At 32.1% G+C, this 68,801-nt stretch overlaps 2 protein-coding genes and 1 long non-coding RNA gene across 3 annotated transcripts; 2 read left to right on the forward strand and 1 right to left on the reverse strand.

Moving 5' to 3' along the window:
• The first annotated feature begins 7,954 nt into the window (after positions 1–7,954).
• Positions 7,955–19,318, forward strand: LOC148280359 (alpha-amylase 1-like). The gene is made up of 10 exons (XM_088228512.1): positions 7,955–8,128; positions 9,582–9,727; positions 11,907–12,075; positions 12,432–12,547; positions 13,181–13,367; positions 14,455–14,643; positions 16,109–16,240; positions 16,935–17,135; positions 18,473–18,634; positions 19,150–19,318. Exons 1-10 carry the CDS (start codon positions 7,955–7,957, stop codon positions 19,171–19,173), a joined length of 1,500 nt encoding a protein of 499 aa, XP_088084638.1. The 3' UTR covers positions 19,174–19,318.
• Positions 19,319–22,135: 2,817 nt separating this feature from the next.
• LOC148280360 (uncharacterized) lies at positions 22,136–23,715 on the forward strand. Its single transcript, XR_015822633.1, has 2 exons — positions 22,136–22,744; positions 22,820–23,715. It is a non-coding gene; the product is annotated as an uncharacterized LOC148280360 (long non-coding RNA).
• A 1,277-nt stretch (positions 23,716–24,992) lies between these two features.
• Positions 24,993–42,494, reverse strand: Fbxl4 (F box and leucine-rich-repeat gene 4). Its single transcript, XM_088228511.1, has 13 exons — positions 42,138–42,494; positions 41,088–41,181; positions 39,263–39,455; positions 38,656–38,831; positions 36,528–36,670; positions 34,010–34,162; positions 32,668–32,765; positions 30,921–31,030; positions 30,646–30,804; positions 29,479–29,644; positions 28,704–28,895; positions 28,240–28,309; positions 24,993–25,324 (listed from the first exon to the last, which is right to left on the reverse strand). The coding sequence occupies exons 1-13, from the start codon at positions 42,351–42,353 to the stop codon at positions 25,229–25,231; spliced, it is 1,866 nt and encodes a 621-aa protein (XP_088084637.1). The 5' UTR covers positions 42,354–42,494; the 3' UTR covers positions 24,993–25,228.
• Between the last annotated feature and the right edge of the window lie 26,307 nt (positions 42,495–68,801).

The raw sequence follows: 68,801 nt of genomic DNA on the forward strand, positions 1-68,801 counted from the left end.
TGTTAGCTTCAGGGTGTTGTTAGCTAAAAATGTACTGTTTGAAGTTTTATAGAGGTGTTTATGTAATCAGTAATACCACCTTTACATCTTTAGTCCTTAAAATATAGCATGATTAGAATGACAGTTGTCAGAAAAACTGACGACATAACTTTGTAGTAACGTCTAAGTGATTTATATTGACTCACGAAAAATTTTTTGTATTTGGGATGTTTATTTTTTTTTTAATACAATGTTTGACATACAAATCAACATAAATATATAAAATCAGCTTTAAAACTAAAAAAACTAAAATAAACCTAATGATTAACGACGTTCTTACAAGGTTACATATTTTTTTAAAAACGTTAGAGATGGACAAATTGATCAATGTAATTTGATCGAATAAAAAAATAATTCGATTGATGATGTTCACGAAAAAAGTATAAATGTCTTATTTTTTGGTGAATAATTTTATTCAACACACTAAAATAGGCTTGTTTTTGCGTTTTTATTTTAATTTTCGGAAACAGAGTTTCATGTTTGCATGAAAAAACTGATAAAATCGATTTTATCGGTACATGATCAGTGATCAGTGATCAGTAATTTCCTATCACCATTGACATGAGTTTGACAGCTGTCATTTTAATCATGCTTAATTTTTAAGACTATAGGTACGGTTTGACAATAAATTTGAATTTTATGGTAAAATCTTATGTTTGTGTTTTTAATATTATACGTGACAATATTACTGTATTTTGATTCAATTAATTTTTCAACATTGCGGTGTGAAACTCATGTCATACTGAAAGAAATCATAAGCACAATTGAACGTAGTTATGCAGAAAGCAGCCAGCCATAGAAAAGTGAATCTGAGATAATAGCACTTTTGTGAAAAGAGTAACTAATCAAATCTACACAACATTTTGAATGTTTTCGACTCTGACGAATGATAAACAATGAAAACATTAGTTTTTTTTTTATATTAAAAACAAAAAATTAATTGTAAATTTGACCAGCTATAATAATTTTTCAAGTACCGTAAGATTTTTCAAGTGCTGCGTGTGTTTTATGCAAATTGAGAAATGCCGTTTTTGTGATCGGCATAATTTTCAGAAAATGGTTAATGCAGTTTTTTGTATGAAAGCGGTCTGGCTGTTTTTAGCAATACATAGAATTGATCTTACTGCGCCCGATAACATCAATATCGCATTTTTTCAAAATCATGGACTGGCTGCTTTCTGCATAACTACGTTCAATTGACCTTTTTAATACGTGATACCATTGTGAATAGCAACAGCAATTGAATTAAATAATAATTATTATGATTATTAAATTACAGAACAAAAGATAGAATAAAGATATGAAATAAAAAGAATATGAAATAATAATAATCTCCCCAATGAACTTCAAACTCTTATATCACTAATAAATTCAAAGAAAATTTGAAGGATTTTTCGAAACCGAGTTAAATCAGCATTCTATTTAAGTTAGTATTACTGTTTTATTATTTTCTGTTTTCCTCTATACTTATTTCTTGTTATTTTTATTTTTTATTCTGATGCATATTCAAAATAACTGATCTTCAAATTACGAAAAAACTATAACAGCGTAAGCCACCCTTCAAGCAAAAGACCTAATTTCTTTTTTGGAAAGGTACAGTTTTAAGATTAACAAAATATATCAAAGTAGATTGTAATAGAAAAAAAGATTTATAATTTTTTTAACTCTTAAAAGACTGTGGTAAATAATCCCTTTACGCGCGGTGATGTAACATCGTGTTACCATCAGTAAAAGATGAAATATTCTAAAATTCAGACATTTGAAAAACAAAACATGGAGACATACTGTTCAATCATTTCTTTTTCATAACTTATGCAAATAAACATATAATTTAGCCCCGTTATAGCAAAATAAATAAAAAATACGCGGCTCATATTACGCGCGTGCGTCCCTCATCACTGCCATCAACTGACCGAATACTGAATCTGTTTTGCACAACACCCGCCACAGATTAGCGTCTCTATTTTCCTCGTTACGAGTTCTGTCTTCGTGCTCTCTTATGAGGATGTGTTGCTGAATTAGCGGACATTCATTCTTCGCGAAGCAAGGATGAAAAAAAAATGTATTAACATGCAACCTTAAAATTTTACTTTTCAAATCCGGTGTGAAAATGTCCATTTGAAGATTACAAAAAATACGAGTTCATCATTTAAAAAAATAAGAGAGATATATAAAGTCTTGTGTTCCATGTCGATTAGTGTGACATCACAGCCACACAAGAGTTAAGTACACTGTGGGGGTCACCACAGTCTGTCAGCCTCGTAGTGTAATGGTCGACACTTTTGCCTTCCATGCGAGAGGTCTCGGGTTCGATTCCCGATATGGTTGATATTAAATATTTATTTGAAAGGGTGTTTTCACACCAGAATATTTAATAGTACCTGAAGCGTAAGACTGATCATCTGATCTTTATTTAAGCAAAAAAAATGGTCAAGATACTCTGCGAGTGGTGTACCAATGCAGTGCCCTGTGCATTATTAGATGCGGAAAGGGAATGATGATGATGATGGGGGGGGGTTACCACCAATTGTGGTGAAGATCATTCAATAGTGATCGGCTAACTGTCGACTCTACTATTGGTTCAGTAGGTAGGTCGATCTGGGTATATGTAAGCTACGCATATATGTTTTTAGTACTGCGCCACAGGCTAAAATGTAGTGAAGGAAGTCTTTTGAAATCCTACATCCAACATCTCACGCGTGGCCCCACTTTGCTCTTCAAAAGGTTGCTTTACACGTTATAATAAAATTAAAGTCTGTGTACTTACATGAGTTTTGAACACTATTTATCAAAGATTAAATGAAATAAAATTAAAAATGAGTTCAGCGTGTGTAAGAGTTAATGAGAGATTCACATCTTGATTTGCGTTCTCAAAGGCGTGAAACAGGAATGTGTAATGTCACCATGGTTGTTTAATCTATACATGGCCAAATGTATAGAGGAGATAAAATGTATGGGTATTGGAGCAAAATTTAATAATGTTTCAGTAAGCTGCTCGTTGTATGCTGATGATGCAGTTCTGTTAGCAAGCAGCAACGAGGATTTGCAACAAATAGTCTCTAGAATGTATGATGTATGCCTGGTGAGCGAATTGGCGATGAACAAAAGTAAGTCAAAAGTGATAGTATTTGAAAGGGGAAGTCAAGTTACTGACTGGATAATAAATGTTAACAACGAATGTTTCGAACAAATAGAAGAATTCGTGTATCTGGGAACCGTGTTTTCAAGAGATGGAAAAGTAGAAAAAGATGTTAAAAGGAGAGTGAATGTGGGCAGCAAAATGAACGGCGCACTAAACACAGTAATTGCTAATAATAATATGTCAATCGAAGTTAAACTGGCAGTGCACAATGGAGTTTTAGTCCCAACACTTATGTTTGGAAGTGAAACATGGAACTGGCAGAAGAAGGATGAAAGCCGAGTGAACGCGGTTAAAATACGATCTCTTAGGGAAATGTGTGGGAAATCAATGTATGACAGGGTTGCGAATGATGAAATCAGGCGAGAGTGTAAATCTAAGTCAAGTATAATTGATATTATTAAGAAAGAATCTCTAAGATGGTTTGGTCATGTAAAACGAATGGACGACGAAAGAATGGTAAAACAAGTATATATAACGAAAATGAACGGGTACGTAAAACGAGGACGACCAAGGAAGACGTGGCATGATCAGATAAACCAAAATCTTAAGTCTGGTTATGTCAAAAGCAGATAGAACCGAAGGGCATGTTTGAATGTGGAAGAAGCTAGGAATATATGCCAGGATAGACGTATGTGGCGATCCATTCTCTGCCTACCCCTACGGGGAAATGGCGTGATAGTAGTAGTAGTAGTATTAAAAATGAATGAGATTCGTTTTTTAATGTTTTCCTTATACAAATGAGCACTGAAGTTAGAATTTATATATTTTTATTACGCGATCAGTGCGTCAGTGCTTTTAAATGTTTACCTACGTGACCTACGTCACTGATCCTCTGGGTTGCCAACTGGTCGTGTTTGTTGTCTATTGCGCTATTTTCTTGACAGTTGCCGGTACCTACTTCTGAGGCACCAAAATATTAATTAATTTAAAAAAATAATAGGGGGTTATATTTTCATCTGATACTCGAAGGTAAATTCAATTAAGATGTGACTGAACTAATAATAGGGAAATATCACTTTTTTGTGCAGTTATTTTGATTATATCGCCCTAAGATTTTTTTATTTAAAAACCTTCAATGGAAAACGAAACATATCAACTTCTCCATAGTCGTTTCCTAGCCGGTGTAGTCTGAAGAATGGAAAATTTGCGCTAGGGAAATATCATTTTTTTTGAAAACATTTTTACAGCAATAAAAGTCTATGAAATACTGTCCTGTAAAAAAAAATTGATAATTATTAGTAGCATAAAATATATTTTTAAATTTGTAATTTTGAATTTCCCGAAAACGCTAGTTCCCTTGTTTCATTGGCCACGCCCCTAATACGTCACGACTAATGTTAATTTGTTCCTGGCTATTGAATTCTGTTTAGAACATTATCGCGAATCTTGACGTCACAACAACGGAGGCCAACACGTCGCGTTTTTCTACGAACGTATTTTTATAGATTTTTTTATTTACGAAACATTTCTCTACAATATCCATATTGATTTCGATAGTACAATTAATTATTCTGAATTCATTTCATATATTTGTATCGGTATTCGTAGTATGTGATATTCCCATATTAGCAATTGCACTAACAGCATGCGTCACAGTGCACTCGAAGCTGTCCTTTAGCGTGAATTCCGCATAACAACTGTAATACTATGTAATATTAATCTACATAAGAAGTACATTGTTATTTTAATTCAATTCATTGGGTACTACCTCGCTTTGACTGTTTGTTCTTAAACAATCTTTCCTATCATCTATCGCGATAGTAAAATATGTATTGTGGTAAACACAAAACTGACTCTTGACATAATATGCCACTGTAATCTTTAGATAATAATCTGTATTTTTTGGATTGCATTTTTATCTCGATTTTGAATCAATGTCAATTATATAAAAGGAACTGACGCAAAAACATTTCAGTTTTTAAGCTTAGGTGATACTAAAAGGTAATTTTCTCAGTTAGCTTATTATAATTATTTTTCCAACTGTTCACCTACTTAAATTATCAGATGAATTCGGTTTTAATATCGTGAGCCTGATGAAAAAAAACAATAAAAAATTAACTCGATAAAATATCTGCGGGACTGTAAACAAGAAATTGTTTTCAAAGTTTTTCAAAAAATAAAAAAATTGTAAATACCATTTTTAATTCATTTTTAAAAACCTAAAGCGATTACTGCATTAAACATTTTTGTAATTTAAAGATTACTTAGAATACAGTTTTTTTCCCATTTAATTACTCTGAGCAAGTTTTTATATTGTATATTTACTTTTAATTACTTTTAGAATTGCTTTTAAAAAGCAATATTTAGCTTTTCTTACCGTAATGTGTTATTTATTTTCTAGTTGATTTTTTAAATTAACTTTAGTTTATTGTCTTTGATTTATTTTATTGATGCTTCTCATTTGTTCTTTTTTAAATTCCCTTAAATATAAATATATTGTTCCCTTTTAAAAATGTTTTTTTTGCATTAAAGTATGTTTTTTATTCTTTTTTTAATGAGTTTATTTAGTTCTATGATAAACATAGTCTTATATCATATTTACAACACAATATTTACATCTATACTAATTCTAACATTATTGTTTACTATTGTACACTTACTATCCTTCATAGTATAGTGTTAATTTTTTTAAATGTATTTTTATTTTGTTAATCTTTGTTTATAATTTTTGTATAAAATTGTAAGATTCAATATGTCCATGTATTTATAATTTTCTCAAACTTAACGGTTTTGGTAGGTAGGAAGAAATTGCCTTAAGGCAATATGCCCGCCCTTATATGTATATTTATTGTATTTGTACATAAAATGTCAAATAAATAAATAAATATCCTAATAATATAATATTCATACTGTTATTTTATATGTAGGTACATTTATATTAACTTATGTATATACAATATTTATGAAAATCTATTTACCCTAATATTGTTTACATGTTTACTCTTTACGTTTAATTTTTAAATATATTTACACTTTTTTCATTTGTTATGCTTTCTGGCATTTCCTCAAATAACTTTATTCCCTCGTGCATGGGGCAGTTCTTGGACATTGCTTTTAATTCCTTTTCCAGATTTATATTTTTAGATCCTTTTGTTGCGTAGTTATGAAAGAACTGATTATTTTTTATAATAAATCAAATAAAACAACTTTGTTTTTAACCACTATTTTTTTTTCCACCGACCGGTTTCAAAGCAAACAAGCTTCTTCAAGGTGTACGTAACTAATTAATTCATTCCTATTTTATTTTTATCATGTTCACTAAATACTACACGTAGACCCAATAAATCAAGTCCTTTTTTCCTTACAAGGGTGATAATTTGATATCTATATTTTCGAAGCTAGACAAGAGAGGACTAAAAGAAATATTGTTTATTTGGCTACTAATTATTTTTTTCTTATTATGAATAAATTAGTGGTTAAAAACAAAGTTGTTTTGTTTATTTTATTATAATGAATAACCACAAAGTTAGTGCTTCACATATAAACTTTAGATTATTTTTTAGTTTATTTTGGAAATATCTCGAAACTATTCCTTTAATAATTGTGTTCTTAGTTATTTAATTCTTACTTTTATAATTACTTTCAATTAGTTTTAAAAAAAATATTATTTTTTCCGCTTCTGTAAATACTTACAATATACTTTGAACATACTCGTAACTTCTGTACTTTTACATAAATTTTAATTTAAAATTGAATGACTTAAATTTCTAAACTACTTTCAGTTATTTTTTTTCCCTTGTAATATTATTGGACTCGGTTTTTTTTAGTTAATTGATAACTTTAGCATGTTATATAATATAGAAACTTCACTGCTCTATTAGAATAAAATTAAATTTTGCATACTTCCAAACTGAATAAAAGAAAAAAAAATATTACTTCACAAAAAGGTTTCACCTCCGTTTAAATGTCGGTCAAATAATGAAACGACTTCGATTTTATTATTTCTAGTGACTGATCGATTTTTGAAATTTAAAAAAAAAACAAACCATGGCAACGTTTCCCCGTAGGGGTAGACAGAGGGGATAAAACGCCACATTTCTCTGTCTTCGCATACAGACTTCCGCTACATTCATGATTTTCTCTTGCACGCTCGCCGATTATTCCGACTATTGACATGTCCATCTTAAAGTATTCGTTGGATTTGGTCGTGCCGTGTCTTTCTCATTTTCTGCATCCATCAACTCTCGCATCAAAAATTCTTTGAGCCATTCTTTCGTGGTCCATTTGCTCGACATGTCCAGACCAATGCAGAACTCTTTTTTTGATGTTGTCGATAATCCTTTTCTCTTAGCCCCACATATTGCACGGATCTCTACATTTGTGCACCTAACGTACATAGTTTGATCACACAGATATCATATTTTAACAGCATTTAGTCTACTTTATCCTATTTTTTCCGTTTCCATATTTCGTTCCATAAAAACTAAAAAATTGCAAAACACATTAAAATTCAAAAACTTACCAATTGCAATTAAAAATTATTAGCATGCTAGTAGTTCACGAATGATTTGATTTAATGTTTGTATTAATTTCATACGTAATACGATGTTTTTTCTTGACCCATGGTTCATGAAAATACACATGCACTTAAAACAATGTAATCAGATCATAAATTGTATCAAAATAGAGTGATACGAAAAATAATAATTATTTGAATAAACTTGAATTTTTGACCGATAAAATACATAATTTCTAAATAAAATTAACATTTGAAGCACTCATTTCTATTCAATAATCAACTTATTTGTCTTTGTCTGCTTTCAGTAGGTCATCATGAGGTTGTTAGTATTTTTCCTGGCCATCTGCGGCACAGCCCTGGCCCAGCACAAAAACCTGAACTACTGGGATGACAGATCTGTGATGGTCCATCTCTTCGAGTGGAAGTGGGGAGACATTGCTGCTGAATGCGAGAGGTTCCTTGGCCCCATGGGGTTCGGAGGAGTCCAGGTAAAATTCACTTGTCATAATTATTTTTTAAATTTATTAGTTGTAAATTAGGTACCACAGAATTATCAGAAGATCTTCACTCTTGTTACCTTACCTTATTCATATGTTTTTCAGTGATAATTATTGTCGTTTAATATATATATTCTGCTCAAAATGTTTCCATCGAAATCAATTTGTACAGAAGTATACATTTTTTTTGTATCTGAGGATGCCAAAAAATCCGAAAGATAATAATAATAATAGTTAATTAACAAAAATAACAATTACTTTATCTACTACATACACACTTAGATAATAGATTTCTCTAGATCGTGTCTAGTCTGCCTAACTAGATACAACCTGTTTTAAGGCAGATATTTTTATGCAAAAAACAATCAATAACATTACTAACTACTTGTTGATTTACCATACAGTTAAACAATATTAATTTATTATTTGGGAATGTATTTTGAGTAGATTTTCCGATTTGATAAAATGATAAAAATGCTTGTATTCCTTTTTTATTTTAAGAAAAACAAAATTGAATTCAGCTTTTCTTCTCATATTCACCAAAAAAAAATTAATAAGGCCTAAGGGTTAATAATTTAAAAAATAATTAGTAATGATATTAAATTTATATTGGAAGCGCTAGCTTTTTAGTTCTTCATTATAATACAATAAATTAATATGAAATAATTTTGTTTTTAATTACTTGCTTTTTATTTTTTCTACCGACCGGTTTCAAAGCTACACAAGCCTCTTTTTCAAGGTATAATTACTAATTAATTCCATCCTTTTTATTTTAACAGTGATTACTAAATATTACATCGAACCTATGGCTGGCTGTACCTAAAAATTAAAAATAACTGGTTAAAAACAAAATTGTTTTGTATTGATTTAATTCAAACAAACTCAAACGTCAACAGATGGAAGATTTGAAGGAATACAGATCTTTAAATATAGGCAGAATGGTGAATGTTACACGGTGTGTAAAGCGGCCACTCAAACCAGCCAATGACAGGTCATAAGCCCTGTAGATGCCGAGACTTCTATATTATCTACTCTAAAAATTTATTTATCTTTGTTGTAATATAAAACCTAGTCCTTGTCTACAAAAATTTGCGCAAGATCACAACTTGTGATTTAAATTGGAAATCGGTCTAAAAGGTGTTGTCGCTTTTTTGTCGCTGTCAATAGAAACTCAGTTTAAGATGGATTGAGTTTGAGTCTGTTTGATGATGTCATCAAACAGACTCAAACTCAAACTGGATGTCCAGTTATTGACGGTTTGGGTGCATTAAGACACGCGATTTTTAAAATTGTTTATATTTTGAGGAGAGCAGTAAAAATATACTTTGGGTGCCTCCTAAGAGCCTTTACTTTGCAAGGCGTCAGGTTCTCGACGTCCTGCGCTGCTATTCTGAATATATAACCTACCCTCGACACCTTTCAATTTTAAAATGATATTCGACAGACTTCACCACCAACTGAGAACCTACAAATTGGAAACCGACCTTGGTGGGAAAGATATCAACCTATCTCCTACAGATTGGGAACAAGATCTGGAGACGAAAATGCATTCAAAGACATGGTTAGCAGGTGCAACAAAGTCGGAGTCAGGTAAATATTATGCATATCTTAAATAATTTATTATCACCACCAAAAATAGCATAGGATTTTAGGAGCCAAAAGTAAATGAAATAATAATGCATTGAATTGACCCTCATTATAAAATTTCTCCATCTGTGCTGTGATGTGTTAATCCCAATAACTTCCTAAGAGGGTTAAATCCAATTCCAAGGTTTGGACAAACTAAACATATTGTTGATTACCAACTGGTCCTAGAATAAGTACAAAATTAAGATTCTTTCTTTCTGACTGCTATACGATTCCACTTGCTATTTAATGATGCTCACACTTACACACACCTGAACTCTTACTCCCACACAAATACACACAAACACACCTCTACACTTACTCTCATTCAAATACACTAAAACACACCCTTTTGTTGTACCACAATTTAAAATGTATGATTTTTATTTCGAAACTTCGCTGGTCTGTCTTTAAACCGTTTTTTTTTTATGTTATTATATCATTGTCGACTGTTTGTTTCTGTAAAATAAATAAATAAAAACTATCACATATATTTTCAGGCGTTGCGCGTTGCCTAGTATGTAGGTGAAATCATTCAGTCCGATGAATCTCACCTGCATCAATGAAGGTTTCAGCTCTTTAACTTCACAAAAATCAACAGTTGGAGGAATTAAAAAAATACCAATGAAAACACATAGAGCAATGACAGGTCATAAGACGTGTAAATGTCTAGACTTCCATATTCCCTTCTCTTAAATGTTCTTCATCTCTGTTGTAATATTTTAATCCGAACTATATGTTAAAAAGTAAAAAAAAAACAATCATTCCGTATAAATAAAACGCAGAAACGACAGTACTCATTTTGTTCGTAACTTTAACATCAAAATTTTATCATATTTTTTTGTTATTAAGATGTATTTTGCGTACCTACAGATTGATCATGTAATAAACAAAGAATGAAAAAATAATAACTGTCTTCCTTATCTTAATTTGAAATGCAATAATAATAAGTAATTGTTTTCAAATCAATCAAGTACATTTGAGATATGATCATTGAATTACTGTATGTTTTAATATAATCAGTTGGTAAATGATAGTAATTTGATTAAATAAACAAGTTCATCCTAAAATAGCAAATTATTCATGAACCAATGGCAAGGTTGTACTTAAAAACCGCCTACAAAATAAAATTACATAAAATCGAATTATCAAATGATTTATTTTCATTCCAATCAGCGTTGGTGATTAATTGTGTACAGTTTTTAACAGAGGTAAAATCATTTTATGTATCATTTTAAAACGGAGATTAAGATAGTAAAACATTGATCACCATCCCACTTCATATCTAAAAGCAGCTATCTTTTTTATACACATTAGGTTTTATTTGTTGTTTCCATGTAATCGGATATTCGACTAAACCCAAGGAAAAGTATGATAAATAGTCATAAATAATGAAGATTAAGATCAATTGATTTTAAGTATCTTACGATTAAATTGACGTGGTGGAAATCCAAAATTTTACAACATACAAATCATTTTTTTTATGTGAGTCAATTGATTTTATTGTATCCTCAATTATGGTAAATTTAATGAAAATTATTTGTTCCCCTTCGTGCTGCTTTGCCATTGTGAATATCTTAAACAATCTTTTGAACAAACCATGTGGTCTTGTCCCTTTCCTTCTCTCTATGAATACCTAATGGAGCTTCTCGCTATTATCCGTGGCCCTGTTATAGGTCCTGTCGGATAAAAATATCAGGTGGCTCCGTGGAAGGTTATTATAATGTTTTGTAATCATTTCAGCGAATTTAATATGTCCAATCAATGTAATTCCAGTCAGTTTAGCTTCTTTCGGATTTCTGATTCGGATAATTCAACACTCCTCTCTCCGCATAAAATGTCCGAAGTCCTCTAGCTGTCTTTTCAGGATTGTATTTGGAATTTCTCTTTCTTTCCCTGTGCGTCTTAATGCATATTCATTACAAACTCTGTCAATTCACAATATTAAAGGCATTCTTCAATCACCACATTTCGAATGCTTCTATCTTATTTGTGGTAGGCGAGAGTCCAGCCTATAACATTACACATTATATCCCCACACGCAGATTGATATTGAAGCTAACTCATTTATTATTACTATTATTAAGAAGAATACAATATTTATTATGACAGGGGAAACTAATAATGATTTGGGGTTTGGCAGGATTTTCCCAGATGTGGTTTTCAATCACATGACTGGAGGAGGTGGTGGATCGGGAACAGCTGGTTCCCAGACCAGCTCTGGAAGTAGAAACTACCCTTCAGTGCCCTATGGAGAAAATGACTTCAACAAACCTATTTGCACCATCAATAATTACAACGACCCTAACGAGGTAAGCATGTTTTATCATCAATTTTTGATATATAAAAAAATTGGCTGCTACGATAATCAATTTCTGAAAACTGTACCTACAAGTCAAAAACGATTATTTGTTAATACGTATTCATACCAGGACTGAGGTCCCAAGTTTGATATCCGTGAAAATTCATTTAATGAGTGATTTTTCATTGCAATAGTCTAAAGTCCTATGGCGTAGGACTGATCAGATTGATGCCTTCGCTGATATGCTGTGATTGAAGTACTAATGCATAGTTGCAGATAGATTAATTATGACAATGGACAAAAATACACAAATTATTTAAAAAAATCTTTTTGAAGGTTGAAAATTAATATTGTTTAATTTCATAGGTACGAAACTGCGAACTTGTGGGACTCCATGATTTGAATCAAGGATCTGAGTATGTCAGAGAAAAAATTGTCGATTTCTTAAATAACATGATCAACATTGGTGTTGCTGGATTCAGGTAACATAAACAAGTTATTTTGTAGAGAAACAGTCCATAAAACTTCCGAAAAAGATTTTAAATAAATTTTCTAGGTTACCGAACCTAAGAATTTAACCTACCTATGTAAAATACTGTCAAAACACCATCTCCGTGTGGTAAAACTATTATGGTATGTCGAGATTCATGCATTATGTAAGGCTGAAATAAGCATTATCGACGAAATCAAAAAGTCAGGAAGTTTGAATTTTTTTTATGCTGCTAGTGTTGTGCCTGAAAGTATCTAGTTGAAAATATTATTAAATGCAAAAAGTAAGATATATTATTCCTGTATTTCCTATATCCTAGTATATGTCCTTTGGCACTCCAAAATGGACTACGCTTAATTATAGTCAAACCAAACAATATATTCAATATGCATGAGTATAAACAATTGTTTCCAGTCAACACATATTTCATTTTTAAAACTGGTTAATTTTGCTTCTAAGTATCATTGTGGTCTGACAAAGGAGGTAGTAATATATATTTTTTTACTGAAAATTGTTTCTATTCATTCTGAATTACGGAATCAATTTCATAATCATTTACACTTGAAATCCTTTGACAGACAATTTGTAGATTAATGTATTATTTATTACTTGCATCTCTTTTTAGAGTCGACGCTGCCAAACACATGTGGCCTGGAGATTTGAAAACCATCTACGATAGGTTGAATAATCTCAATTCAGAGTTCTTCCCAAGTGGGTCCCGTCCATACATCGTCCAGGAAGTAATTGATCTTGGGGGTGAATCAATCTCCAAAGGAGAGTACACCCCATTGGCTGCAGTCACCGAATTCAAGGTAAGGGATAAAGACTTAACATTTGTTGCAACAAAGAGGGAAAACATTTTAGAGATGGGAATGTGGAAGTCTTAACTTGGAACTTATGGCCTGTCATTAGCTGGTTTAAGTGATCGCACCACTAAATGCAGCGATTAAAAAAAAAGCACATAAAAAAAAATACCTCAACAACAAAGAGGAACACTTTTTACTTGATGTGAGATTTTAATATAGGTAAACCTTTCATCATTATTTTTGTTCCCATTCAGCACCTATTGGTGCATAATGCACTGTATTGTTAACTAAATTCAGTGCATTTTGATTATATATTACATGATGGTAAGATAATCAGTCTCACGCTTCCGATGCCAGTCCACTGCTACTACTACGACTACCATCACGCCATTTCTCCGTAGGGGTAGACAAAGAGGATGGACCACCACAAACATCTATCCTGACATACATTCCAAGCTTCTTCCACATTCATACATCTTGTTATAAATGCCCTTTGATTCTGTCTTCTTTTGACATGACCAGACTTAAGAATTTGGTTTATCCGATCTCGCCGCTTCTTCCTTGGTCATCCTCATCCAACGTTATAGTTCATCCTCGCCATATATATCTGTGTTACCATTCTTTCGTCATCTGTTCGTTCTACATGACCAAACCATCTCAGTGACCTTTTCTTAATCTTATTAATTATACCTGTCTCAAATTCGCACTCTTGCCTGATTTCATTATTCGCAACCCTGTCATACATTGATTCCACACACATTTTTGTAAGGAACCATTCCAAAGACCTTTAAAGCCAATATTTCAGTTTGGCCTTATGCCATAGTCCAGAGTTATGAACATTTCACACACATAATTGTATTCTTCATCCACCTGGATACGTAACAGATCACCTTACACATTGTGTAACATTCACCATTCTCCCTATGTTTGAGAATCCATATTTCCCTGACTTTCCATCTGTAGACTGAGTAGTGAGTAAAACAGCTAAAGCCTTTACTGTTTTGGAACACCCATCTCTTCATTTTCCTATTCCTTTTAGTACACCTATCGCGTTCCAAAAGCAAGGTAAATATTTTCAAGTTTATACTTCTAGTTCAGCGCTGAAATCGGTAACTTGTTCAGAGGAAACAATGCCCTAAAGAATATGGCGAACTGGGGTCCTGCATGGGGCATGGTCAGTCAGGGAGATGGTCTCAACTTCGTAGACAACCACGATAACCAGAGGGGACACGGAGCTGGTGGTCCTAGCATCCTCACATACAAACAGCCCAAGCAATACAAGGTAAATTACGATTTGCAAATCACACTTGATCATTTAATAAGTTTGGTATCACAATGACAGCAAATTTTTAAAGGGTTTTATGTGCCTGAGATATATGTACCTAATATATGCTAAAATTATTAGACGAGGCAGATTTGGAGAAGGACTTTTGCATCCGCCTGCTCAGAGATATGAATATACAACAAAGGCAAGAAATAATATCACTGTCAATATTTCTCCCAAAACAACATTTGTTCAAAGATGCAAGAATTATATTTCGGCCAAACTGTTAATAATATGCTTGCTCATAGAATGAAGTTAACAGATATAATAAAATATTTCAAAAAACTATAAATCTGAGTGAAGCAATAATTTAATGCATGGAAGAAATTTAAAAAATATTTGAGTGGCATGTGAACAATGTAACTTCATAAATTTATATATTATGAGACACTAACTTTGTGGTTATTAAGGATGCACAATTAAAGTTACATGAATGTAACTTTAATTGTGCATCCTTAGAACCGAGGAAGAACTCTTAAATTTTCTTTTCGTTTAATAATTTTAAAAATTAAAAATATTTAGTTTTGTACAAGTTCATAGATGTATCGCTTATAATCCAATATTGTTGTGGGCCTTTGCTAGTATTGCAGAATGCACTCGCACAAACCTCGGACCTCTGGGTCCGATGTTCAAACCCCGCTCTACCACAAGTTAATGCAAATATATTCTTAAAACAAAAAGATTAAACCTAGAAGAAATTCGGCACCGTCGTTGTAACCATTCAGTTGGTCTTTAGACAATATTACAGTGAGACATGATGCATCAGTATTCGTCAATAAAATTTTTAATGCTCACATGAAATTTTCTCGGTTACATGATTGGTATTACGAGTATGTAACCGACAAAGGAGACTGTAAATTTTATACTAATATTTAAATTTTGAGGTAATCAAATCGACTATTGACAAGCATCGGTAAACAATCTCAATCAAGGGATAGCTCTGATTACAGTTGACATGACTAGAAGTTTCTAGTAACTATTTCCTAAATTTATCTAGGCATTAAAATTTTTTTGTATTTATTCATTTATTTATTTAATTTAATTTATAATAAGCATTCCAAGCAAACTAAACACAGCAAATGTGTATCTTAAATTTATTAAAGTTCCTAGATACTAAACAAGTACATACTGACCAATTAAAGTTTTTTTTTTTTTGATTGATAAACCTTTGATTGATACCTATTATTTTGGCATGATTCCTATATAATTTAAATATGAGATTTTTTATTAATTAAGAAAAAAACTTTAATTGGCTCTTTTATAAAGTTGCTACATGTCGCTTAGGAATTTTCAGCTTTCCACTGTCAATATTACAAATACTTACAAATTCTATTGTTTTATAAGATAGAAATGAATAGAATTATTTTCTCAATCATGATTTTACAGTCAAATTACTTTTCAATGTTTTTATTGGACTTTATAGGGAGCTGTTGCTTTCAACCTTGCTCATCCCTACGGAGAACCTCGCATCATGAGCAGTTTTGCATTTGATGACACTGATCAAGGACCCCCACAAGACGGGGGTGGCAACATTATTGGACCATCCATCAACGATGTGAGTTAATCTTTTTAAAAATAATAACATTATCTACATTTATTGTTATTGCATTATCCCATGCTAATTTTAATGCTGTGGAAAAAAAAAATATGTAAAGAAACATTTTTTAACATGTTTTTTATTAATATTTGATAATATAAAGTCACATAGTAAAAAACAAATAATTTGGATTTAAGCAACTTTTTACTAAGTGACCTTGATGAAGTTTGCCTCTTAGAGAACATAATTTTATGCTTCAAATGGCATATTTAACTAAAAACTGGCATTTTAAGGGTTGGTGACTTCTCCCTGAATGGTGACGATATGTAGTTTAACCGAGTAAAAAGCTTTCAGAATATGAGAATCTAAGTTTTACTGTGTAGTATTTCTGCCATGTTTTCGGCAATTGATAATGACATTTTGTTGTTTATAAGATATTTTTAGATTTTTGATTTAAAAATTTCTCAGATATTATGACATCAGGTTATATTAGTGATTTTACACCGTAAAAAAGGTTAATTTCTACATGTAAATCAGTAAAAATCTTTTTAGGCTAGGATATTGACTATAATAATACATTAGTTATAAAAAAACGAGATTTTATGAATGTTCACAGCTATTGCTAACTTTAACCAGAAACCTCACAAATACTTTATTTAAATATGCATTGTTATATTGCGATGGTTTCATTTTATCTCTTTTTACTTGCCAGGATGGAAGCTGTGGAAATGGATGGGTATGTGAACACAGGTGGCGCCAAATTACCAACATGGTCGGCTTCAGGAACGCAGTCAAGGGAACTCAACTCAATGATTGGTGGGACAACGGTAATAGCCAGATCGCATTCTGCAGAGGAGGAAAGGGCTTCGTCGCCTTCAACAATGAGGGTCAGGACTTAAACCAGAGTCTCCAGGTAAGAAATATACCTTACTATGAAGTATGGGAAAAGAAAGAGAAGTAAATACAAAACTAAATACAATACGAAAGAAGTACAAAATACTCCGAATCACATTGTAAGGAAAAACGCATTGTATTTCCTCACATAAAAACTTAAGCTAGTGGTACCACTCTAGTTCCAAATCCTTATTCAAAGAGACTGCCAATCTCCCCCTTGGAGTGGCACCAAGAGAATGACAATCTCCACTGCTAATAACGTATGGAACGGACTACTGAAAATATACAATGTCCTACCACACAGACTATAGTTAACAACCATACATAGATTCATGACTGGTGTGTGAGGCATTTTGAAACCTTCCTGAAACCCATAATATTATAAAAATGCAAAAGTGTTTGTTTGTGTTCCTTCGCGTCTCAACGGAGCAACCGATTGACATATTTTTTTTACATAAGGATGGCCGGAGAGGTGAGAAGTAAAATGGGATACTTATTTTTTATCACGAATTAAAAAAAATAACAATGAAAAAATATATTATTTCAACATGAGCACCATTATTTGAAAATGAGTAGGCGGTAAGGTAGGATTCCAAAAATAATCAATTTGAAATTAATTCTTTAAATTTCTATAAGTGATTTGCTTTATCTATGGTTAGTTTGGTTTGCTTTCCGTTTTGGTTTTAACTATAAAGTAGGATTTTGGGTTTGTGAACAGAATAAGGATGCGACATTGCCATAGACCAATGGATCGTCACATGTTTTATAGTGATAGTTGGAAAACCGGCAATCGATACAAGTTACATTCTGTCCAGAAAAAATATATCATTCCATTGGAAAAATATTATTGCTAAATGAAAAAACTATTATTAGTTTCTTAATCAATTATTAGTTTTGCGGGTAAAAGCTAGTAAATAACATGTATTAAAAAATAATAATAAAAGAGAAAAATAAAGCTTCCAGTATTAAAGATGGACTCCAACCTCAGAGTAATTTGCTACTCGCTTAAAGAAATGCCCTTTTGCACCATTGCATAAAGTAAAAGCGTTCAAAATTTTTGATTTAACAACAAACGGGTAACAAACGGTTTCAGTTTGCGCTTGCAATTCTCTGCCTGAGTACCTACGGCCCATTGTATTGCTGTAAACTGTAGCTAACTTCGTAATTGATAATCATAGGATGGTTTTTGTCTCTCTATCGCTCTTCGCTCTACAAGCGGGTGGCAAATTATTACTCTGAGAGTTCAAAAATGTCAAATTTCATTATAATATCAATGGTACTATGCGTATCAAAATTGGTCTAAAAGCCTATACAATTTAGGCATTATGTTTGATATTTTAATTTGTTTTTTTCTAGACTTGCCTTCCTGCTGGAACCTATTGCGATGTGATCTCCGGGTCTGCATCGGGTGGATCTTGTTCCGGAAAGACCATTACTGTCGGTGGAGATGGAAAAGCACAAATCTCCATCGGGAGTGGTGGAGATGACATGGTTCTTGCTATCCATGTCGGCAACAAGGTACGGAAAGAAATACATTTGCTACATTCACAGTATCATCTGAGAATGGAGGATTTATGGCCACAGGATTGCCACAAAGAGCCTTATCCAATATTTGGCCTAATTTGGAAATCATTTATAATATGCTATCGATTACTTAATAAATCATATTAATTTTCACACACCTTAAACAATTAATGGTTTTATACAAAAATCAGTCACACTCTGAATATTTAGCTAAATCTGGAACCTTCCACGGGACTTCTAAATCAACTGTTCTCTTTACAATAACTTTCCTGCACCCATTTTCCATACTTCCCTTACGTACCATGATATGATTTCTATTTGGTGAAATTTATTGTTTAATCATAATGAAATTAGGATTTAAAATACTATTTGCTCTTACAAAATTTTAGAAAAAAAACAATATACTATTTATCATTCTCATTTTAAGTCCATTCCATACTAATTTTTACATTATTTATAAAATTAATCATTCAGTTTTTTAATTGCTTCTTTTCTTATTTATTTTCCAGTCTCGTCTCTCACCTGCTTTGTAAAAGCACCAGAATGAAAACAAAATCAAGATGTAATTACGTGAAAATAAGTGGCTTAAATACATTTTGCTAACCAACAAAATATTTTAAGAAATATGTTAATACTCAAATATGTACATACAAATTTATAATAAAATATGTTTTAAAACAGTTTTTTTTTAATCAGATGATTTTCAATACCTTTACTAACTCTTGATTTTTTCATGATTCTGTAACTTGGATCTAAAAGGGCCAATGTCGTAAATTGCAATATTACAATAACTTTTCAACTATTTTGTAGCATTATAATGATCTGTTTGACAAGTTTGATAACGACTATTAATAAAAAACATTACCACATATATATCGTGAAAACACAATGAATACTGGCCAAGTCAAAATCCTTGTTTGTTGGTAAATCAAGATTTAAGTTTTTTACATAGAAACAAACTTATTGTTTTGCTATTTAGTACACTTTTGATTTTTGATGTATAAAGCATTAGGAATGTATTGTGTTTTTATGGAATCATTTCGATTTTGTCAATATTTCCTTTCATTATCATCATTCCCTTTCGGCACCTAATGGTACATTGGGCACTGAATTGTTACACCAATCGCAGCATATCTTGCAAGATGATTAGTCTTACGCTTCAGGTACCAGTCTAGGGACTATGAAATATTATATTGTGAAAACACTGTTTTAAATAAATATTTCGTATCAGCCATGTCGGGAATCGAGCCCAAGACCTCTTGCATGGTAGACAAACGAGCTGACCATTACACCAACAGGCTGAAATTTTAAAAATTATTATAACAATTACTTATTTGACGATTGCGGTCTTCATTACTTTATGGGCTGTTTAACCCACCACGTAATGCGGACTGTAAACATGAGTTAGAAATTAATGAATAGAAAGCAGATAGCTGCAAAATAGATTCATATTATCCACAGAAGCCGTATTCAGCAATCGAATAGCCCTATTAATGGGTGAATCCAGATTTGCCTTTGTACGACTTCTGGGTGTGTGATGAAATCTCGCTCTAGTATAATTATTGGGAACATACAAACTGATCTCATTCAGTATATTTAGATTATATATACTTCCAGAAATCATCTTGTATCAGCTTATACTCACTCAAATGAAAGACATAACCCCTACAATACATCACATACAGATAATATAATCACTAGATCCTTAACACAAAGACAACTTAAACAAATACAAACTAATACCACTTTCGATCAAAGGAATTTTGAGTATCATTCAATTAAAATCTATAACCTACTTCCACTATCTATTAAAACAATTAATTACGAGAATTTTTTTAAAAAGGCTATAAAAAAATTGATAGTGGAGCTAGGTAAAAGTAAAATGGATTGTCTCATTCGCCCAAACCAATATTGAATCAACTGCTCCACAAATGTATGGCTTATGTTAGGTTTTTGTTATTTTCATTGTGCGTTTTGTAATATAAATAATAAAGATGTACATATATACCTAGTTTTTAAAACCGTTTGAATATTTTGTTAATTATCTCTGTTTATTAGGTTAGTTTTCTTTGTTTATTCTCAAATGTAACAACATTTAAAAAAAGTATATTGTTAAGCGTCCTCGGCACGGGTAACCCCAGTGAGGTCACATTATTTTTATTATTGTTTATAGTTTGTAAGAGTAAAATATGAATAAATAAATAAAAATAATATAGAAATATTTCCCAAGAAAAATTTTATGACGAGATTCGAGGGTGTCATAATCCAGCATTCCTGCTGGATATATTGATAATTATTATTTTCTTTAAGATATAAGTATCGCAAAAATCGCTTTTAAACCTTCTCTATTTCAAGGATGTGGTTTGATTCAGAAGGGTGCCAAATTATGGAACAGTATTCTACCTACAGTATGCTGCGGACACCAGTCCAGTAATGTGCGAATTGCAGTAGTATTATTGAAATATCTAGGGTTTCGAAGTACAAATCTGAGTATCTTACTACATTTTTCTACAACACTAGTAATATTATGTTTTTGTACTATATTCTATTAATTTTAATGATACAATTATTTTGTATACTGGTTTACGCTCAGAGTAATAATGTGTCAACGCGCATTCTGAGGGTTTGTGTTTGTTACTTCATAGGTATGAATGTTGTGAAAATCATTCACTTAAATATATAATATTTTGAGTTTGTCCAAATTTTCGTAGATAAGGACTGGATTTAACTCCCTGGGAAGCTGTTAATATTAACATATTACAACAGATATGAAGAACATTTTAGAGAGGGTAATATAGAAGTCTAGGCATCTACAGGGCTTATGACCTGTCATTGGCTGGTTTAATTTGGACAAACTCATAATATTGTTGACAAATCCACCTGGTCCATGAAGAAGTATAGAAATTGAACAATTTTCAGGTGTTGCCTAGTGTGTAGGTGAAATAATTCAATTAGATGAATCTCACCGGCATAAATAAAGGTTTCAGCCCTTTTACTTCACAAACATCAACAGAAGAAAGAATTGAAGGAATATAGATGTTCAAATATGGGCGGAATGGTGAATGTTACAGTGTGTAAAGTGGCCACTTAAACCAGCCGATGACAGGTCATAAGACCTGTAGATGCCTAGACTTCTATATTACCTACTCTAAAATGTTCTTCATCTCTGTTGTAATATGTTATTTCTTTTATTTAGATTGTTATTTTTAATATTGTATCATATGTTATTATGTTATTATCAAAGTATTTAATGTTATTTTTTGTATTTGTGTTGCTTATTGTAAAAAAAATATTTTGTATCATATGTAATTATTAATTATTTTAACTTACTTAATATTTTGTTGTTATTTTTTTTTATTTGGCCTTAAAATAGTAAAAACATTATAAAATATGAATGTTCTAATATTATGGCATAACACGAGCTAGCCTAAAAGGCCATAATATGTTGGTGCATATATATACAAATTTAATTTGAAATTGATAAATAAATAAATCTTCTATTCAATCGTTTATAAAATTGTCTTAAGTTTTAGATACCAGTCAAACTGATTAACAAAATTTTGCATTTATTACGAAAGTTGACTATTCGTTCACAAAAAAACTGAAAGAAAAAAAACAAACCACTTCAAAAAAGTTTTTTATGTACGTATAAAAAATACAAAAATTACAAAATCTTCGACAAGATTGTCTTATCGATTAGACATATTAATTTAGTTGTATATGATATTATTTGGATCACTGTAACAATATAGAATAAAATAGTTTAAAGCAATGATGTTCAGACATAAAATAATTTTAAAAATATTTGAGTAATATAATTTTAGCTAGATCCAAGATGAGATCTTGCAGGGAGAATTTTCAACAAATCCATACATTATTTATGATCTGTGTGACGGAACACATTCAAATATGTGATTTGATTATGCAAGACGAAAATCAAAATTGAACAAGGGTAGAACAATTAGAACACAAATCTATGCATGAACAAAATTTATACCAGAAAAATATGAATGGTATTCAGCAAACTTGAGGATAATCTTATTTAAAACTATTATGTATGTGAAAATATTGACCAGGCCCCGATTATGAATGCTATCTTCATCGGTACATATCGAGACGGTGTAAACTAACATCGATATTTATGTACGAAAATGTCTATATTCGTATAAAAATTCAAAGTCTCTTCGTCGGTAGCCTGTAATTGAACATGTTTAGAAAAAGAAATTGTAAACCTTTTTTCTTTTGCATACAGAAAACTTGATTTTACTTGGTAGATAAAATTTAAGATAAATTTTAACTTCCCATTCAAATACGGGCCCTGGTGACTATTATTTGAATTTTAAATAACTTTTATATTCAATGAGTAAATTATACAATTTTACAAATTAAATTTCATAAGAACATTAAAAAGCTTCAAGGGTACACCCCGTGTTTAACATTTTATGAATAGATATTTAATTAGTCTTGAAGTCGAGGAATGTTGTGGCTTTATTTAAGGAATACTAATAGCTGCTATTATTTAGAAGGTGCATATGGCACAATAACACCATTGACAGATATAGTCAGTTTATTTTAATGTAATCTGTTCAGTAAAAATAAATAAAAAGGAATATTTTTTTGTGAGCAAATTTTTAGAAACATTTTAACCCATTGCAACACAAAGCCTGCGAATCGCCGGCCAAGATCAATTTGTCACTGACTCACAAAGCCAGCGATTTGCCGGTTTGTTTTCGAAGTATTTTTTTTTACGTTAAAACTGAATGACAATAACTTTATTCATAAAAATTACATAAATAAGTATAGTTCGGTTACTGATTTCATAATAAAATGAATAATCACAATTTGTTTCACATTATTTATTACAAAATATTTATTAAGTCTTAATGTTATTGTAATAAAAATGTGTCAAAATTAAATAGTGTGTTGTATGAACGAATTATGTCATCTTTATTAGTGGTGCAATGGGTTAATACCTTCATTTTTTTAACTTTGTTAACAGCATTTAAAACTTCAAACAATGACATTTTAACCCTTTATAAGACACCTAGAACAGAGTGGTACATATATGTACCACCAGAATTGAGGTTTATACTGTCTATTATTTTACAATAAGTCTTATATCATAAGAGTCTCGTAATAACGTAGGATAGATCAGATTTGCAATATATTTATTATCTTAAAAAATAACATGTTTATATTAGGTTTGGAAGGCGTAAATCAAAAGAAAAAATGTGTCCAATAAAGGGTTGAGTCACAAGTATGAACACTTCAGCTGCAGAAAACGCCATGAAGTATTTTGAACTCTTCAAACCAATTTTAAAAAATATTTTTTTAATCATATTTTAACTAAAAAAAAGAAACAACTTTGTGACTAAAATTAGTCTTATTTGTTGACTATACCGTCTGTTAAGTTTCAAGATTATGTTTTTATTCAAATTCTTAACTTTAAAACCAAAGACACAGATGTCAAACAGTGCCATTTTGTTATTTAAACAATATTTTACCGTCACAACAATATTTACAAATACAGTGGTGCCTCGCATAACGAACGCCTCGCACAGCGAACGCTGCACACAACGAACTTCGCTTCACACGATCACTGCCGATTTATTGCATCCTTCCGCGCAGGCAGTCGTTAGTCACTGAGCAGTACGCTTAACTTACGCACGTGTCGCAGCAATCGTTGAAGAGGATGTAGAGGAGCTTATTGAGGAACACAAAGAAGAGCTGACAACTGAAGAGCTCCAAACACTTCTGGCCCAACAACAGGACAATGCTCAAAGGGAAGCGTCATCTGATAACGAGGAGCAACAATCAAACAATCAACCAATTCCAACTGCTGACATCAAGAACATCCTGGTCAAATGGAAAGCAGTTCAGGAGTTTACCAATGCCCACTATCCGGATTCTGCTGAAGCAAACAGGATCAACGACCTGTACTCCGATACTCTTGTCCGTTATTTCCGGCAGATGTTGAAGAAAAGAGAGAAACAAACGACTTTGGACAGGTTTTTCACTGCACCATCGGCCAAAAAGCGGAAAATGGATGAAGATGTGCAAGATTCGATTATTTCTTAAAATTAAAAAATGTGTGTTTTTTTCATTATGTTTTTAGATGTATCTAAATAAAAATAATAACAAAAAATTTATCTTTTTTTTATGTCATCTTACCATATTTTATGCTACAGAACGAATTATTTTTTTTAACATGTATTGTTATGGGAAAACGCGTTTCACATAACGAACTTTTCGCATAACGAACTTGCTCCTGGAACGAATTAAGTTCGTTGTGTGAGGCACCACTGTATAGTTATTCAGTTATCATTAATCTGACTTCAAACTGAGGCACTTTGTAAAGAGTAAAAATATATTTTAAAGTTATAGTAAACTCAAACAAGTCACTTTTTCATAATATTACAGAATTAACAAAGATGAGAAATCATCTCAACAGACTTTGTGACTTACAAAAAGATTCACAGGATTATTTATTTATAAATGAGTATATTTGGCTTTATAAATATATATTAGGAATAATTATTTATCATCTCATATCGAATGATCTGGTAAAAAAAAACAACCAATTTAATATCACCGATAGGATTGCAAAACCACATTTGGAGATCCTTCTGATGAGAATGTCCTCTTGATGGACACATCGGAATATATTTCTCTCCAAACTGTCACCTGAAAAATGTAAACAATCATTATTATAATTACATTTCCATAACTAACCTTTCATGGTTTAATTTGATTTATTTTACATGTCATTACAAAACAATAACATAGTGTTATAGCAGGCTCTCACATAGGCACAATAGATGCCCATTCTATGGAACGTGCTTTACCTTCAGCTTTTTCGTTTCTTAGACTACCTACCGTCAGCCTGTATAATCTATAAGTCAGTATGAAAGCGATTTAATCAACTATAACCACTGGTGGCTTCTGACCAAAAACCTTGGCAAAGCATTTCTTTACATTTTGTCAACTTGTACCGATATTAAATTTAATAATATTATAACAGTATGATAGGTCTGACATGGTAAACGAGTGAAAACAATATGACAGCCAACACATCGGAATCAGGAACGCTAAATTCACCATTGTTTATACACACATTATATGTAACTAAATCAACTAAATTCATACTAACATTATGTCATTATGCATGTTCAGTGACGTTACGAACGACCTTCGTACATCAAATCTGCGCACATGTGTTAGCAATGCCCGGAGAATGAATCTTGTCTTCTCTCTCTAACGCACAATTCACCGGTATGAAGCGTAGTTTATCTAGCTCAAATCACGGTTTTAGCAGATATGGTATTTTACATAAAAATTCAGGGTAAAAGATTGTGCAAAACAGAATATGCACAGTGACGATTGCGCATGCGTAGATAAGATGAGAAAATCGTCTGCTAGAGTCGACCTCGCTAGATCTTTTGGCGCTAATATTGAATGTAATGGTGTACGAATATAATGTTGCACTGAATTCCCATTTCTTTGTATTACATATTTTTACTATAAATTACTAATTTATTTGCACATATTTTTACTTGGCAGTGCATACTAAAGAACGGCCTCTGATTATGACATGACCATAATCACTTTTATTTTGGGAAAATATTTTTTTTAGGATAAGAATTGTTGTCATCTTATTAAATTGGAATATGTATTTTATTTTATTTATTTGGGAAAAAAACCACAGTTTTTACATACAATTAATATAGAAGATAAGGGTACATTGGAACTTTAATTGCAAAAACAGTCAATAATCATTTTCACCAGCTATGTAAGTTATTCATCAAGTGTACACATTATAATCCCGCCCAATTTACAGTAACTTAATGTTCTTAAAATAAATATTAAAAAATTCTTTGATTATTGAGTACATGAAAATAACATTTTCATATGTTTAAATTATATGTATTTATTTGATATGTAATATATTTTCTTTACTAACTTTGTATACAATATGGAAATCTGTTATTAGTTCTAAGTTTATACACTATATCTGTTTGTTTACTATAAATATGTATGTAGAACTGCTAATTTCAAAAATAAAATAAAATAATAACCCAGTAATAGAATAAAATTAATTTAAAAGTTAAGAAACGTTAGTAATTCAGAAACTGCAAATAAAATGTGTAAATGTAATAAAAAATAATAACAAAGTAAATAAAAGTAAAATATATATATATGTATAGTAAATAAGTACATTTACAAACATATTTTTAAAAAAAGGAAGGTACAAAACATAAATCCAATCATATATGACTACTCACTGAACAATGAAATATTATCATCTGTGTCTAGTATACGAGATTTGGGTATTATACTTGACACTAAACTTTCTTTTACAATTCATATTGAACATGTTATCAATAAATCCTTAAAACTTCTTGGATTTATTAACAGAAGCACAGCTGACTTCAAAAATATCAATACCCTTAAAACTCTCTTCTGTTCCCTAGTTTGCCCGCACCTAGAATATTCCTCTGTTATCTGGTCTCCATATTATGATGTTCACATCAAAAATATTGAATCAGTTCAACATCGATTTTTAAGAAAGATAGGCTGGAGGTTGGGCTTATCCAGAGACCTATATACGTATAATGAGTTAGAAACTACCTTGAATATATCTTCTCTTTAAGACCGTCGAAATAAATCCGACCTTATAGTCCTATTTAAAATTCTCAACTCACTCTTTGATGCGCCTGAACTACTGAGCTCAATAAAATTAAATATTCCAACTAGAAACCTCAGACAAAACATGCTCTTTCATACCGATAACCATAGAACTAACTGTGGTTTTCATTCCCCTATGCCCAGAATTCTTAGGTCTGCCAACAAACATACCAGTCTTGATTTCTTTGAAAACAAGTTGTCTTCTTTCAAACAATCACTGAATCAAATTCAATTATAAACACCTCTCTCCCGCTTCCACTCCCACAAAGTTTACTATAAACCATTGAGTCTTTCTAATTTTATTATAATAATTTTCTATGTACAAATGTGTCCATAAAAATGCCCATTGAGCGTATATATAAATAAATAAATAAATAAACATGAATATACATTTTTAATGACATACTCATATAATTATACAGGCGTATTTTCAACGCCTATAAGTAATCTTCTATATTTAGTATAGGAGAAATGAAAAATGTCAGTATAGAAAAAAATATTCTTTCTTGAATTTCTTGAATGTCCTGGGTATGGGCAAATTGAATATAGTTTGGAGTCTTGTTCTGTTGGGCACAAGATATTCTAAAGAACTTGTAAGCAAAGGCAGTCTACGACGTTGTTTACTAGTTTAAACAGGAATATTTGATCTGCAATCACTCTTCTGTACTCCAGAGTTTGCATTGCATTTGGAGTACAATCAAATTTGTATTTTATTCAATTTATAATTTTTTTCTGTTTCCTTTCTAGGTTATTAATATATACCTTATATTGGGGATTTCTTATTAATAGAAAATTCCATATTCCATATGATTCCATATTAACGGCTTTTAAGAATATTGATCAGCTCTGTAAAAGCTGTTAATAATTCTAAAGAATATATACACATAGATGAATCTGTGCAATTTTGAACTCACCTGGGATTCAGATATCTGATCGCAGAAGCTAATATCTAACAGTCTTAATTTCTTGCAGTTCTGAAGTAAACTGAAAAAAAAAACAGTTATGTTTCATTTTAATATTTTTATACAGAGACACTATTTATGCATGTTGGGTAGTAAGGCATGCAAAATTGGTAGCCTATTGACATAAGTTGTCAAAGAAAAAACTGAGCCTTTCATTATACAATATTGATGTAGGTAGTATTGATGAAGGAGATAATTATTGAAAGAGATAATAATTAAGGATCTGGGGTCATCTATAAAAGTAGATTGACTTTTTATGCTCAAGTCGAGAGAACATGTGACGTTCTAAAATTTCTAATTTCTAAATAAAGCATTCAATGATCTGAGCTGATGAAAATGGCACTATAAAACCAGACAGACTAATTTTGATTTATATGTTTAGAAAATTCCAATATGCAATGATTTTTAAAACTCACTATTCACAAATATCAGACGTGATGGCTCGAACACCAAATAGGTCGAGCTGTTGCAGGTCGGGACACAGGCGGGCGAGAGGTCGCAGATCGCGGTCAGACACGGCCCTCAGGGCTCCGAGGAACAGCTTCCGGAGACCAGGACACTGAGCCGCCAACTCGGACACCCACTCGCCAGAATTACCAACCTGCAAACTGAACAAGAGAAATAGGTGTTAAATATTATTTATTTTATAAACAGTACCTACTTAGTAACTACTTTATGTATATGTATGTATTAAATATGTATTTAAACAACTATGCAGCAGAAAAAAGACGACTATTACATGCTTAATTAAACTAATTAAAAATCAGAGTAGAAAATCATTACCAAGTACAAATTGAAAAATGCGTATCTTTAATATGTATAACACATTATAAATTAAAAAAGTTTTGTTTCAGTAATTCTATCAAATTTTAAATGAATATTGAAAATTAAAATTTATCGCTAGCAATAAAAACAAGGGAATATAAATATATTGTAAATATAAATGAAAATTTAAGATGCTTTAGCTGAATCTTTTTCTATTTCATTTTGGGGCCGTTTTCAACTAGTTTTTTTTTCTACACTAATTTGTTAAAAGATTTAAATAAAAAAAATCTTTACTGTGCTGTACTAACTAAAGGTTGAGTTAATTAAGACGACTCATTTTACCTTTATACAGAAAAAAAATACTTTTATGAAAAACCATAGGCTTAAGTCATTGAATTTCCATGCAAAATAATTAGTTTTATTCACCACCATCCGAAGTCAACTTCTTGGAGTTTAGTGCAGTTCCTGAGAGATGTTACTCCGGCGGAAGTAAGTGAATAAGTCTTCCATAGATCAATAGAAATCAAGTTTTGGCAACATTGTCCTATTTCATGAGCCACGTCGTCCATTGAGGATATATAACTACATGATCCTGAAAGGCAAAAAGAGTCAACTGAAAAAACATAAACTTATAATATAAGAGATCAAACACTGATTTAAGTATACTGAACACTTTATTTTATTTTTAAAAATATAAAAACAAACATTTCGTGACAATGGGGAAGTTCAGTGGGTTTTTTAATTTTTTTTATTTGTTAATAGACTATTAAACAAAGTCTTTTTTTAAAAAAATTTCGATTTTTATGCATCTTATTATCAGCGCTACGATTTTTAAAAATTTTGTATTTCTGAAATAACTCCGCGTGTAACGTCAGAGGTTCATTTCCGCTTATTCTCATTCAGTTCTTCCCATTGGTCCAGAAGCGACAAGCAGACCGGAAATCTTCCATAGCTCTCAGATCATAGGTTGATTCACATGAACCAGTGACGTCATTCAAAGTAGTGCGTTTTTATCAAAATATTTTTTATTATTTTTTCTGTACATTTTCAAGAAAGTTTGTGTTACAATTTAATGCTCTAATTTTTACCCCGCGCAAGAAAACATTTTGTGTATCCAATTTCCCGTAGGGCTAAAGTTTCTCATTGTTTCGCCTTGTTAGGGCATTTTCAAACGAATGACATTTGTTTGAAAATGACATTAGAGCAATTAGCCTGACGAACTGGAGAAGAACTGCAGGATGCAGGGAGCAATAGAGACAGATTCTGGAGGAGGCCAGGGCCCACAACGGGCTGCAGCGCCACTGCTAATTCTATTTTTAAATAAAAAAGAACAGACACATTGAGGGGATCCAAAGAGTGCGGATGACGTGTTGGCCTCTGTCAATACATCCCCATTAAACTGCATAGAGTTTGTATTCCTTAAGAAAATTGTTAACGTCTACGTCAGAGAACCCACTGGGACTCATAACTGCTGCGGATGAATGGTGGGCTTATGATTCCCTTAATACAAATCCATGTTAGTGTTTAATAAGTAGTGTATCATGCTATGATTACGCTTGTTATCATAAAAATATTAATAAGTGAATGGTATACCTAAGTTTAAGTGTTGAAGTCCAGGGTTGGACCTAATAATAGCCAATAACGAGGATTTGTCTACTAGTGTCCTGTATAAATCTAGCCGAGTAAGATTTCTAAGGTTAGATAGAAAATTAAAACCTATCTTGATGCCAGCGCAGCTGCGTAGAGATAATTCTGAAATCAAAACCATATTAATGAGAATTTAGTTTTAAATTCTAGGGTAAGTTTAGAACATGGAATTATTGATTGGATTGCATGATAAAATTAAGTATACGACGCAGTTAACTTACCTTTAAGATTCGGACAATAATCTCCGATAGATTTAATAGAAGTATAATCAACAAACGAACAACTATTCAATCTTAAGTGTGTTAATGTTGAACCGCAATACTGGATGAACCTGCAATCAGATTGTACAAATTAATTATGTAATAATATCAGAAATCGCAACAATTTTTGAACACGCATTTCCTAGAGGATAATCCTAAGCCTTACCAATACTCTACAGACAGACTTTTTACAGAATTTCCAGTACTAGACATAAGACAAATATACATAAAGACAATTTTAAGACATTTCCATCAAAATCCTGACAGACATAATGACGGACAACAAATTTACGACACTAGACAAAGACAAAAGACAATACTTCTGCTCCCAAAGAAAAAAACAAATTACGGACAAAGGCATTATACTTTTCTGGCTCCTAAGCCATACAACTTTTTAAGCAAGGACATATTGGCGAACAAAATTAAAAACAATATTTTCAAAGCTAGAGTACATAAATGGATTGCTAAAAAGACTAGACAGGAAGCTGAGGAATATGTTTCATATATAAGAATGTAATAATAGTTTCTTGAAAATACTTTTTCATTTTATAAATGTAGATTTATTTAATTTTTAATTTTTTTTATTTCTTTTGAATTTTTACACAATAGATGTGAAATTATGTACAATTATGTATAAATAAATAATACACTGACACTCCGGAACGTGCCTGTGGGCCAGTAGAGTGGCTATATCCATAAAAATATATATATATATTGAATGTACCTGCCTATTGTATAAACATTTTTGTTAACTATGTATTTGTATTGTATTTTATATTGGATTAAATAAATAAAAAAAAATATTAAGAAAATCAATTTTCCTATAAGATTCATCGTAATTTATTATGAAATTAAATGACAAATGACACTCAAATTCACGAATTCGGAATGACCAGACCGATTTTAAAATCATAAGGATAAACACCAAGCGCCTAATAAGGGAAAAGCCATTAATATATTTCATCTCGTAAATATACCAAGTTAGACTTTGTCAAAAGGTCTTTGAGACATAAATAATTCAACTCAATTACATTTACATATTGTGGGGTAATTACTACAACTAGGTAACTTAAAAATCAGCATTTTTGATGATTTGATGACGTGACTTGTCTATTTGTAGCATTCATGGAGAGAACAAAAAAGTGTTCCAAGTGGTCACAAGTCACAAATGCTGATTTGGAAGTTACCTTCCCCGGTAAGTAATTACCCCGCATATTTCATAGAATCGATTTTACTTTTGCAACAAGTTGCCCTCTTCCTTGCTTTCATTGAAATAAATTCAAATATACATAGACATATACTTCTACTTTTTCCTTAATTCAACGTATTGGATATTTTTAGGCAAATACTAATTTTAGTTTTTGTATCTGGTTTGTCCTTTCACAATATTGCCGGTATATATTTATGTTCCTTATGTTACTAAATATTATTTTAATGTATCTATCTACCGAAACCATATCGTCACCCTAACTAGTAAAATTCGTAAATCCACAAATGGTCAATAATCGTACTTTAGTCTTTTTCTGTTAGGACTTCAAATAATCTATGTGTAAAATTTAATTTTAAAAAAACTTCACTACTGAAGTAAAATTTACTCTCCCCCGAAAAAAGCATGTTTGGAATTTGAGTTTACCAGAAAATGGCTATTTGAAGTAAATGAAGAAAAAAATATTTGAATCGAAATAAAAAACAAAGAAAAATAGCTTACTGTACAAAGTGATAAGAATCCAAGAGTTCATAATTTCCACACCAAGATAAATCTACTTTCTGCACTAAGGTTGCGCGACTTGCTATCGTTTTAAGTACCTATAAAAAACAAAGAGATTTACATTAGAATTATTGTTTAATATTAATCAGCGATATTAATATAAATCAATAAACACGATCGTGGTCCAATGTCAGGTCAGGTAGAAGCAGATACACGGACGCTAATAAGGTGTATCTAAGAAACACTTTGTAGTTACTTTATCCTTCGGATCCTACTACCGACGACCTTGCAGCGGCCACCAAACAATGCAGCATTACTGAAGCAAACGGCAGAGGGTGAAGGAGTGTTCAGCGCCTCAAAACCGAACTTCACTTTGCTAAGGGAAGGAAAATCCTTACACAAAAACCGGGTTAAGCAGACAATTCAATCTTTTGATTACGAAAACATTATCCCTCAGCCTCGGATACACAATGACTTCAGAAACTGACCTGGCAGACCCCTGTGGGAAAAAAATAGACGTATCCTTTTCAACGAATAAACCATGGGCGAAGGGACATTACAATGTATGCAGCTTGCAGTCCCAGGGGACCAGGTAAAGACCTTCAAGATTTACGCGTCCTAAAGTAGGGCTCACTCCCAGTAATGACCTATACTGCCCTTCCAAGCTAATAGGCAGTATCTAGCAAAAATTAAAAACTGTGTTTTTTCAATGCCACCTGATAAATATTTGTAATCTTTCTAAACAGCTTACTCTAATAAATACATCTAAAATGTAAAAAAAAAAACTATTTTGATAAATATACGGTAAAAAAATACCAAATACGTAAAACCTCAATTTCTTCAAAACCTTTAAAATATTTGTTGCTACCTTCTTGCTTGGAACGGCAGTATAGTCCTCATACATAAGTGTGAATATCCTTGTGTGAACGCGCTCATACAGGACATCAGGACAATATATATTGCTTTGCGCGGGAGTGTCACTCCCGTGCATTGCATTTTTTCTAACAAAAATGTTGATGGAAAATGCCTTTTTATTATTTAGTTCGATCTCTAACAATTCCAATGTGTCTTGGTATATATTTTATATACCATATATATAATATATATTTTAAAACTGGCTTGTCATATGCGTCGTCATTTTTGCAGCGTTCCACGTGTAGATTATGGTCAAATTGTCCCATTGTCCTATCCTGCGCGTTCGAAACTATTTACGGAGCAGGAACAAGCCAATATTATCGTCAGATTAAAAAAATATAATTTAGACATTTTAAGTTTGAGCAAAGGGCACTGGAAATTGGGGATGAAATGTTAGTAAAAATTAAGAAAGACCAGTAATACTTACATATTCATCAACACAATACCAGTACGGTTTGAGATTAATGTCCTTGTAAAGAAGAGGATCTCGAGCAAGACGGTGAAAATTTTTGTTTACTTGTGCACATCGACTTATAGACTGAAGATCAAGAAAGCTAAATATCTTTAAAATTGTTTCATCCTGGAATTTAAAACAATAAAGATTAAATTTTTATTTGATTACGTTACTTTTTTTCAATTTTAATGTAATGAAAAATACATTAATTCTCTGACACCTTAATTAATTCCTGTATATGTTGAACATATTTTTATTATATCATAAAAATATTAAAAATTGGTGTCTAATACATAGGGATGTAATAAGTCAAGTCGTTTTGTCAAATAGTATTTTTTGTTTGTGGAAGTTCAGAGTGAGGGAAGAGGAGGGTTGAAATTCAATCATTTGCACTTGTTCTCAAAATAGACAGGAGTGGACTATATTTAAATATTTATTACAATTTATCGCTTTTTACATTTCTAAGAATTGTAAGTTGCCAATTTTAATGTTTTGTTTTCACCATTCGGAGTTCAGAATGGGGCTTTTAGGAGCGGAATTTAGATGTGGAATTAAATTTACCAAATGACACCCAAGCGAGACCTATCCTTCTTTCTACAACACAGGTTTGCTTATCCTGGCCGACACTGATTTCGACCCGAGTATATATAGCGGTCAACCTTGTCTACTGGTAGTATTCAGCCATTTGTATTGATGTTTGTTGTTATTTTTGTTTTACTGAGGTTCATCTGAATTCCAATATTAGCAGATTCCACTTTGAAATCATTTATCTTCCCAGTCATCTCATCCACGCTCTCAGAAATCTGGACAATATTGTCTGCAAATATTAGGAGATGGAGCCTCTCCCCGTCAATGTAAAATATATTAGGTGTACAAACAAGTTTCCGCCGTTAGAGAAAAATTGGCGCCACCAGTAAGTTATGGTTAAAGTTGTCAGATATAAAACACCTTTATTGTAAGGTAGACATCTGTCAACAACATGACCTTGAAATATTAATGAATTATTATCAGTATAATATATTCTTTTGTGTGCAAAAATGAGGACTATTGAGCGGAATAAGAGTCATTTGCGACAACTTTTGATTTACTTCTTCAAATTAAAGAAATCGCCACTGAGGCGCATCCATTGCTTGTAGAAGCTTATGGTGAAACTTTTTTAAGTGAGGGAAGTTGTTGTGAGTGGTTTCAAAAGTTTAAGAGCGGTGAATTTACCATCCATCCATTTACCAAAAATGTAGCGCTGAAATGCTGAAGACGTACAAAGAAGCTGAATTGGAAACATTATTGGATCAAGATTTGTGCCAAACGCAAGAAGAACTTGCATTTACATTAGGCGTGACTCAACAAGCAATTTCACATCGGTTGAAATCATTGGGAATGATTAATTTTAAAAAAAGGAAATTGGGTTCCATATAAACTGACGCCGAGAAACGTTGAACCTTGATTTTCCACATGTGAAATCCTGCTTGCCAGGCATAAACAAGGGCTTTTCTGTACCGTATAGTCACTAGTGATGAAAAATGGATCCACTATGATAATCCAAAAAGGAAGAAATCACAGGGACCCCCTGGCCATGCTTCAACATCTACAGCTAAGCCAAACATTCGAGGAAAAAAAAAGTCTTGTGTATTTGGTGGGATCAGCTTGGTGTCATGTATTATTAGTTGCTTAAACTGAACAAAACCATTACTAGAATTATCTACCGAACACAATTGATGAGATTGAGTTGAGCACTCGAGGTAACGTGCGCCCACTACTACTCCAGACTTGACAAAGTTATTCTCCTACATGATAATGTTTGTCCACATGTTGCGGCGCCGGTCAAAACCTATTTGGAAACACTCAATCGGGAAGTTTTCACAAGACGGAAAAAAAAGGAAAGATGGGAAAAAGTAGTGGCAAGCGATAGACAATATTTGAAATTAAACATAAGGTTCCGTTCTTTCACAATAAATGCCCAATTTTTTTGATAAAAAATGGCGGAAACTTATTTGTACACCTAATAATATTTCCAATACAAATTCAGAATACGCACGAGTATCAAATTTATTACAATAAATTGTCTACTCAATTGTTAATTTTATAAAGACAATGTAAAAATGGTAAAATTGTTCTGTTTACTGAACACATGTTATCACCAGAATAAGCTCTCAGCGTTTTTATTGCGAACTGACTCGCTATAAAAACGCCTAGAGCTTATTCACTCACTAAGATTGAAATAGGTAATCGCGGGAATCATAAATCCATTTTGTTTGATGATTGTATTTAAAAGCAAAATTTTAAATTATGATTAACACTGCCAGATGGCAGTTAAAGAGTTCAAATTAATATGTGGTGAAGTTTTCACGCCAAAGTCAACTGTGGGGTGTGGAGTTATATTACAGAATGGAAAGTACATATGTAAATATGCATTTGGAAATTTGAGCCTTGTGCAGAGCTGGCATCCATTGGTTTAGTATTACTTGTTCTTTAAGAGAAAACATAAACATACCGGCAATGATTGAAAGTCTCCCATCAATGTTTCAACACAGAATAACTTCCTATAGTCTTCTTTGAAGATATTCTGTATCACTTCGTAATCGGAAATGAGATCCTTGTGAAGTCCGAGAGCTATTACTTTCGACCGAAGGTCCGCTGAAAAACATACCAGAAATGTATAAATTACTGATTGAGAAATGTACATAAAAAAAATATTTTATTTTATCTGAATATACGAATAAAAGAATACTATTAATCAATATAAACATAGTCTAATAAACTAATATTCCTAAAACAAATTAAAAAAACAGGTAAATATAGATATCGCTTGCCCAAAGCAACAGTAAGACAAACCCGAAATTTCCGATTTTGATATACACATCATCATTATTCCATGTCAGCTCCCTAGTTGGAGCATATGGTATCCACAGAGCCTCCATGCATCTCTATCGGCTGCCAACTACTTTGCGTCCTCCCAAGTCAGGTTCTCGTCCCGAAGTTCTGACATAAACTGCCGACGGACAGTCCGCAATAGACGTCCAGGACGTCTAGAACCTGATAGCTTGTAAAGTAGGTAATCGAGGTTAAGGCTCTCTGGAGGCATCCGCAGTATACTGCCTAGCCAACCGTTTCACCTCCGCTTGATGACAGTTGTCACCGGAGTTTACTGCCTCCGTTCTCTTATTACTTCATTCCTCACAAAGTCAAACCACCGCACACCCAATATTCTTCCGAGACACCTATTCTCAAAACCTAGTGGGGTGCCACGATTCTCATCCGTTGAGGAGAATAGGTGTTATGCAGGCAGTATTCGGTTTTCACTGGTTTGAGATACACATGTTAATATGTCAATAAATTAAATAAATTAATGTATCTTATTTTGCTGCAACAGAAAAAGGAGCCTCATCCTCAGGGAACCGCTGGTTAAACCTGAGGATGTTAAAGGGCTCATCCCTACCTAATAGCCCGATACTTTACAGATCTGGGCTTGGAAGGGGAGATTTAGCAAAATGTAAACGCTCGCTCGGCTCTTTATAGACCTGGACTTGGAGGGCGAGAACTATTCGGGGGGACCCGTCACAATAGATCTTCACAGGTCGCAGTGACGTCAGGAGCTTGGATAGCACTGACCTCCACCATTAAGAATAAGAACTCCTTCTCTAGACCTATAAACTACAGGAGAATGGAGACCTTATATGATTGTACTTCATTAGAAATACATTATATATTTATTAATTTGTACCATTATTATTAATTAGCTAATGTTCGGCTAATAAAGCATGCAGCAAATTATTATTTTAAACAATTATTATTAATTAGCTAATTTAGCCAACATGCTAATTTATACAGAATTACTATTTTCAAAAATAATGCAATTACAAACTTACTAATAATGAATTACAAAATTCAAATATAGCATATTGAATTCATCAATAACACCCGTCTAATAAATGTGTTTTTTGAAGATATGTATATATTATAATATGTATGTTTTAAAAAGGAATTATTAAATCAATATTCTTCTGTGCAAATTTTTCGGGAATTATTTTTTTCCATATGTGAAAAAATCCGATATTAAATTAATAACCTAAATTAGAAAATATATTCAAACATAAATACATATTATCAAATATAAACAAGGAACAGTGTACTTAATCAGCAAAATATGATACAATTTGCAAATAAGGCAAAATACATACATATTATGAAAAAAATAGGTACTTAAAAGTCAACCAATGTCAAATATTTGCCTTGAACCATTACACTGTTTATCAAACAACAAATAATTTGATTCATATTTAGTTGTCTAACGACAGTAAACAAACCATCACGCCGTTCCCCCGTAGGAGTAGGTAGAAAGGATAGAATGCCACACCATACATCTTCTCATGCACACACACCGATTATTCTGACTTTTGACATGCTCATGTTTAATAAGGCATGAATAATATAAAATGTCTCGCTCGGCACGGGACACTCCAGTGAGGGAACATTATTTTTAATGTAAAAAAATAATACATAAACTGTAAAAGAACAAACAAATAAAATAAACAAATAAACACAATATACAAAAGAAGAAGAGATAAAAAAGTGTATTAAACTTTCAAGCGTACCAACCGAATCATAAGAAAAATACATACATTTTTCAAAAGAAGTACAAGCTGTTAGATCTTCATCAGATGGCAATCGGCTGAGGTCTTCTCTCTTGGAATACACATTATTCTCCTTCCGTAGCTTTGCCGTTCCTTCAAGCATAACTGCGTCAAGCTCCGTGTAATATGGCAAATGTGTTTGGTTTAATTCTATTCTAAATATACTAAAAAGGAATCGAATGAAAACATTATTATTTTTCTTTATAAGGACTCATTTTTGAAATAGATATCTGATGTAAAAAATATGGACATTACTTTATATTATTTATGCATATTCAAAATTCTCGCTAAACATTTCAACTAATGAATAAAAATATTTACATAAAAGTCCTGAATTAAGTCCTGCTGAGTTGTGTACATACAAATAGTCAGCAGGTTCTTATAAATTGCTTCGATTATTCGAATTAAACGAAACAAACAAACCATCACACCGTTTCTCCGGGGTGGTAGGTAGAGGATAGAATGCCATACACAGGACTTTGGTCCCATGGAGTTGGGACTTATGTATCGAAAATTGTAAATGAAATATAGTACTGTAAATAAATAAAAATAAAATAAATAAATCAAAACCAGGAATGTCCCACTTTTTACTTACCTAGTTTTGAAGTTAATCTTTCTAATTTTTGGTTGAAAAAGTCGGGAAGTATGGCCGATGTGTTGGGGCTCCCCCTCCCACATTTTTGTCCACCCGTCCCTTCTCTTAGCCCATATCCTCACTACAGCTCCGGGATTGTAAGTCTCGTAGATACGGATTCCAGTCGGAAACACCTCCTTCTGGAAGAGCAAGTCTGGAAGAAATGCATAATACAATGTATGAACAAACAATAATAATTTAAATTCATTTCAACAGAGGGAAAAATTTTTGAGAAGGGAATATGGAAGTCTAGGCATTTACAGGGCTTATGACCTGTCATTGGCTGGTTTAAGTGGCCACTTTTACTTTTTCCCTCTGTTGAAATGAATTTAAATACGAACAACTCCCTAGGGAGGAAATCCAGCCAGTCTACAAGCATTTGGACATAATCAAACATTGTTGAATAATAATTTATGCCAAGGTTTTTTGCTAAGATGATTGAAAAGTCTTAACTTCTTAGAAGTTATATACATAGTATGTTAACATATTATACTTACACGTATTTCCTATCTTAACATCAAAACATGTAAATGTATCTTTCACTTTTAATTAATAAAAGTAAAATACAATAAAACCGCATAAGTGAAATTTTTTTTAATTGCCTTTAACATATTATACATTTAAAAAATATATATTTATATTTAAAGTAATAAAATTGTATAACTCCATTAATAGTGAACATGCAGATAAACATAAGTTACTTAAAATATAACCAAATTTTATTTATTACATTACAATTTCTTTAATTGGTTCATTGCATATTATTATTTACCATCTCTGTCCTATATAATGCAATGTATTAATTTTAGATAGTTGTACAAATAAAATTTGAACACCTGGTTATAACTAAACTAATAAACAATAAAAATACAAAAATAATTTCAAACACAAAACATTGTAATAAAATCCATACGCTTTCGAATGACACTCTCTCTACCTATTTGGATGTTTGTATTTAACAAATAAAAATTGATACCAGGGTTACATATAAACCCTTGAATAAAATTTAACAATTGAATGACAAAATACAAAAAGATCGTTTTATAAATCAAAGACTTAGCGCACAAAAAGTGCAAGATTGATAATTTGGATGTTCTGCTCGATTTGCAGCCAGTGTTGCCAACACATTTGTTCTAAAACAAATGCATATTGAAAATAATTCAGACACCAGTAAGTAAAATATCACTTGAAACATCTGTGCACCACAAAGTATTGTCTTAGGTGATATTCAAAATGTATTTAACTCATTTTCTAACATCACACTTAACATGCGTGTGCACTAAACCAAGAGGTCTCGGGTTCGATTCCCGACATGGTTGAGAGGAAATGTTTATCTTTAAAAAATACATTTTTACACTAGAATATTAAAGTCCCTGAACTGTAAGACTGATCATCTTACCTTCATGTAACAAAAATTATTAAGATTGCTGCGATTGGTGAACCAATGCAGCGCCATATGCACCATTAGGTGCGGAAAGGGAATGATGATGATGATGCTTATTTTAGACTGTTTTTAAATTTCTTGGCAAAAAGTGATAATCGGTAATTTTTGAGGAAGTCCAAATTAAAATAAAAACTGAATTTAAAATACGAGGGAGTTTATTCCTTCTTAAAAAGGTTCTTTATCTGTTTTGAAACACACGTCAAAAGGTAATATGGGAGTATAAGCATTTACTGTGCTTAAGTTCTGTCAACAGCTGGTTTTGATTATCGTATATATTTAGTTTGTTTATTTTTTCATGTGTTTTAATAATGCTTATCGGTTGCACATGGAACGAAGTCTTACCGACAAAATCGTGGCTTTCAATGGGGCCATTATTCTCTGGCTGATAGTCCTCACAACCTGATGGAGCGTCAAGCCACCATCTTCCATAAGTTCTCTATAACAAAACAATATACTGAATTATTACATAGAATTTCAGTGCATTTCATCTGAATAATGAGATAAGAGCAAGTAACCATTAGGATACTAATAATGTTTTCAGGAGTTATTATGCGCTGTGTTGCTCATCCGTCTACCCAACATTTCAAATTGCAACGCAGCATCCATCATCTGGATGTAGTTTTTGACAATAACACTTAACATTTTATCAGATGGTATTTAAGATGGGAAACAATCAAATAAGTTTGAACTATAATACACATTCAAAAAATACAAGAGCCTCAGATAATTTAACTTGTGAACAACCTAGGATTAACAGAAAAAGAAACAGTTTCGTGAAAACAGCGATAAAGTTTTACAATTCACATTCAAAAATTTAAATCATATACAAAACATTAATATGCTTTAAAAAACACGTTAAAAAAAGTGTTTTTGCAGGGTATGTGACGAATGATTAGTGAAAATAGGTTTTTAATGTGAATGTTATTTTTTCTGCCGAGTAAATTAATTGAAATAGTGTCATAATATTTATATATTACATCCCGTCACACCAGAACTTAAGTTGACTGGTAAATATACATAAAAATACATTTAGCTAAACATGGAAGTAAAACATTCCAAGCACAAAGCGAGAGAAAAGTTATCTTATTACTGAAAAATAACTGGGAAACTAATGTTTGGCAAATTTGAAACATTTATATGGCTGCATCAGATTCCTATATTTTCACAATCGACAATCATTGATTTTAAAAACTTCATTTTTGGTGACAGCATAGGCTTGGTAGTAATGTAAATTTAGAGCGAAGATAATGCTTAAAGACGTTTCGATTTTTACTGAGAAATATTGAAGTAAAATCAATGAATATATATTTTACTAAACAATTTTTAAAAATTTAAAATTTGGCTTTTGACTTTAAAAACAACAAAGTTAAAACATAATGTGTAATTTTTTACCGTAACACAAGCTTGAGGAAAATCACCATAATCAGGAAAATTGGATGGTTTCCCACTAAGGTTTAATGCACTGTATGACACACTAATGTCGCTTCCGTACTGAGAACTGAAGTCAACGACATCTTGCACAAACTGCTCGATAACTTTATATTTACTATCGTCCTCCTTTACAGTGACAATATCAAACCATGTCAAAGCGGTTTTTAGGTTTTCCATGGCTTTAAGCCACGCTACTGCAGGTAGGATAAAAATATTTGCGATATAAAAATCCGACCTAAACAAGAAAATCTGATAAACGAACGGTACAGCGAGACACAGCAACAAAAGAATAATGTCGTCTGTCAGTTGTGTGTTCCGTGTTTTCTATGGAAATTGGAAAGAACGTCAAATGTCAGTTTGGTGTTACCATAAATAAAAAACTGATATTTTAATCAAATAATAGCTGAATTTTCAAAAAAGTAATAATTGTTATAAAATAATTTTATTATGCGGTTATAAAATTATAAATCCTAAAAACGCATGCCAATTATTATTTTATTTCATACTCCTTTAGTAAACGAATATAATTTTCAAGTTATGCCGTGAAAATGAAGACGGTGGATACCAACACAGTAGGTATTGATGCAGCACGTATAAATCAATTGAATTATTAATTAGATAAATAAATATTGACCGTCCAGATCGTTCGATAGACAAGTCCAAATAAACAAGATTTTTGTTTGAAAGTATTCAGTTTTATGCTAATTCTCCTCAATCTGGGTCACTCCTCAGGCAAAATGCTACAAACAATATTTAATACCCAAAATTTTATACAGAACTAGATAATACGATTTGGGTCATTTAAAAGATAGTTTCAAATTTCCAATTGAAAGCAGACATCTTACCGGTATACCCAATCACTCAATAGTACCAGATAAAGTATATTAAATTCAAACTCAAATCAACAATATTTATTTAAATATTGTGTTTCGTATTATCTTTGAACTAATTATTTCCAGAAATCTTACTAATAAACTAAACGATTTAAATTTATGCAGGAATGAAACTTGGGCCGATTAAAAAAGTGTTTAATAATAATAAAAGGCAACCGTTGGCTATCGCCGACTGTTTCGTGTTTAGAAATTCAGCCCCTTGGTTCTAGCTTTATCGGCCCTGCGGGCCTCACTCGATTGGATATTATAGTCAGAGATTCGCCGCGAAGTTGTTAAAGATGACAGAGTTAACCTTGAAAAAGAGTCCTTAACAAAAAGAAGTACTAAAATTCCTAGGTCAATTCAAATGCATATTTAATGTCGATATGGGAAAGTAACTATTCAACCATATCCAACTTCTTGGTGGAATGTTTTTTAAAATAACAACTAAGAACTTGTGATTTTGTCTATAAATCTGAAGAAAAAAATCACATATCTCACCAATTTCGTAAGAACACTAAAATGGCTAGAACAGACTGACTAAGGAGATATCTGAAGAGGCATCCAATAAAATGTTTTCAAAAACCCACCATCTTCCAATAGAAAAAATCTGGAAATGCCCAAGTTGCGCAGCTATATTTATGGTGAAAATGGTGGAAAACTGGTTAATTAGGATCTGGAGAGTAAAATTGAACGTTGTTATGCAGAAAGCAGCCAGCCATAAAAAGTGAAACTGAGAAAATAGCACTTTTGTGAAAAAAGTGAAAAATCAAGTCTACACAACAGTTGAAATGTTTTCGACACTTACAAATAATAAATAACGAGAACGTTTGTTTTTTTTAAATATTACAAACAATAATCTAATTATGTATTTGACCAGTTTCAATAATTTTTAAAGAACCATATTTTTTTTAGTGTTGTAGGTGTTTTCTGCAAATTGAGAAAATCAGTTTTTGTAATCGACACCATTTTCAGAAGGTAATTAATACAGTTTTTAGTATGAAAGCGGTCTGACAGTTTTAAGCGGAACATAGAATTTACCTTACTGCACCCGATAACGGGAATATCGCATTGTTTCGAAATTGTGGACTGGCTGTTTTCAGCGTAACTACGTTCATTTGTTATCTTTGTCGCTGATTATTCAACCATTCAGCGTGTGCGCACTGGTGTATACCCTCCTGCGCACTCTGGGCTGTAAGGTGTACAAGAGTACGAATGTCGATTTTTTTTTGTTTGTTTTCTAAAATGTGAGAGTTAGGCGATTTGTATTTTTCTTGTAACAGCTAGATAACCAAGAGTTGAAATAAACTTATTTTTGACACATTACAACAGAGATGAAGAACATTTTAGATAAGGTAATATGGAAGGCTAGGCACTTACAGGGCTTATGACCTGTCATTGGCTGGTTTAAGTGGCCACTTTACACACTGTGTTACATTCACCATTCTGCCTATAATTGAACATCTTTGTTCCTTCAATTATTTTATCTGTTGATGTTTGTGAAGTTAAAGCTACAATAATTCAATTAGATGAATCTTACCCGCAAAAATAAAGATTTCAGCTCTTCAACCTCACAAACATCAACAGATGAAATAATAGAAGGAATATAGATGTTCAAATATGGGTGGAATAGTGAATGTTGCAGTGTGTAAAGTGGTCACTTAAACCAGCCAATGACAGGTCATAGGCCCTGTAGATGCCTAGACTTCTATATTACCTTCTTTAAAATATTCTTAAAATATCTGTTGTAATATGTTAATATAAACAGCTCCCCAGGGAGTTGAATCCAGTCCTTGTCTACAAAAAAATTGACAAACTCAAAATACTATTTTAAAACTCATTTTTGTTTTTCTAAATTGTGTAATTTTATTTGCACAAATTTTGAAACCCCAAAGTGCGCGCTCTTGTACCACCTTATCCTAATGTTTCCTTGCAATGGCTCTCCTCTCCTCCCTGCGGTGCTATTTTGAACCGCTCTCGCGGCCGTAGGAAACACTTTTATCTCGTGTATTTACGTACAGAATACGCGAGGTAAAGGTGTTTTTTACGGCCGCGAGAGCGTTTGGAATGTCACTGCAGGTCACGCAGTGCTGATACAGCGATCCAACTCGCACCGTGATCCGTCTGGCCGGGAAAATGGCCGCAGCTATTTCGGCTCCGCGAGGTCGCGGGGTCGCCCGCCCGCGCCCTCCAGAAATAGCTAAGCCAAATGTCACACGCCGAGCCAATACTCCACAAAAATTAACACAAAACGTTATTTATGTTCTTTTCCATGTGACGAAGCTTTGGCAGGCGCTGACGTCACTTGAGGTGTTTAAAAATACTTCAAAAGAACTCATTATATAAGTAATTAAGCGATACTAATTATGAATTTATGGAATAAAATACTGAATTTTCGAAAATTGTGAGACATAGTTTCCGACCAGTTTTTTTAAAAAGCAATTGTCATTTATTAATTTTTTTTATTAATTTTTAATTTTATTTTATTGTAAGTCCAACTACAATTCGGGGGTTAAGGGTCATAAGGGCAAAACTACAAAAACACAGTTTTGAGATAAATGATTAAACAGTTTTCAAAAAATAATACTGTCTTTTAAGGGTAACAAATAAAGAAAATAAAAAATACAGTAAATAGAGCATAAAATGTTTTAGAGACAAAAATATGAAACTACGCTTTCGTCTAAATGACCCTAACTTGCGCTTACATTAGTAAATTAACAAAATGATGTAAAAGGTGTTTTATTCTTCTGACTTTAAACAAAACGCTTCATTTGTAGTTTCACACAAATTTATCTAGGTAACTACTTATCGGATGAGTTTCATCTTTTTGTCACTAACAGGATATTTTGTTTGGATATCAGATTAGTACTTAACACAAAACAGCATTTTTTGTAGTTTCGCCCTTATGACCCTAAGCCCCCGAATTATAAAATGACTAAATATATTTCATAAGGTCCAATATAAAAGGAAATATTACTTACTACGAATACTGATAAAAAATATTTTATTTATTTATTTAACCCTTTATATACATATACAATATAATATATACGTATTAGGGCGGGCATATTGCCTTAAGGCAATTTCTTCCTACCTACCCAAACCGTTCAGTTTGAGAAAATTATAAATACATGGATATTGAATCTTACAATTTTATACAAAAATTAAAAACAAAGATCAGTTAAATAATTAAAAATTAACACTATACAATGAAGAGAGGAGATGGGATGGGAAGGAAAGAAGAAGAATAAAGGAACAATTCAAATATTTAGATAAAGAAATTTTAATCTTGACTCAAATGTAAATAAAGAAGGGGCGTCTCTAACATTAGTGGGTAGATTGTTCCATAATCGAGCGGCTACTACTGTAAAGGGGAGGCAAGAAAATTAGAGCGATGACATGGTATTAAAAGGGTTCTCTCGTCACTAGAACGAAGAGATAGTCCGTGTTGTGAAAGAGGTTGGAAGAGCTCGTAAATATACGAAACCGATTTAGAAAAATTAATTGTGTTTTTGAAATCAATATGGATATTGTGGAGAAATGTTTTCATAAATAAATGTAAAAAAGAAATTTAATTGAAAGATTATGTTCTAAACAAATTTGAATAGTCAGGAACAAATACACATGAATCTTGACACATTAGGGGCGTGGCCAACGGAATGACCGTTTTTGCGGGAATTCAAAATTACAAATTTTAAAATATTTTTTACTGGAGAGTATTTCATAGATCTTTATTACTTTAAAAATACAAAAAAAACATAATATTTCCCTATAAGAGGTATCTTGGTTATTTATTTAACACTTTATATACATGTACAATATAATAATTAATACTCTAATTGGACTTTATGATATGTATTTATGGTTTAATTGTATCTTATAAATTTATAAATGTCTGTTGGCTTTTCAATGAAATAAAATAAAATGATATATGCATATACATATAAAGGCGGGCATATTGCCTTAAGGCAATTTCTTCCTACCTACCCAAACCGTTCGATTGAGAAAGTTACAAGTACATAGACCTATTGAATCTTATGATTTTAAATAAAATTAAAAACAAAGAGAGAGAAGGAGATGGGATGGGAAGTAAAGAAAAAGGATGAAGGAACAACTTAAATATTTAGATAGTGACATTTCAATCTTGACTTAAATGTAAATAAAGAAGGGGCGTCTCTAACATTAGTGGGTAGATTATTCCACAACCGAGCAGCTACTATTGTGAAAGAGGGGGCAATAAAAAAAGAGAAAAATTAGATTATATTGGTTACATAAATATAATACATAATATGAAATAAGTAATGGAACATGTATTATTATTATGTAAATTAACTTTATTATTCTGAAATTGTTTTTTTTATCTTCACTTGAATAAGCGTTTATTTGGCTTTGTCCGGTGGATAAAGAATACAGTTCTCTGTGTGCAATAGAATCAGAATCTTGGACGAGTGTTTTCAACTGGATATCTACTCTCAGGTAACAATCTTGAAAAATCAAACCGAGTGAAGAAAACTACGCCTCGTAGTGTAGTGATTGGCGCATTTCCCTACCATACTTGTGGTCCCGGGTTTGATTCCCGAGAAAGTCTGAATGAAATAAATAAATAAAAATATATGCCAACAATGTTGTTCAAATTTTTGTAGACAGGTTGGATTTCACTCCCTAGCGAGTTATTAAGATCTAAATTTATTGCAACCGAGAGGATAGTCTTTCATAATACTCCCATCTCAATAATGTTTTCCCTCTGTGAAGCGTAAGACTGATCACCTTACTTTCTTGTAACATATGATTGAGATACGCTGCATTTTATTTAACAATGCAACGCCCCATGCACCATTCTGTTGGGTTAAGGATTTGATAATGATGTAAGCGTTACTATTGTAAAATTATGTTTTTTTGGCAATAAAAAAGTATTAATAATCAACAATAAAATATTAATAATATGTTGGGAATAGCAAATATTTGTGTACTTGAATCCGGGTTCGAACCACGAATCTCTAATCCGTGAGTTGTGACGCTACCAAAGGACAACAGTCTGTTAAATTGCTATAATTAAATGAATCTTGAAGTATAAGTCATTATTTAACAAACCCACTTAAAATCATTGTCATTTTTCAATAATCTTCGGTGATTGAAGCTTGAATTTTCATCATTCGACGTAGTAATGTTAGAATCAGGTTTTGTTTTGTTAACGTTAAACTTCTACTTTTAAAAATGTCGATAACATTAAATGATTTCTGTAAAATAAACATAGTTAAAGAAAGTATTTTATTATGTTATAATTTTTTGTCATAGGTCACAATAAGTCATAAGTCATAATGCGATAATGGCAGCAAAGTGTTTTTACAGAAAGCGTAGTTTAAATGAATGTCATACTATTTTTATGTAAGATATAATATTGTGTATTCCATTCGCTTTACAATTTATTATTTTATTTTTAAAGGAATAACCCGCTAAGCCTCGGCTTAGAGGCTTAAGACGCTGGTCAGAAGGTGTGAAATAGAGGATATGGTGGGAAGCCATGAAAAAATTTTCACAACACCCTTATCAATTGAGAAAAAAACATTCTTTAATTTTTTTCTTGCATCTGGGGGGAATTAAATCCACGATGCCAGCTTCACAGTGGGCCGTCTAACCAACTGTAGCACGGCGCCGGCGCGGCGCCTGACGGCAATGTAAGTAATATTATTTAAAAATAATCAATGTATTTGAATAATGTGAACATATTATTCTTGTAAAAAAATATATAGTTTTAAAACCGTTTGAATTCATTTTTTAGCAGTACTATGGTATATTATAGTTTCGGAAAGCACAGATCTTTTCATCTAAACAGGCCCCCGATTACAATGCGTCTATAAAGTAAAATTGTGTTTTCAACTTTTAACTTTTAACTTTTAATTTGACTTTTAATTTTATCATTCCATTTTTACTTTTTAATGTTAATTCTTAATTTTAACTTTTGATTTCCGTTCTTAATTTATACTTATTACATCTACTACCTGCATCTAATTAATTATTGTTGGTTGTGAATTTTTACAAATAAATATAAATGTTCATGGAAGCAGAGAGAGAGGGAGGAAAGTAAAGTTGAAGCTGTACAATGTCTTCTCCCTGTTATGTACTTTTTATTTAATATTCATATTTTAACTTATTTAGACTTCAATTATTTTTCCCCTCTCCTCCTGCATTCATAATAAATAAATGTGAAATCTGTTTTTGGTCTTACTTTTTTTAATTGTTCTTTTGTACCTTGTATTTATATAAAGACGATGTATGATTTCCTTAATAATTAAATAAATAAATAAAATGATTTGTATGAAAATTCGAAGCGAATTTTTTGGTAACCTGTAATTAAAGATATTCAAAAACCGATTCATATGAATATTGACATTTTCATACAGAAAATTAAATTTTACTTCATGGACTTTATTAAAAATAACTATTAATTTCCCACTGAAATACGAGCTCAGGGCCAGAAAATGGAGTTCTGGTGCCGATCCTTATTTATGGGAGCATTGAATGGAGTTAAAAAACAATTTTTAAAGTAGGTTGAATGCTGTCGAAATGCGATCTCTCAGGCGGATGTGTAGTAAAACGTTGCTTGATTGAAGCACAAATGTCGAGATCCGTGCATTACGTAAGGCTGAGACCAGCATTATCGACAAAATCAAGAAAGGAGTGATGCGTTGTCTAAGACATGTAAATATAATAGACAGCAAAGAAACGGCTTAAAGCCAAAAGGATTTACGATGCAAATGTTAATGGATGCAGAGAACGAGGAAGGTCGAGAAAGAAATGGCACGAAAAAATCCAAGAAATATTTGAAGATGGACATGTCAAAAGTCGCAGTAATCGGCGTGCTTGCATGAGAAGATGCATGAATGTAGAGGAAGCGGGGTCTGTATGCAAAGACAAAGTGATATGGCGTTTAACCTTTCTGCCTCTGTTTCTGGCACAAGTTGGTAACTACATTAATTTTACTAGCCATGAGATATTGCACTTTTAAAGTTAAAAACTCATCCCAAATCAAAAATTAAAATCTAACAGCAACTGAAATTTATATAATTCTTTTTGTATTAAAAAATAAAAAATATTTTTATTTGCCTTTTAAATAAAGACTATTTGATATCATTTATGAAGACATCTTTCGAAAAATTGTAGTTGCTAACTTGTGCCAAAAACCCAACGAAAAGACTGCTGATATTCTGCGTTTGGGTTTCAAATACAGTGCCCTTTACACCACTGGGTGTGAATTAGGGAACGACGATGATGATGATGTATTGCGAACGGTAACAGCAACATTGCTCCAGAGTAAGTTGCCTAGCGATCGTCACCTCCCGCAGAATGATATTTTGAACTTTCAACTCTAAAAATAAATGTCGCTCTCTATTTGAATCTGACCTCTTGCAGTTGGCCCGCCGAATCGGTGGCGACTGCGTGTCTGGCCAATACATTTAAAGCCGAATTGCATTTCTAAATTAAAACAGCTTTTTAAAACATTCTTTGAATAACAAATAACAATAGAACGTCAAATGAATACGTGTTATAAAACGGGCGGAATTTCGGTCGGTGCATTTTCGAACGCGCGGGCGCTTCAGATTTTAAAAACACGAATGACGTTCCTTTGCGCCGTTATTCAAATAATATAATCGAATTTGAAAATTAAGCTATTTCGGTGTATAAAAATACTTTTTACAACAAAAAAGCTACAAATAAGTTAAGATTGAAGTTTTTCTTTCATATCCCAGTAAAAGTGAAGGTATTTGAAAAAATTAAAATATTAAGTGTTACAATTAACTGTCCGATTTTTTACAAATTAACAGAACTAGACGACACAACCAAAAAAATGACGACAAATTAGTGAATTTTCTATCATTATTTTACAACAATCAATAATTCATAAAATGAATTCAGTTCTTTGATTGCAAGTGAACAGAAGGAATGTCAAAAATACTTGCTTTCGTCTACTTGACATAACAAGTAATTTATATTTTTTTTGTCCTAGCTTTGATTTTATTTAATTGTATTTTATTTTATTAGTGCCTGTATTTTTTATAAGAAATTGTATTTACCATTGTTAGAATGGACTGCATAAGTCGGTCAAATAAATAAATAAATAACATTTTGAAGACTTGCATACAAAAAAAATATATTGCGACGTAAAACCAACGATACCTTGTAGAACAGAAAATTTCCTTTTCAATGACGTATTACTTTTCCTATTTTATTTTACTTTTTGTCCCCATTTTTAAATTTCGAAAAAATCGAACACAACAATGTTAATACCGAATATAATAAATAAACCAAAAACATTTTGAACATGTCCAAATCTAAGCAGATAACTGGATTCGATTCCTTAGGTAGAATGAAGATACAAGTTTCAACAAAGATGAATACCCTTTGGAGATGGGAATGTGGAAGTCTAGGCATACACGGAGCACTGGCACTAGAGCGTCACTGCACTTCAGTGGCGGTGCGCGACAAAATTTTGTTCGGATTGCCGCGTAGCGTAGCACAGCCATAGTGCTATTTATTTTATCAAAAACAATAAAAATAATATTTAGTGTTGCTTCGACGCGCCGCGCAGTGAAATAAAAGAAATATGTTCAAACGTGGATAGAATGGTGAATGTCACAGTGCGTAAAGTGATCACTTAAATCAGCCTTTATAATCACATCTCTATTTCTGTTGAAATATGAATGATTTTTATCATTCCATTTCCACAACAAACGGTGCATAGAGCACTGCATTGGTACACCAACCGCAGCGTATCTAGATCATATTTGTTACATGACAATAAGATTATCTGTTTTAAGCTTCATGGGACTATTAGATAACACCGTTTTAAATAAATATTTTAAGTCAACCATGTAGGGAATCGAATTTTAGACCTCTTGCATGGAAAGCAAACAAAATGACCATTAGACCACGAAGAAGTGTTGAAATATCTATATATATTATATTTTATATAAATAATTTCAAATTTTTTTTTTAGTCTTAGTAGTGTGATGGTTAGTATATATATACATTTATTCATTCAGTCCTCTAAACAAAGCATTTTAAAACTTAAAACTGTTATGTTCTAATAGGCATAATGCAATTAATCATTAAAACATAAAATATATCTTTTTATACCTTCATTGTTGACGATGCAAAGAAATAAATTTCGACCGCATCAATGAGGGTTTGTGTGGATGTTCAAAAATAGGCAAAATGGTGAATTTTACAGTGCGTAAAATGTTAACTTAAACCAGACAACAAGATGGGTTGTGGTGCCGTGAGTAGTGTCGCGAACTCCGGATCATGAGGTCCGAGGTTCGAATCCCACTCTAGCACAATTTATTTGCCATTTCAAAAAATAGTACAAAAAATAGTTTCAAAATTGAAATAAATGTGTAAATTAAAAGAACGCAATTTAAAAAAAAAATATATATATTAACATCTCATAAGCCCTGATTTAAGCCCTGTAAATGCCTATACATCCATGTTCCGTTTTCAAAAAAGTTTTGTCTCTTTATTGCAATAAATTGAAAATATCTCTATATCTTAAACGCCACCCGTAATCAACAGTTTTTTGGAAACGCTCAAATGTTTGTTTAAAAATAGTATATTTTAGCAAAAGTAATTATAACCATTACAACGATCGCAGCGTATCTTGATCATTTATTAGTTACACGAGGGCAAGATGATCAGTCTCACCCTTCAGGTGCCGGTACAGCGACTCTGAAATATTCCAGTGTAAAAACACCTTGTTAAATAAATAATTCATATCAACCATGTCGAAAATTAAACCCGTATCGTAGTAGGCAAACGCACAGACCATTACGAGACGAACGCCCTACGTACATATCATATGAGGCATTATTAATAGTACTTTTCTTATTTAAGAGACATAATAACTATTTTAGAAAATACATTAAAAATATTTTTTTCCAAACTCTAGCCATCCGGATTGCCAAGTATTCAAATCGTTATTAGGAAATGAATACTTAAGATGTTTTTCAATTGAATTAAATGGTGCAATTAAGTTTTCTCGGCATGTTTAAGTTAGTTTTTCATGTAATTGTAATTCGCCGTATTTTTCAAAAAAAAATAATATCTGTGACTCTTAATCCGGATAATTGGAGTTTTACTAATTTTTCCAAACCTACGCATTTTCACAAATTGCCTTGCGCCACAAGCTTGATAATTTGTTATACATACGTGCTATGTAAGTTGTAGGGTTCCAGATTACAAGGCGCAGACTTTTTTAAGCAATATTTAAACCAAATAGGGGTAAGCAGAGATGGTAGCCTCCATTAAACTCTATCTAAACATGCACATAAATCACTCTTCGTTAAGCAATGTACAACATTTTCTAAAATATTCTAATAACGAAGGATTTTGGATGGTTTAATATATTTGCACAAAATGTACCTTACTTTAATTTGCGTACCAATGCTGTTTTGGTGTATAAATTTTCTTTTTGCCTCTTCCGAAGATAAATAACTCATCATTCAAGAAGCAAGCAGTGTTATCACTCCTGGCAAAGATGACACACTTGCCATGTCTGACTAGATCAAGCAGTTACCATACTTATTGTAATTTTAAATCGTTACCGAGATTGTTTTAGTTAAGTTCAACCGATGTACTTTATACATTTAATGCCAATTCACGAGGGCTTTCGTATGGCCGATATACTTAATGAAATAAAAAAACGTAAAATAAAACTTATTTGGGATTCTTAGTAAATAGTCTGTAAATTGGGATATTTGGGTAAATAATGAGATGTTAAATATTTCTTAAACATTCTAGTTAGTAAGTGAAAATTTATCGAGGAAGTTTATTGTAATTTAATACCGGAGTCAACACACAAATAGCTGATAAAAGAAGAGCCATAACAATCAATATATGGATTTAAACATATCTCTATAATAACGGGCAGACGATCGAAAGTCGACAGCTTTAAATGGAGTTCACTTAACTAAGGATGATGGCGCGCACGCAATTCGGGAACTCTAGTATTTACTTAGTCAAAACAAAATACTGAATATTGATTATTGATTGATTTGGTGTTTAAAAATGCTGATTATTCAACTCTCGCAAAATCCTAGCGCCAGTAAATCTTAGCACCCTACCAAAACTCAAAACACTAAATTTCTGAGTTTTAAGAGTAAGTGCATGAGAAAAATATTAAACAAAAGGTGGTTTAATTTCATAACTAACATTGAAATCTGAGATCGGACGCAGCAGCCTCCTATAACGAGCGTTTTAAGAATGCTGCGGTGGACCCGACTTGAACACGTGATGTCCATGCCTCAAGAAACCCCAAAGAAAAGTTGCCTCTTCTTTACACCTGCAAGATCACCTGGTCGTTTAATGCGGTGCCTGCTATTCCTAGCCGCACTCCTAGCTATTACAACCCTGACATAAAATAGTAAAACATAAGGTCAAAGCACCAATGAATGACCGTTTAAGGTTCAGCTTGTAGTGAAATCCACATTAAAGGGATACATTTCATTATTTAAGCGTACAAAATAAAAGAAAACAATAAAAAACACATGAATTTTTTGAAGTACTTTTACTTTTTTATTGAAAAACGAGTATTACAATTATAATTCGTATTACTCTAAAAAAATAGCAGAATCACCAGTGAATGACAACTACTCCCCCAGTAAAAATAAAACTCAGATTTAGTTCCATCATAACATTATAAAACACCCTAACACATTAGAATATGGATATATTCAAAGAATTCCATAAGAAATAGCATCAAATACAACACTTACCACACCTTTCCTTAAAAAAACACTATCAATCTCAGAACAATAACGGGAAGACGCACTATTACCTTTTGACAACTCACAGTTCAAAACTGATAGATTTGTTTCTTACCAAAAGATGTGTCCGCCTACTGCTTTTGTCATAGTTTCAAGTGTTAAAAGTTTTTTGACTGGACACATGTAGCAATTCTTATTATATTGTGTTTTATTAACCAATGGTCATTTACTGGGGGGTGGTCATTTACTGGTACTTTGACCTTATACTCGTATATATTTTTGACAGGTTATGTTTTTCTTATTTTAAATTGTTTATTTACTTATTCTTTTTTAATTGTTATGCATTTCGTTTCAATTTTATAATATTTTGTACACTTGCCAAACACAAGAGCCGAACTCTTTTTTGGCAAGTTCAACCAAGTTCAAGTGTTTTTTTAAATATTTATTTACGCATTCTTTTCGTGCTAAATAAAGGCTTACTAATTAAAAAATATATACAAAACGTATAAATAAAAATATCGTTTCTGGCTGGGAATTCGCAAGACGCAAAATGTATATTGTTTTTGAATACAAAATATTAAGTGCATAATTTAATGAAAATAAAATAAGTTTTTCGATTGTTATAACTTAAAAAAATAAAATATTATGAAAACATACGAGTATAATACATGAACAAGATATTATACTCCCAGGAGTTATAAAAAAAAACTCATTTGGGACGGTACATACAAAGAAAACATTTTGGTGACAATACATAATATCAGTTAATACAGTCAAAATAGCAAGAAAACATATATTAGAAACATAAAACACAGTATTATACACTATTTAAATGCAAAAAATAAGCAATATTTTTTAATTGCAACAATTTTCTACTTTACTAATATTTATTTTTTGACAATAACTGTTTATAGTAGTTTAAAAGCTGTTTAACGAACTGTTTTAACGTGTTTATAGTAGCTTTTAAAACAATGGCAGATTTTATTTTATTCGATCCTCGTGACCAATGAATATATTTATGTTTTTCCCTTCTTAAAAATGAGGAAGTTCAGTACATTTTTATGTTTTTTTATTTATTAATAGAATATTTAACTAAGCTAGATTTTATTTAAAAATTTTATGTATCGTATTATCAGCGCCATAATTTTGGAAAGTTTTGTAATTACGAAATAACTCCGCGTGTGACGTCAGCTCTGCCCATTGGTCCTTTGACGGCAAGCAAGCGGGAAATCTTCCATTACTGTCTTATCGTTGGTTAATTCATATGAACCAGTGACGTCGTTCGGAATTGTCCGTTTTCAGTAAACTTTGCCGTACAATTTAATGCTTAAATTTTTACCGCGTGCAAGAAAACATTTGAGGTTATTAGAAGCGAACTTAGAAACTTCCATTGAAGGAGTTACTAAAATATTTGCGAAAATGTCCAAATTTTTTATAATCCAGAGGAAATTATAAAAAATTAAGCCACTGCGGAAAGAAACATTGAATTTCTGAAGATCTTAGGTGTAAAAATAAAAAAAATTATTGAAGAAATGGACCCAGACCCGTGAAAAGTAACTATTTTATAAAATATGTATGCATAAGCAAAGCAATAAATAACCAAAGTAAGAGGAAAATTTTATTTATTTACCTAAGTGTGTATGTAGTAAATAAAGTAATTATTATTTTTTTAATAAACTATGATTATTATTATATATGTTTGCAAAGAACTTTGAAAAATAGTTGTGCGATTTATTTTTTTTTATTTTATTTTTTTAACTTTTTTTTTTTTATTTTTTTATTTTATTTTTTATTTTATTTTATTTTATTTTATTTTATTAGGAAATTCAACAAAGATACATACTAGAAAACATACAGTTTAAAAGCATTCGTAGATACAATTTAACATGCATATATATCTTCAATTATAGAATTACAAAAAATAGATTTATACGTTAAGTTGTAATACATATTTTTTAATATTTTTGTTTATACAGGATACAATGCAATAAAAAATAAGTTGTACGTGTGTACTTATTGAATAAGATTTATTTCTAAGAGATTATTCGCAAAAGCTGAGAGAGTATCATGAAAAATGACAATTTTATAGTTTCGGCAGTATATATTATATTCCCGACACATGCGGGCCATAGGTGTGCGGTATGTAGCATTATTTGAAAACAAAGGCAGTTTAAATATTTCCCGATGTCTGAGTTTATTTGTCAATCCTGCATTTATTTGTATTTTATTTAGAAGTTTAGTATCTACTTTGTAGTTTAATATTTTATACAGAAATTTTATATCGAAAACAACGCGGCGTTTTATCAGAGAATTAAAATGAAAAAGAGTTAAAAATTGCTCGTAATTTGAATTTGAACGTGGGTTAGAAATTTGGAACTTAAACAAAAGGTACTTTAAGAACTTTTTTTGAACAGATTCTATTGAATTTATATGGTTGTGATATTGATATTTCTATTAACTAATTAAAACAGGGATGGAGAATACCTAAGAAAAGGGAATATGGAAGAATGGGTATTTACAGGGCTTATGACCTGTCATTGGCTGGTTTGAATGGCCACTTTACACACTGTGTAACATTCACCATTTTGTCTATGTTTTAACATCCATATTTCTTAATTTCTTGCATTTTTTGATTTTATTAAAGTTAAAGAGCTGAAATCTTTATTTGGACAAACTCAAATATTGTGAGATTTCTAATTATGCTTCACTACTAATTAGTATAATTGAAATTTGTTTTTGCAAGAGTTATAGATGGTTTTGAATTACGCTATTATTTAGGTAGGTAGGTTTTTATTTATAGTTTGTTTAGGCATCAATAACTAATTTTCCGTTTTTGTTGGAGGTTTTTAAGTGTGCTTCTTATAACAGCATTTATTGTTTCCACCTTCCCGTAGGACTGAAGTTCCTCATTGCATTTTTCTGACGTCATTTGTAGTGTATTAAAAAAATAATATTTAAGTTGTCTCGTAACATTTGACCTCCTGGCGCAAAAGTCAATCACCTCAGGGAGACATCTGCTAACTGGGCTTATCGGACGGTATTACCTGATAAGCTTATCAAGTCGACCCGCTCTCTCTTGCTGAAGGATACAGAAAGGTGTGACATGAAATCTGACCTCAGTAGTGATAACCCGGGCTAACAAAATTCACGTAACTTAAATCAGTCGAAACGTTTGAATTTTTTTTAAATAAAGAAGCAAAGTGCCACACAAAATGGATATTGAAAACTATTTTCTTGAAAGCAATAACAAAGTGAACATTTAATCGTATTGCGAAATTGACTGTACGAAAAACAAACAAATTGAACACGTGCCTCATAGACCCCGAGTCGTCATATTTAACAAATGAGGTCAGCAATCATAAACGCAAGTCTGCAATAGCGTTCACACGGGTTATATTGTCCTGTCCTAACATCGGAACTATTGTCTTCGTCTGAACGCAAACGAACAGAAAACTTGGACAATAGCTACTTGCTTCGCTCATGCGTGTGGCTCTCGCGCATTTTCGCTATTTTTTTTTGCGCAAACATAGTACGTTTAAATCAATGGCAATTTCTTCTAACCAACCAATAAAATAAAAGGTATAATTAATATAATTTTAGTTACAAAAAGTACGCGGAAAAAAATATGGATACAAAAATAGAATTAGCAATTTTTGGACATAAATGAATCAATATCGATAGGGACAGGGGATTAAAGGATAGGAAAAGAGGAGAGATTAAGAGGAAACGCCGTTTTACTTTTTTTCACATAAACGTATTTCAGTATTTTCTCCCTGGATTCAGCATTGAGAAAATTCAGCCATTTTTTATTTTTTAATAGACTACTGAATTAAACTTAAAAAAATAAAATATGTATCGTATTATCAGCGCTGTGATTTTTCAAAATTTTGTATTTCCGAAATCATTCTACGTGTGACCTCTCGAGTTCTCTTCCGCTTATTCTCGGTGAGTTCTGCTGATTGGTCCACTGTCGATAAGTAAACCGGAAATCTTTCTCCGCTTTCTTTTCATTGGTTGATTCATATAAGTAGTCCGGTTTTATTAAAATATTTAATTTTTTTCGTACATTTTTTAAGAAGCTTTCTTGCACAATTCTCTAATTTTTACAGCGCGTAAGAAAAAATAAATTATATCCGATTTCCCGTAGGGCTGAACTCCCTTTTTTGCTAGTTTTTATTGTTTTGCTTTTTCGATAAATTGTTTATTATGAACAATAAAAAGACCTCAAATCCCTTAAAAGAGCCCAGTTTTATCTTACACTGAAACAATACTTACTGTATGCTTAATTTTTTTGCCAAAAACTGTTAAAATTTTGCGAAAATATTTAAGTACCTACCTACTTTATTTTACCTGTTTATGTAATGTTTTGTTTATTAATATGTATCTGTAAAGGATAATTCAATTTGATACTTAAAGAAAAAAATATTTTCACTAGATGTCGGCCTCGTGGTGTAATGGTCAGCGCATTTGCCTACCAAGCAAGAGGTCTTGGGTTCGATCCCCGAAATGTCTGATTCAAAATATTTACGAAAAAAGGTGTTTTCACACCAGAATATTTCATAGTCCCTAGACTGGTACCCGAAGCGTGAGACTGATCATCTTATCTTCATGTAACAAAGAAATTATCAAGACACGCTGCGAATGGTGTACCAATGCAGTGCCCTATGCACCATTAGGTGCGGAAAGGGAATGGTAATGATGTTTATTTGATACATATTTATTAGACCTACATAAAATATTATACCTACGTAAAATATTATACCTACATAAAATATTACATCATGAAACGATTGAAATTTGACTTTGTACTTGTCATGTAAAAGCCATCCGGGCGTATATTATAAATACAATTTAAATGTCACTTATCAAATCAAATGAATTCAATTCCCATACTGGTAAATAAAAATATATAAAATAACAAACAATTTTTAAAATAATTAAAGTGAAAGTGGTATTTTCAATGCTACCATTGGTGTTAAGTCAATAAAAACAGAATGAAAGAGGACTCCTTTGAAAGTGCAATGAAATCCGAAGTGAACAGTGATGAAGACGAGGATGCTGAATACATCTGCGTGAAGAAGTGTCTTGAACGGTATGCCAGTCACATCAGCACCAGTCTCCAGTACCCTGGGCCCCTTGATCTGGTGACCCTGCTTGGCTGCAGACCCGAGGATAGAGGAGCAGGATCCTCTGGGGGAAGGCTGACTAGCATCATCGACCAGCTGAAAGGCAACTCGAAGACGAAAGGTTAGTGGACTTAGCATATTAACGTTGGCAGACATTTTAACCGAGATGAAGCAACTCTTTGAGAAGAGAATATTTAAATAAAATATTTGTTTGCAATTTGGCTTTTGTGATTTTTCTAACACATAAATAAATAAATAAAATAAAATAAATATTAAAGTCTAGGCATTAAAAAACAATCATGGATCGGAATAAATTAATAATAAAGATACCTGTCGAAAATTTTCGACATATTATGCAGAACTTTTATACCAGGTGTATGCATAAGATTTTGTAGGTTTTGTGGTAAAGAAAACACGCGATTTTCAAGGGAAATTTATTTTTGATGATTCAAAGTATTGCCCATCTTTGGGTAAATTTCATAATTAGTATTCATATACTCCGCCAAAAAAACTGTTTGTCTTTTGCGGTAAACCATTCGTCGAGCCATTTTCCAACTTCCTCGAAATTGCTGAAGTGCTGCTCTGCAAGCGCGTGCCCCATTGATGCGAAGAGATGATAGTCAGATAGCGCCAGGTCTGGGGAGTACGGCTGGTGCAGAAGGATGTCCCATTCGAGCGATTTCAAGGTGTCTTTCACTGGTTTTGCTGTGAGACGGCGCATTATCGTGTGACAAAATCACTTTGCCATGTCTTCTGGCCCATTCCGGTCGTCTTTCGATCAATCCGTGATTTAAATGAATCATTTGTTGGCGATAGCGTTGAGGACTAACGGTTTTGCCGGGCTTCAAGAGTTTATAATACACAATACCGCTCTAGTTCCACCAGAAACAAAGCAAAGTCTTCTTGCCTTTTGTAATTTGTAATAAAGTAATTTGGCCTTGGGTTGAAAGTTTTTTTTTCTTCAAATGTCTGAACTTTAGAACATTCCATCTTTTGCTTGTGGTAACACGATGTTCAATCACCGCGTGCAAAGGAATTATTTACCACAGTCTTTTAAGAGTTATCATTTATGCTTAAAATGAAATCAGTTTGATTATTAACGAAAAAAATATTGAACAACCTGGAGGACACAGAATATTTTCTCTGGCCTGGAAGGGTTAATAATGACTTTATTTGAAAACATGGCATATTTTATTTACTAACTTTTTGTACGAAATGTTAATTGTAAATTGACGGGGCGTACTACCAGATGGCAGTTTAGACTTTTTTAAAAACAAAATTTAATTGGTTGGTATTTTATCAAAAATTAAGACTATCAATAATATAAGAAACGTTATTTCACTAACCATAATTTGAGCATACGTCTCACTTTTTTTTGTAACTCACTATTAGTATTGTTATGGTAATTTTTCAAACAGAGCAAAAATATAAGTGGTTTTTGTAAATCACTTCCCTCGTCTGATGATAGTATTTTGTTTGCCTTTACTTGGATAAAACGTTTTAAGAGGTCGGGGTTTATTCTAAATTCAAACCAAGCGGCGTTAATATTTTGCAATGTAAATAATATTATAGCAACAGGTTAAGTTCATATTATGTACGCTGATGCTATCACGATGGTACACACTTTACATGAGTAATATTCCAGGTATCGCTTCTGTAAACATTGCTATGTATAAGGGATGGTTTTGTAACCAAAGCTGTTTCAAGATTCGCGATTTTAATTTAAGATTTGTAATCTAAATAGCACATCGCGGGTGGAAATTTAAAAAAACACAGAGACAAAGTGAAAACTGTTCCATATAAATAAAACAATATTTTATTTAAATGTTTGTCGCAAAAGGCAAAATTAGCAGTTCACAATAGAGTCCTGTTCTCGGTCCTGATGTATGAGAGCGAAGTATAGACTTGGAAAAACAGGGATGAAAGTAGGCTAAATGCTGTCCAAATGCTGCCAAAATCTCCCAGGCAAATGTGTGGTAAAATTATGCACGATAAATGCACAAATGTTGAGATCCGTACATTTTGTAAGGCTGAGAAAAGTATTATCGACAAAATCAAGAAAGGAGCCGTGCGCTGGTTTGGACACAGAGCGAATGTACAGCGAAAAAACGGCTAAGAATATTTACAATGCGTATGTTGATAGATGCAGAAATAGAGGAAGACCGAGAAAGATATGGCATGACCAAATCCAACAATTGAAGATGGACATGTTGAAAGTAGGAATAATCGGCGCGCGTGCATGAGAAGATGTATGAATGTAGAGGTAGCAAGATCTGTATGCAAAGATAGAGTGATGTGGCGTTCTATCCTCTCTGTCTACCTTTACTGGGAAACGGCGTGATGGTTTGTTGTTGTTGTTATAAATCACATTTCTTGTTGTCAGTAAATTAATCAATTTTAAAAAAAGTATTTATCTCAGAGTAATAATTCGCTAGAGAACCCCTTAAGCTCTATTGCATAGAACAAACGTGTTCTATTTTTTTGATTTGGTTGTTTGTTTAACAACAAACGTGTGACGAACGGTTTCGGTTTACGCTTGTGATTCTCGACGTGAGTACCTCACAAAAGTAGCCAGTTTCTTGATTGATAGTCATAGAATGGTTTTTGTCTGTATGGGCAACTCATTTAGCCAGTTGCGTAGTATTTCTTTAAAGTATTTGTCAGTATATTTATGTGCAAACCAACCAATAAAGAGTAAAATATTTTTAAAAATAGTGATACGAAAATATACCCCGAGTTACCGATTTTGTTTATTTATACTAGGGCTGCATTCTAGAAAATTGCGTATATTACAAAAAATGGTGGGATACCCCCTTTTCGGTATATAAAAATGTTTCGAAATAACATTAGTCTCTTTTACGGACGCAAATCAGAGTCTTTCCTCAAATTCCTTTAAACTCTACTTATGTATTTCTTTTTACTGGATTATCAGGGAATGCTAAAACAATATTAACAAACATTATTTTTTTAAATACTGTTTTTCTACCAGTGCATCTTTGTTAAAAAGAAGAGCTTTGGTTTTGTGCTGCTAGGCGTAATTTAAAATTTAAATGAAATAATATTTGAATACGAACTATTTTAAGCTTTGTTAATCACTTATAAACAAATACGTCCCAATGAAAAGTTACACCATCATTTTTACAATGTGTATCCAAAAGGTTTTTACACGTTTCCACGACACAAGCCCGTATTTTGATTTCGATCCTAAACGCTGAGCTCACGTCACACCCGGCTGACAGTTAAAGAACGACTAATTACGCGTTGGTCATCACTGAGCTTTTGGGCTTTAGTTAACAGGAAAATACTTTTTTTTTACAATTCTTAAGTAATAAAGGTCTATAAAAAGGTCCAGTTAAAAAACATATAATAATAATACGTCACGATTCGTGTGTATTTGTTTGTGGCCGTTGAAATTTGTGTATACCACGAATATCACGAATCTTGACGTCACAACAACCAACGCCAAACACGTCGCGTTTTTCTACGAACGTATTTTTATTAAATTTCTTTTTTTACATTTATGTATGAAAACGTTTCTCCACGATATTTATATTTATTTAGAAAATACAATTATTTATTCTAAATCCATTTAATATATTTTTATTGATACCTATCTGTAGTATGTGATATTTCCCAACTATGGAAAGCATTCTTCAAAATAACTACAGTATGAAGATAAATAAAGACAAAACAAAGCTACTGACTGTAGGCCGAATGCAACACCAGATGAGAGTAGTGATGTCGGGAATACCACTAAAGAACACCAAGGAGTTTGTCTACCTCGGAAGCAAAATAACGTGGGACGGTCGGTCTAAGAGCGAGGTCGACAGCCGTATACATCAAGCTAGACTTGCATTTAATAAAAGGTCAAAAATAATACCATCAGATAATATAGACCTAAAACTAAGAATACTCCTAATCAAGACCTATGTATGGAGTATCTTGATGTATGGCTGCGAGACACGGCGCCTATCCGAAAGAGATAAACGGAGACTAGAGGCTTTTGAGATGTGGTCTTATAGAAGACTACTAGGAATTTCCTGGAGAGACCACATTACAAATGAGGAGGTTCTCCGAAGAATCGAAGGTGGAAGGCACCTGCTCAGGACCTTGTCCGAAAGGCAAGCGAGATGGATCAGCCATGTATTACGTCAAGAAGGCCTCCTGCCTGTCAAAATGGAGGGGATGACCGAGGGGACAAATTCTAGGGGACGCCCGCGCCGAGAATACCTGGAGGACCTATTAGAGGACGTGCGCTGCTCATCATATGTTGACTTTAAAAGAGCCGCACAGGACAGGGAGGAATGGAGGAGAAGAATGAAAATAATTGCTGCCAGCCAATCCCAGGATTGAGACCAGAGAAGAAGAAGATATTTCCCTGTTTTCATCATTTTTGCGGACTCGGGGCGCGTTTATTTGTGCACACATATGGTCAAAAATGCTTCATTGAGTTTTTTATATCAATATCAAGAATACATATTATTCAAACCGATTTGAAATATTTGATTAATTTTAGTTCTTTGGGTAGTTTCTTATTGTAGAGTTTTAAGCCCTTGTTTTTACCCCTGAAAAGAGAAATCTAGGGGAGAACGATTTCTTTCGTAGTGTAGTATTTGGCGCGTTCGCCTACCGCGCTCAAGGTCCCGGGTTAGATTCCTGGGAAAGTTGATACCAAATATTTGTTGTAAATTGAAATATTTTACTGTTCCTGCACTGGTAGCTGAAACGTAAGACTGATCACCTTACCTTCATATAACGGACGATTGAGATACGTTGCAAAATAAATTATAAAAGGTTTATACGTCTTTGTTGAGAAATCGACTTTTATTTTTACATTAACTCTTGTGTGGCTGTGATGTAACACTAGTCGACATACGACACAAGACTTGATATTTCTTAGTTTTAAAAATGATGAATTCTTTTTTTTGTAATCTTCAAATGGACGTTTTCACACCCGATTGAGAAAGTAAAATTTGTATAAGTTTGCTAAATATTAATACAAAATATTATTTATTCTTGCTACGGGAAGAATGAATGTCCGCTAATTCAGCAAAACATCTATACAGATACCTTATACAAGAGAAAGCACGAAGATAGAAGTCATAACAAGGAAAACAGAGACGCTGTTCTGCGGCGGGTGTTGTATGAAACATATTCACTCTTCAGTTGGTTGATGACAGTGATGAAGGATGCACGCGCGTAACATGGCCGGCGTATTTGTGATTTTAAATTTATTTTGCCATAACAGGGCAACATTTTATGTTTATCCGCATAAGTTATGGAAAAGGAATTATTAAACAGCATTTTTATTTTCAAATGTCTGAACTTTAGAATATTCCGTCTTTTACTAGTAGTAATACGATGTTACATCATCGCGCGCTAATGAATTATTTACCACAGTCTTTTTAGAGTTTATAACTGTGATTGAAAATATTGGTTCAAAGATGATATTTTCCAACTTGACAAAGGTACACTGCATTCGCAGAACCAAACTCCATAATATTAACATACTCGAACTCTTAAGACAACTTCTGCCAAAGAAATGGGTTCACCACCGGCTCTTACTTTACGTGTTTTAGTATGCTAACATTTGCGTTATCATAAATTCTATAAATCGCTTATTTAAATGAGAGTATGCGAATATGCACACCCATCTCAAAAGGCGTATGTACTTTTTAGGGGAAGGTGGTGCAGAATCGTCCAGCGCCTTGTACCGGACACCGCTATTTTCAAACATTACTAATATAAGAGATTTGATAAAAAAATATGCCGAATATTTTAATCTATCTAATTTATTTAATATCTTAAATACGCAATGAGGACGTTCAACACTACGAGAAATTCGTTATAAAAAATGTTTTCCTTGACGCGGTATAAATTTGATCATTTCATTAACAAATTACAACAGTAATGGAGAATACCTTAAATAAGGGAATATTAAAGTCTAGGCATTTACAGGGCTTATGACCTGTCATTGGCTGGTTTTTGGCTTTTGTCTACGAAAATTTGGTCAAACTTAAATATTGTAGATCATTTCAATTTACGGTGAAGTTTCTCTGAAATGTATAAAAATTTTAATAACAATGATTTCTATTAAAATGAATCACTTTAAGCTACGTCACAAGTTTTTTCCAAATTAACCAATGATAGAGTGTTGTGATGGATTTCCCATTTGAGGGTAGCCAACTTACCAGTGAGCAAAACCCTCCGACGTCACGGGCGGAGTAATTTCTTTGGTTAGTAATTACCTAAAGTTATGAAATGATCACCTGATAATCACCGTCTCTTTTCATCTTATTAAAATTACATGTGTGCTGCTTAGTGATCTAATTTGATTACATCTCTGTCTCTGAAATGAATGTTTTATATTTTATTAAAATTATTTTTGGACAATTCTTGATGAAATTCCACTGTAATGATGTAATAACTAATATTTACATACAGGTGTCCTTTAAACCCTGTCACATCCGAAACCACGATGATCAGTATGAGCAAGAAGACATATTGGAACATTAAATTTTTTTTTGAACGAATACAATTAACAAAAATAAAATATTTAAAAAAACAAATGGTTCCTTACTTCTGAAGGGGAGAAACGAGGGGGGAGGGGTAGTCTGATACACCGTCAACAGCGCAACCGCGCCCCCCTTCTTCTTTTTTCAAAAAAAGATAGTACGATTCTGTAAAAAAAGGTTTCAACTAAAGTATTTCAATAAATTTAATTTTTTTAAAGTATTACCGAAGGCATAATTTTAAGAAGAAATAAAGGAAAATGTCACAAAAATGTATGTGATTTAAAGTGCTTGTATTTCTTTATAAAAATAAAATATTAAAATTTGGGCGCGGCCACTTTCATGTGCAATTTATTATAAAGAATTTTAGTTCAATACTTAGTCTTTATTGAGATCTCATATATCTAAATTTAGTCTAAATTTGAAATAGTAAAAGTAATTATATTTTAGTTACATAAAACAGTTAAGTATATTTTTTTATAAAAATACCTTAAAAAAATTGTGGTTTGTATCTAATTTATTTGTTTTTTTTATTATTATTTTTTAATTATATTCCGCAATTGAAAAAAAAACATTCGTTTTAAAATGGCAAAATCTTATGATTTCCTCATTTTGCGTTCATTTTTCCAAACTTCAGCCTTAAGGTTTACTTAAAGATTAAGAAAAAAATATCTTAATATTCATAGCAGTAAAATTCCCGATATATTAATTAATTAAGTACAATTTTCAACGCCGGTTACATCACAGGAACGGGCAGGTTAAATAGACTGGAATGGACTCTAGTACAAAGTCACATTATGTACCTATTCGGAGTCAAGAAATATATTTTATACTTGCGTAGATATTTAAAAAAAAATACAACCAGTTACATTGTTGAGTATTATTAGAGCTTAAAAGTGGCGGCAACCTTTGCAGTGGCTACCCCGGGAGTAAATCAGCGCGGGAACTAAAGAAGCGGCCATTGTTCCCCGTTTCCCGCCTTTGTTTTCCCGCTGTTTTGACGTTAGCGCGGCGCGCTGTGGTCCTTTAAGGTGAAATCTATGATCTCTTCCTGACCGACTCTCCCCGGAATACATCGCGTAATAAAGCATTATTATTTCTGGACCAAAAGACATCTGGTTTCCAATTCCTTATAGTGCACCAGTTTCTAATTTACATACCCCTGATATGAGAACTATTTTGCATGGTTGATTCAGTTATACCGAAAGCAAACGGTAACGCACCTTATTTATACTTATTTAACTACATAATTATTCCAAGATTTCCGGCCTAACAGGAACTTTCTAGCATGTCTGGACATAAATTATTGAGTAATATTAAAAAATATATACTTTAAATTAAATGAACCCACACGTTCTTGTAATGTAACTGGCGCGGCGTTGCATTTGTAATATTTTTTAAAAATAATTATGGCTACATAAAATGACATACTAAATTTTTTACTAATATAATCTACTTTTTCATTTATGCATTAAGTTATCTTAAAGCTGTAACTTTTTAAAAAGAGACAGCTCTCGTGCTTGGAGAGTGGCTTACGCATTTTTATTTTTTTAGAGCGTTTGAAGTTGATTTCATTTTATAAAAAGAAAGGATTATTATTTTTACATATTTTTTTATTTATTTAACTTTTTGTACAAAATAACTGTACTTGAATATGAATGACTAACCTGAGATCAATATTATTACTCAATGAGAAAAGTATCTCTACATTTCAAGAATTATTAAGTAGTACTACTATTATTAGAAATATCTTATTATAAAAAAAAACGTTTAAGTTTGTAAGTAAAAATTCTTGATGGAAGTTCATCATCATTTCCTTTCCGCACATAATGTTGCATAGGGCACTGCATTGGTACTCCAATTGCAGCATATCTTGATAATTTTTGTTACATGAAGGTAAGATGATCAGTCTTACGCTCCAGGTACCAGTCCAACGACTATGAAATATTCCAGTGAAAAAAACACCCTTTTAAATAAATATTTCATGTTAACCACGCTGATAATCGAACCCAAGACCTCTTGCATGGTAGGCAAATGCGCTGACCATTACACCACGAGGCCGACAATGATGGAAGTTCATTATAATTTATTATAGAAACTATAACTACTATTATTAGTAATTTTTCAGCAACTATTAGTGTGAACATTAACTCGATTTTTTTTGTAATTTTAAAGTGAACGTTAACACATAAGAATATGTACGCAATATATATGTTAGATATTTAGGTACGAGTATATTAGAAAAATTTAAAATGAAACATTTTGTCCATCAATATCTCCAAAACTGTCAAAATATTGAGTACCTTTCGTCAAATGTATAAAACATTCACTGAGAGAAAGATACTTAATCTGATTA

Source organism: Micrasema longulum, unplaced genomic scaffold (genome assembly GCF_059751315.1).
Source record: "Micrasema longulum isolate JH-2025_06_02 unplaced genomic scaffold, ASM5975131v1 h1tg000589l, whole genome shotgun sequence".
Lineage (NCBI taxonomy): Eukaryota > Metazoa > Arthropoda > Insecta > Trichoptera > Brachycentridae > Micrasema > Micrasema longulum.

Excerpts from the sequence above, each read along its gene's own strand:
- LOC148280359 (XM_088228512.1), top strand. The coding sequence starts at position 7,955 with ATGAGGTTGTTAGTATTTTTCCTGGCCATCTGCGGCACAGCCCTGGCC. Across the intron at positions 8,129-9,581 it reads TGGGGTTCGGAGGAGTCCAG|ACTTCACCACCAACTGAGAA; the intron begins GTAAAATTCACT and ends GATATTCGACAG. Across the intron at positions 14,644-16,108 it reads AACAGCCCAAGCAATACAAG|GGAGCTGTTGCTTTCAACCT; the intron begins GTAAATTACGAT and ends TGGACTTTATAG.
- Fbxl4 (XM_088228511.1), bottom strand. The coding sequence starts at position 42,353 with ATGGAAAACCTAAAAACCGCTTTGACATGGTTTGATATTGTCACTGTA. Across the intron at positions 38,832-39,262 it reads AAGATTAACTTCAAAACTAG|TATATTTAGAATAGAATTAA; the intron begins GTAAGTAAAAAG and ends ATTCCTTTTTAG. Across the intron at positions 30,805-30,920 it reads TTATTGTCCGAATCTTAAAG|AATTATCTCTACGCAGCTGC; the intron begins GTAAGTTAACTG and ends TTTTGATTTCAG.